The following is a 55963-nucleotide window of genomic DNA, read 5'->3' as shown; positions in this document are numbered from 1 at the left end:
AATAGGACATTTTGGCAAAACACATTTTGGAATCCACAATGAACACATGCTGTTTTAAAAAAGTGTATTATAGTACATATTTTCTACTGTATAATACTGTACATAGCAGTACATTGAATGAACAACAGCAGCCTTCCTATTCAAGTCTAGTTCCAGATGCTCTACTGTTAATGAACTCTGTTGGTGCTTCTGAGTCATTGTTAAATGGGTTTAACATGCCTTTAACACACTGGCAGCACGGCCAACACACACACACACACACACACACACACACACACACACACACACACACACACACACACACACACACACACACACACACACACACACACACACACACACACACACACACACACACACATACACACACACACACACACACACACACACACACACACACACACACACGCAAACACACACATACTAACACACAAACACACAGATTGATTCCTCAGTTCACATGAGACGAGTCCCAACTTCAATCTGTCCATCATGAGGTCAGCTTCTTCAAATCTCTCTCAAAGCAATCTTTCAGACAAACATTTGTTTATGTAAATATGTTTGCTCTCTCTCTCTCTCTCTCTCTCTCTCTCTCTCTCTCTCTCTCTCTCTCTCTCTCATTAACAAGCACACACATATACAGGAGTCTGATGGGCTGAATGTTAACCAGTGCAAATTAGGGAATTGGCTAGTGGCAACTGGGAAGGGGTGTGTCTGAGGGGGTTCATGGGCACAAGAGATCTGTCCCCTGGGAAGGAGTGGTGGATCAACCACACCTGCGACCCCACCCTCCTCCTCACAGGGGTTAGCATGTCAGAGCCTCAGCGCACACTAGATGGATAGCTGCCCTTAAGCTGCATCCCCCCACCCCTCCCTCTCTTTGACAAAAAGTGCAATTACTTCTGCTCCCCCCTCTGCTTCAGCACCAATAAACTAGATATTAATGAGCCTGTAACAGGGCTGGGAGAGAGGATGTAATATAGCTGGTTTACCAGCTGATGTCGTCAGGAAACAGGGAGGTGGGAATAGTGGGAGAATGGTTTGTACTGGGCTAGCATACAGTTGGTACACTCCATAATTGTCATAGGCTACAGACAGACCTGCAATATAAATCAAGAACTAAACTGTCAAGACTGTTTGCTTTATTCTGATGTGTAAACTGAGTTGAGAATTATGGACATATGATACACAACATATACAAAAGTATGTGGACACCACTTCAAATTAGTGGATTCGGCTATTTCAGCCACACCTGTTGCTGACAGGTGTATAAAATTGAGCACATAGCCATGCAATCTCCATAGACAATCATTAACAGTAGAATGGCCATACTAAAGAGCTCAATGACTTTCAAGGTGGCACCGTCATAGGATGCCAACTTTCCAACAAGTCAGTTCGTAAAATTTCTGCCCTGCTAGAGCTGCCCCGGTCAACTGTAAGTGGAAATGTCTAAGAGCAACAACGGCTCAGCCGAGAAGTGGTAGGCCACACAAGCTCACAGAACGGGACCGTCGAGTGCTGAAGTGCGTAGCGCTGTCCTCGGTTGCAACACTCACTACCGAGTTCCAAACTGCCTCTAGAAGCAACGTCAGTACAATAACTGTTCGTCGGGAGCTTCATGAAATGGGTTTCCATGGCCGAGCAGCTGCACACAAGCCTAAGATCACCATGCACAATGCTTGCCGCCATTGGATCCTGGAGCAGTGGAAACTTGCTCTCTGGAGAGATGAATCACGATGAATCACGATGAAGGGACATCTTAACTCTACAGCATACAATGACATTCTAGACGATTCCATGCTTCCAACTTTGTGGCAACAGTTTGGGGAAGGCCCTTTCCTGTTTCAGCATGATAATGTTGTGCACAAAGTGAGGTCCATACAGAAATTGTTTGTCAGAAATTGCAGTCGGTGTGAAAGAACTTGACTGGCCTGCACAGAGCCCTGACCTCAACCCCCTCGAACACCTTTGGGATCAATTGGAACGCCGACTGCGAGCCAGGCCTAATCGCCCAACATCAGTGCCCGACCTCACGAATGCTCTTGTGGCTGAATGAAAGCAAGTCCCTGCAGCAATGTTCCAACATCTAGTGGAAAGCCTTCCCAGAAGAGAAGAGGCTGTTATAGCAGCAAAACGGGGACCAACTCCATATTAATGCCCATAACTTTGGCATGAGATGTTCGACAAGCAGATGTCCACATACTTATGGTCAGGTAGTGTATGATCTCATCCCACTTGATGGTTAACAATGATAAACAGTGCCCTCTACTACTAAAACCGATGAAAATTAGTGTTATATTATTTGAGGGTTTGGGCCTACCTACCTGACCCTTATGGTTTAGAAATGTCAAACTAATGTTAAAAGCCCCCCTTTTGAAGAAAAAAATGGCTACCTTTTAAACTTTTCATGGTAGTTGGTGTCGGGAACGCTGCCTTCGTCTTCTTCTTTAAATTTGTATTGGCGGATCGTAACTAACTTGAAAGGTGCATACACCGTCACATACTGTACTGGATTTTGAGACTGGTCTGGAGAGCAAAGCAAGTCACAGGTCTTGTCCCGAGACGCGTGGTGCGGAGAGCCCGCTCCATCTGGACAGAAGACATAAAAAATCATCACAAGTCCACTTCGAGATACTTTCAGCGATTCAACAGTCCCCACCCTCTTCTCTACCCATCCTGAAGGCAAGGATCCATTCTCTCCAAAAATATCACTCCCACTGGGCCATAATCATCTTTGTCATCATCGGGACAAGGTCCGAACTCAGCGGTCTTCATGGCACCTGCCAGGAAATTCACCCTCACTCTCATCAGGTTACATTTCTGAGCTACCTGAGTGCATTTCTCCCTGCTCTGTTGAAGAGTTTTTGGCTCCTCTCATACAGGAGTAATATATTTTGTTTAATTATTTGTAAATATTTGTTAATATTATATTTGTTTATATTATTTTATTTGTATTTTTATCAGGGCTGCTGCAGCACCCTCAGCACCCTTACTACCCGCTGCTATGTCCCTGAATCCTATGAGGCCATTTACAAATATTTTAAAAGCACCATTCATCTGTAAAACACATAGGTAGAACTGGATAGGGACTAAATGCATTGGTTTCTTTTTTTACAAAATATATATATTTTTTAATCAATTTCCACTGTCCAAAGGTTGTGGAATTACCTCTTCACTTAGGTAGCTGAGCTGCCACCCATATTGACATAGACCTTAGAGAAAATAAGTTGTTCATTTGTCCAGGTCCAATTTCCAAACTTTTCACAACTGTTTTGTTTGATGACTCCACATTATTGCCAGCCTACATGGAATGGATGACGCGCCAAAAATCAAAAGACACGAGGTGACAGGTCTGAATTACAAGATACTGCCTGCACATAGTAGTCATAAAGACCACCCACACACGTAACCCCTGCACGTTTTAATAGCAGATGGAGATTATTAAAGTCTCCGCGGGAAACTTGCTGGTGGAGGACTGACAAAACAGTGGTGCTGAGTGCTCAAAGCAAGAATGTCCAGTACTCACCATGAGACAAGGTAACATTAGCGATGACTAATGTAAGAGTTCTACATTATTTATAGTGGAATCCAGATACAAAATAATAGGAACTTGCGCTGTGACTAATACAAGTCTGCCTTTTCTCTTGTCACAACGTCGTTGACAGCGGTAACACCTACAACTTGTAAGATGGCACCAGCAGCTTTCACAGGGCGCACAGGGGTGTTTCACTGAGAAGTGGAGGTAGCCTACGTTCTTATTGGACATTTTCCATTTAGCGGACCTGAGAAGATAACCTGTAAGTGATGTTTGGTCCTGCACACACAGTCTGTTTGTTGATTTTTACTGGAGGAATTTATTGAACAGTTTTACTTACTCATTGACACTGTAAGTATTTCCTTTATAAAGTATTATTCCTATGCAGAAAGTTGATTAAGATATTATGAATATTTAATAATGAAGGTCATTGATGAGGATGGTGATGGCTGTACATGATTAATAAATAGCCTGTGTTTTTTTGTTTACTTTGACCACTATCTCCAGTAATTGTATTTTCTTCTACTCCCCGCTAGGCCTACTAGAAAAAACAGTTGTTGACTTTGTGACTTGTGATCTAAAAAGTGAAGCTATAGATCAAATGTATGTATTTTACAAAATGCACTAGTTTTGAAATATCAGTGAAATAATGACGATTTCAAGCTGTAGCATTCATTTTATGTGATACATCCTAAGTATAGATCGTAAACGACAGCTGCATTGCCAAACCTTAATATTAATTTTGAACCTGAATATATATAAAAATATATAATACATTTTTATATATAAAAAAATATAATACATTATTTGAACTTAATAAGTATGGATGTGCTTAAAATTGTACTCACTGAACAGCTTGTGCTGTGGTCACTGTTTATTTTATAAATGTCTCCTTGCTAAAATTCAAATTTTTTCTGTTTGATTTTAGTGGCATAGTAAAAAAAGAATGTCCAGTGGAATTCTAGAGTAAAGCCCCATTGTTCAAGGTGTATAAACAGCAATGGGCAATTGACCTTACAATCCTATATGCTGGTCTGGAGTTTATTTAGTCTGGAACCAGTTGAGACAGAGCCATGTACCGGGCCTGGAGCCCAGTAAGATGTAGCCTACCTACCCTCCAACCAACCCTTTGAATATCTGTGTTCAGAAGGATCGCATTACCCCAGTTCAGCTGTTTCGATCTGAGACTCGATACTTAGTGACACCAGATCTCTGTTCAAATGCTGTTTCAGAATGGTGTAGCTTCCAGCAATGCTGTTGGACATCAAATTGAAATTGCCCATCTTTTTCTTCTCTGAATTGTTCATTCATTCATATTTAGATCAGGGGAAGTCTCTGAAAGCATCTATAGATACGTGTTCATAGTTGCCACAGAAAGCCTGGTGGTCAATTAGCCTGGTGGTCAATTAGTTCCACTTGACAGTAGTAAAGGGGCTCTAAGTACGTACCACAACACAGCGACACACACTGCTGTTGGCAATTGACTTTGTGTCAGGACAAGCCGTTGTCAGTTTGAGGTCTTTTCTACTCAAACTCTTGAAACTTGAAAGGAGGTACTATAATTTCAAGATGAAAACATTCTCTCAGCCTGTTGAAAGGACACTTGTTTACCGGTGCCAGATGTGAGACAGCATCAGAGCCGTCAGACCCATCCCCATGACAGAGCCCAGGTTAGGGTCAGCTAGGGCAAAGAGAACCAGACCATCAATCAGTCTTGTCAATTTCAATTTGAATGGCCCGCTTTTGCATTACAGGAACATACTACACATATTCTTAAGTTTGATATTACCAGAAGAATTCTAATGTTTCCCCCCTGATGGGTAGTTTGCTGCCCTGTGAGGTTGTTCCCTGCCATTAAGACACAGTCAATGAATAAGCATCACAGTAACAGGCTCCAAAATGTCACTGAAGGAAATCTTGCTAATAGGATTTTAGGTAGGGCTAGATAAATGAGGTAGTGGAGACCTACACAATATCAATGCAGGTATGGGCTTGTGTGCGTCTGTGTATACTTGTGTACTGTATGGTTGCATGTTTTGGTGTCTGTGTACGTGTGCAGGTGTGTGTGGGTGTACATGTAGTTTCGGCCATGAGAATAAAGACCCCTTGTGTCTAAAAGGTAGGTCAGGGACCTTTGCCCTCTTTCCGCAGCCCTGGATTGTGCTGTAGTGGAGGTGTGAATGTGGCACCTGTGTGTTCTGTTAGAGCGTGAGGCTCCCAGGCCCGAGCCGGTCAGCCTGAAAAACAGCCACGTACATGGCAGACAGGCCTCCGTCTACTCACCTACGCCTGCATGGTGCATTTACAAAGCCACCCTACTACAGTCACTACGACGAACATAGATGGACCGTGAGTCTACAAGGTCATCAATCTGATCTGTCCATGGTTGAGGGCTTTGTTGGTACATTGACCTACTACTGTTGCTGTAGGTTGTGTGCTTGCTGAGCCATCTACCTGCTTTCACTAGCAAATGGACTACATAGGTAGTAGCAGCCATTCCTCCCCCTTCCTACCTGTTTGGATTCCACACAGCTCCCAGGTCTCCTAGGTGTCTCCCTTAACCTGGGGCTTGTGTTGCGCAAACTATGTAGGCCTTCCTGCCCACCTGAAAAAATACTACAGCATACTGTGGTATAAATACTGTAGTATTTACTGTAGTGTTTTGGCATACTTTACTGTAGTATTTGTCGTAGTGTATGCTGTGGTATTTACAGTTAACTATAGTACAGTACATTGAAAGTATTCAGACCCCTTGACTTTTTCCACATTTTGTTACGTTACATCCTAAAATGTATTAAATAGTTTCCCCCCCTCATTAATCTACACACAATACTGAATAATGACAAACCAAAAATAGTTTTTTAGAAATATTTGCAAATAATATCACATTTGCGTAAGTATTCAGACCCTTTACTCAGTACTTTGTTGAAGCACCTTTGGCAGCGATTACAGCCTGTATTTAGGGAGTTTCTCCCATTCTTCTCTGTAGATCCTCTCAAGCTCTATCAGGTTGGATGGGGAGCCAAGCTGCACACATTTCATCAAGGATCACTCTGTACTTTGCTCCAATTATCTTTCCCTCGATCCTGACTAGTCTTCCAGTCCCTGCCACTGAAAAACATCCCCACAGCATTATGCCGCCACCACCATGCTTCACCTTAGGGATGGTGCCAGGTTTTCTCCAGATGTGAAGCTTGGCATTCAGGCCAAAGAGTCTTGGTTTCATCAGACCAGAGAATCTTGTTTCCCATGGACTGAAAGTCCTTTAGGTGCCTTTTGGCAAACTCCAAGCGGGCTGTCATGTGCCTTTTACTGAGGAGTGGCTTCCGTCTGGCCACTCTACCAATAAAGGCCTGATTGTTGGAGTGCTGCAGAGATGGTTGTCGTTCTGGAATGTTCTCCCTTCTCCACAGAGGAACTCTGGAGCTCTTTCAGAGTGACCATCGAGTTCTTAGTCACCTCCCTGACCAAGGCCCTTCTCCCCCGATTGCTCAGTTTGGCTGGGCGGCCAGCTCTAGAAAGAGTCTTGGTGGTTCCAAACTACTTCCATTTAAGAAGGATGGAGGCCACAGTGTTCCTTCGGACCTTCAATGCTGCAGACATTTTTTGGCACCCTTCCCCAGATCTGTGCGTCAACACAATCGTGTCTCGAAAGCTCTACGGACAATTCCTTCGAACTCATGGCTTGGTTTTTGCTCTGACATGCACTGTCAACTTTGACACCTTATGTAGACAGTTGTATGCCTTTACAAATCATGTCCAATAAATTTAGTTTACCACAGGTGGTCTCCAATCAAGTTGTAGAAACATCTGAAGGATGATCAATTGAAACAGGATGCACCTGAGCTCAATTTCGAGTCTCATAGCAAAGGGTCTGAATAATTAGTAAATACGTTTTTTTTAATTTATGTATAGAAAACTGTTTTTGCTTTGTCATTATGGAGTATTGTGTGTAGATTGATGTGGGGAAAAATTATTTAATACATTTTATAATAAGGCTGTAACTTAACAAACTGTGGAAAAAGTCAAGGGGTCTGAATAATTTCCGAATGCACTGCATAAATACTGCAGTAAAAGAGAACTGTAATATAGACTATAGTAATTACTGTAGTGTTTTTGCGGATTGAAGTATACTGTAGTATTTACTGTAGTGTTTTTGGGGACTGTAGTACGGTATACTGTAGTATTTACTGTAGTGTTTTTGCGGACTGTAGGATACTGTAGTATTTACTGTAGTGTTTTTGCAGACATTACCGTAGTATTTACTATAGTGTGTTTGTTTTATTATCTTTGACATCGAAGTGGAGGCTTTCTCCTTTTAGGGAACCTACTGGAGAAATACTGAACGGATAGTTCAGCGCTTCTGCTCTTTTCTAAAACTTGTAGGAAATACAGTATATGGTCTATACTTTTCATGTATGTTTCTCAATTATGGGTGGCACAAATTGTGATATAGGGAAGGGAATGGGCAGAGTATATGCAAATTAAATACTGTAGTATTTACTATAGTATTCTATAGTATACTACAAAATTCTATAGTAAGTACTACACATGATTGAGGGATACTACAGTGTGTAATATAGTATACTACAGTTAATTATAGAATTCTATAGTAAACCTAGTATTTTTTCATGTGTGTGCCTATGTGACAACAATCAATATTTGAAGACAATAGGACATTACCTTGAAATGATACTGTTTGACATGTGTATCCTATCAACAAATGCTATTTTCAATACAGTTAGAGTGGTGGATTCTGTGGGGGTTACATCCCTGTCAGCAGTCAGTTTGTTTAACCTTCCAATAGTCTGTGACTTTAAACAGAATTCACATTTTCTTGGCAATTGAAATGAACGGCACATCTGATGTTAAGATGTACATACCACAGAATCTTGGCATCTTATGGTAACACTCTACTCTAGTGTTTGTTGAAGTTGACCAGTATATTTTCTTCGGTCTTTCACTGCAACCCCGGTGCATGTGTTGTTTTCTTACCCCTGCAGATTAACTGTGGGGATTACGGGAAGCCAAAGCATGTCTCTGCATGGGGTTGGCCTTTATGATGAATACTTGTCTGGAAAGAGGCATAGAATAGTGCCAGGGGATTCGCTCATTGCTTTAGATGTTTGTCTATTAAATCCTTCCCTGACATCAGTTACACTAACAGTTATGACAAAAGGTTGGTGCATGTGTGTTCATGTTTGTGTGAAGATTTGTGTGTATGTGGGCTCTGTGTGTGATCTATTGTGTCAGTACATGTATTTTGTATGTTTGTGAATACATGGTCCATAGTGTTTGTGTATGTGTTTATTGTGTGGGTTAGTATGTTGTCTGTATGTGTATCATCCATGCTTTTGGTTTCCACACTGAAGACGCACAAGTTTTACCTGTGCCAAAACCTTCTCCTGTACGGACCTCCACCAACTCCAAACCTTTCCGCTTATGTGGGAGTCTGGTGGACAGTCCTCCTACTGTGCTCTGTTGATGACTCTCATAGGCCCCCCCGTCCTGGCCCACTCTTGGCTCCTGTCTCAGCTGTCTGCCCCTGTCCTGGCCCCTGCTCTGGGAGGATGGTGTGGAGTGCTCCTAGGCCTGGTTAGGGTCAATGAGAGTTCCACACCATTCGATTTACTGTCAAATGAACTAGGGCTAGAGCTTGTTTGAGTTGGGTTGAACTCTTGCTGTAGTAGGCTATTAAAACTTTAAACAGAATGGCTATCCTGACGTATACAACTAGAAATGTACAGAAAATATTGAAACACCAGAGGCTGACAGACAGGTCGACGCCCCTCTGACAAAGAGCTGATTTACAGATAGAAATGTCGCATCACAAATAAGCTCTCCAACTCCCTCCTTTGATGTGACATATTCAAATGTTGCAAATCTAGAAAAGTGACAATACAAAATATTTTAAATATGAATGAAATACAACATTAACAGCTTCTTTTCCTCCTGTCCTGCAGGCAAAAGAGGAGGGAACCATGAACAGTCCGGTGGAAACAGAGGACGACAAATACAGTCCAATACATCTCACTGGGCTCGGAATATGTTGCCCCCTCAGTCCCAAACAGCACCACGATGGGCCTGGTCTGGAGAGCCCACAGCAGTACACCAAATGGCTCCCCAGCCGCCACGAGGCCAGCCTGCTGCCCATGAGAGAGGACCTGGCTCTCTGGCTCAACATGTTTCTGGGTAGGGTGAACTTCACCTGGTTTTTATGTTGTTACAAAGCACCTGCAACAAACCTGTAACCATCTTGGGGTTTGGGGCTTTTAAAACACTTTTAACAAGGAATGTGTCTAAACTATGACTAAGATAATGTGATGCATTGGTTTCGCTAGATTCTTGTGCAACATAGGTCTATTTTTGTAGTTTCTGAACATCAATACAAATGTCACCCAATGACAAACAGGTTTTGCGAGGACATGAAATTGGATCATACTTTTTATATTGGATAATGGGGACCTTGCTATTGGTTGGTGTTCTGAACTGGAAAGGCACACATGAACCTAAATCCTTGAAATACCCCTGCATGTCTGGTCACTGAAATACCCCTGCATGTCTGGTCACTGAAATACCCCTGCATGTCTGGTCACTGAAATACCCCTGCATGTCTGGTCACTGAAAGGAACCCTGTTAAGATTCTAGGGGAACAATATTGTTGGAAGGAAGTCAGGAAGGGCCTGAACATGTCACAGCCTGTGTGTGTCTGGGTCGGGAAGATGACTAGATAATATCCATCACTCACACATAGGGATCAACTTGCAACAATGCAAGCCACGCATAAGTATTTTCTAGGTCTACAACCAGGAAGCTTGCATGAGAATGATGTCGTTAATAATAAGGTCCCATTAACAAGGCAAATGCTTCAGTTTAATATGGCATAATAAAAATACATTACTCCAGATCAACACCCTTATCATTATTCACAAATAATGCCGGAGCAGTATAGTACATCTGTGTCATCGCAGTGAGTCGTAACCTCAGGACAAAAACACCTGTGTAATGACATATAACGCCCTACATGATCAGTATGTAGCCACTATATATTCACTTATCATGTACAGCTGATTTTTTTGAAACAGGGTTTAAGTAAATAAAACATTATCATTAGATGTAAAGCACACAGTGAATATAAGACAACTATTTGATATGAAATGGGCTCCCCTTTCTGTGGCCTGTTTAGCATGGTGTTGGTGACTGACATTTTTCACCACAGACTCTGGGGTTACGGCTGACAGCCTGATGGACAGGCTGGATAATGGGGTTCTGCTGTGCCAGCTGGCCGAGGAGCTACAGGAGAGGATGATCCAAGGCAGCAATGGCAAGGTAACATAGAAACATTCATGACCATAGACAGCATACATTACATGATCACAATTAAGAATATCGATCTTTCATCAACTTACTTATGCCATACAGATGTCTATATTTCAGTGGCTCAGTCTTTTTAATTTTTTTATTTCACCTTTATTTAACCAGGTAGGCTAGTTGAGAACAAGTTCTCATTTTCAACTGCGACCTGGCCAAGATAAAGCAAAGCAGTTCGACACATACAACAACACAGAGTTACACATGGAATAAACAAACATACAATCAATAATACAGTAGGAAAATCTATATACAGCATGTGCAAATGAGGTAGGATAAGAGAGGTAAGGCAATAAATAGGCCATGGTGGCGAAGTAATTACAATATAGCAAATAAACACTGGAATGGTAGTCTAAAGATACGATCTGCAATTGAGCCGTCTCTGGTGTACGTTTGGTGTATTTTTTTTAATGTTGAAACCTAGCCTTCACTTGAAAGTAGACAATAAAGGACAGAATGTTTCACTGAGAGTCTGGTTTTGAAGTCACCATCTGTGGTTCTCCTCACCCCTTCTCAGAGTGCTGCTGCTGCTGATACTGACTAAGAACTGCATAATGCCACGCTTCATTGTCATTCTTGAATTGTGTTTACTAGTAACTGTTTCCTAAATTTATACAAAAATAACTCAATATTATTTATAATCTTACACAGAATCTGCCCAAGTGCTGGTTGTTGGAGTTACTTTCTATGGTTCACATCTTGACTAGACATTTGGAGGGAATTTAATTAAAGGCCCAGTGCTGTCAAAATTATGTTTAACTGTTTTTTGTTTTTAAAATATTTTTCAACAGCTGATAAAACTATCACTGTAAAAAAGTGAAAACATTTGATTAGTGTTATTTCCTGATAGTTGCTGGTTGAAAATACAATCTACACAGGACCTTGTAATCAGCAGGTTTTGTATGGTTGACATCACCAGGCGGTTAATTAGTTAAAGGCCCAATGCAGTTAAAAACGTGATTTTCTTGTGTTTATATATATATATATTTCCACACTATGAGATTGGAATAATACTGTGAAATTGTGAAAATTATGATAATGCCATTTTAGTGTAAGAGCACTACTAAGAGCTGTAGTGTAAAAGACCGCCTGAAATTCCAGCCTGTTTTGGTGGGATGGAGTTTTGGCCTGCCTGGTATCATCACCAGGCGGAATATTTGTTAATAGAGCAATAACAAACAGAGTTCCAAACCTCTCTGGCATTAACAGTTAATTTTCAGTTTGCCCCTCCCCATTCAGACCACTCCCAGACAGTCCAAGCAAAATTCTTGCTTGAGAAATGTTTTGTTTTGCTAAAAAGCTATTTCTGCTTCTTTTGGAAACTGTTTATGGAAACTATTACAGTAAGGAACTTAATTGTTATCCAGAAATGATTTAATATTGATCTAAAAATGGCTGCATTGGGCCTTTAAGAAAATAATTGATGCTAAGAGGATAATGTAGTGGGAGTGACCCCAAATTAGCTGTTATTAATAATTATAATGCACTAATTATACCATGTTATACACTGAGTATAAAAAAAACATTAAGAACAGCTGCTCTTTCCATGACATAGACAGACCAGGTGAATCCAGGTGAAAGCTATGATCCCTTATTAATGTCACTTATTAAATCCACTTCAATCAGTGTAGATGAAGGGGAGGAGACAGGATAAAGAAGGATTTTTAAACCTTGAAACAACTCAGATATGGATTGTGTATATGTGCCATTCAGAGAGTGAATGGGAAAGACAAAACATGTAAGTGCCTTTGAACAGGGTATGGTAGTAGGTGCCAGGCGCACCGGTTTGTGTCAAGAACTGCAACGCTGCTGGGTTTTTCATGCTCAACAGTTTCATGTGTCTATCAAGAATGGTCCACCAGCCTAAGGATATCCAGACAACTTTACACAACTGTGGGAAACATTGGAGTCAACATGGGCCAGCATCCCTGTGGAACGCTTATGACACATTGTAGAGTTCATGTCCTGACAAATCCAGGCTGTTCTGAGTGCAAAGGGGGGGTGCAACTCAAAAGTAGGAGGGTGTTCTTAATGTTTGTATGGTATACTCCGTGTATTGAGCTGAATTAGAGTATTGACACTGACTTGGTGATTGTCCCTGTGTATTTTCCCCAGCCCTTCGTCCGCAGGGTGATTCATTGGCGAGCTGATGCTACTTTTGGCTCTTTCTTTGCTCGGGACAACGCTGCCAACTTCCTCTACTGGTGTCGGAAGATTGGTGTGGATGAGACTTACCTGTTTGAGTCTGAAGGTTTGGGTGAGTACCTACTTGTTTGTCTATTTCCGTCTGGCACTGACAGGACACATATCTGTCCTTAAACAGCCAATGTCCATCAAGTTGTCTGTCTAAGAGAGAATCTGTAAATCTCTGTCAGAGTCAACCAGATTAACTCATGAACACTGAAATGGTGTGGCTAATTGGCAACAGACCCTACAGTTAGATCATTAACACACTTCTGCCGATTCTAATCTGTTGTAAATCTGTGCTCAGGATGTGCAACGTCCAGAGACTTAGCAGAGATCTTATTGAGAAACAGTCCTCATACACGTCACAAGATGTCTGCTTTTAAAATGTTCCCGACCCCCATCCCATCTCTAATCTCATCCATATACTGTATATACAGTTGAAGTTTACGTACACCTTAGCCAAATACATTTAAACTGAGTTTTCACAATTCCTGACATTTAATCCTCGTAAAAATTCCCAGTCTTAGGTCAGTTAGGATCACCACTTTATTTTAAGAATGTGAAATGTCAGAATAATAGTAGAGAGAATTATTTATTATTTATTTCAGCTTTTACAGTGAGGGAAAAAAGTATTTGATCCCCTGCTGATTTTGTACGTTTGCCCACTGACAAAGAAATGATCAGTCTATAATTTTAATGGTAGGTTTATTTGAACAGTGAGAGACAGAATATCAACAAAAAAATCCAGAAAAACGCATGTCAAAAATGTTATGAATTGATTTGCATTTTAATGAGGGAAATAAGTATTTGACCCCTCTGCAAAACATGACTTAGTACTTGGTGGCAAAACCCTTGTTGGCAATCACAGAGGTCAGACGTTTCTTGTAGTTGGCCACCAGGTTTGCACACATCTCAGGAGGGATTTTGTCCCACTCCTCTTTGCAGATCTTCTTCAAGTCATTAAGGTTTCGAGGCTGACGTTTGGCAACTCGAACCTTCAGCTCCCTCCACAGATTTTCTATGGGATTAAGGTCTGGATACTGGCTAGGCCACTCCAGGACCTTAATGTGCTTCTTCTTGAGCCACTCCTTTGTTGCCTTGGCCGTGTGTTTTGGGTCATTGTCATGCTGGAATACCCATCCACGACCCATTTTCAATACCCTGGCTGAGGGAAGGAGGTTTTCACCCAAGATTTGACGGTACATGGCCCCGTCCATCGTCCCTTTGATGCGGTGAAGTTGTCCTGTCCCTTCAGCAGAAAAACACCCCCAAAGCATAATGTTTCCACCTCCATGTTTGACGGTGGGGATGGTTTCTTGGGGTCATAGGCAGCATTCCTCCTCCTCCAAACACGGCAAGTTGGGTTGATGCCAAAGAACTCCATTTTGGTCTCATCTGACCACAACACGTTCACCCAGTTGTCCTCTGAATCATTCAGATGTTCATTGGCAAACTTCAGACGGGCATGTATATGTGCTTTCTTGAGCAGGGGGACCTTGCGGGCGCTGCAGGATTTCAGTCCTTCACGGCATAGTGTGTTACCAATTGTTTTCTTGATGACTATGGTCCCAGCTGCCTTGAGATCATTGACAAGATCCTCCTGTGTAGTTCTGGGCTGATTCCTCACCGTTCTCATGATCATTGCAACTCCACGAGGTGAGATCTTGCATGGAGCCCCAGGCTGAGGGAGATTGACAGGTCTTTTGTGTTTCTTCCATTTGCGAATAATCACAGAAACTGTTGTCACCTTCTCACCAAGCTGCTTGGCGATGGTCTTGTAGCCCATTCCAGCCTTGTGTAGGTCTACAATCTTGTCCCTGACATCCTTGGAGAGCTCTTTGGTCTTGGCCATGGTGGAGAGTTTGGAATCTGATTGATTGATTGCTTCTGTGGACAGGTATCTTTTATACAGGTAAGAAACTGAGATTAGGAGCACTCCCTTTAAGAGTGTGCTCCTAATCTCCGTTCGTTACCTGTATGAAAGACACCTGGGAGCCAGAAATCTTTTTGATTGAGAAGGGGTCAAATACTTATTTCCCTCATTAAAATGCAAATCAATTTATAACATTTTTGACATGCATTTTTCTGGATATTTTTGTTGTTATTCTGTCTCTCACTGTTCAAATAAACCTACCATTAAAATTATAGACTGATAATTTCTTTGTCAGTGGGCAAACGTACAAAATCAGCAGGGGATCAAATACTTTTTTCCCTCACTGTATTTCCCTCATTACATTCCCAGTGGGTCAGAAGTTTACATACATTGAATTAGCATTTGGTAGCATTGCCTTTAAAATGTTTAACTTGGGTCAAACATTTCGGGTAGCCTTCCACAAGCTTCCCACAATAAGTTGGGTGAATTTTGGCCCATTCCTCCTGACAGAGCTGGTGTAACTGAGTCAGGTTTGTAGGCCACCTTGCTCACACACGCTTTTTCAGTTCTGCCCACAAATTTTGTATAGGATGAGGTCAGGGCTTGTAATGGCCACTCCAATACCTTGACTTTGTTGTCCTTAAGCCATTTTGCCACAACTTTGGAAGTATGCTTGGGGTCATTTGCGACCAAGCTTTAACTTCCTGACTGATGTCTTGAGATGTTGCTTCAGTATATCCACATAACTTTCCTGCCTCATGATGCCATCTATTTTGTGAAGGGCACCAGTCCCTCCTGCAGCAAAGCACCCCCACAACATGATGCTGCCATCCCCGTGCTTCACGGTTGGGATGGTGTTCTTCGGGCTTGCAAGCCTCCCCCTTTTTCCTCCAAACATAATGATGGTCATTATGGCCAAACAGTTCTATTTTTGTTTCGTCAGACCAGAGGACATTGCTCCAAAAAGTGCGATCTTTGACCCCATGTGCAGTTGCAAACCGTTGTCTGGATTTTTTATGGCGGTTTTGGAGCAGTGGCTTCTTCCTTGCTGAGCGGCCTTTCAGGTTATGTAGATATAGGACTCGTTTTACTGTGGATATAGATACTTTTGTACCTATTTCCTCCAGCATCTTCACAAGGTCCTTTGCGGTTGTTCTGGGATTGATTTGACTTTTCGCACCAAAGTACGTTCATCTCTAGGAGACAGAACGCTTCTCCTTCCTGAGCAGTATGATGGCTGTGTGGTCCCATGGTGTTTTTGCTTGCGTACTATTGTTTGTACATATGAACGTGGTACCTTCAGGCGTTTGGAAATTGCTTCCAAGGATCAACCAGACTTGTGGAGGTCTACAATTATTTTTCTGAGGTCTTGGCTGATTTCTTTTGATTTTCCCATGATGTCAAGCAAAGAGGCACTGAGTTTGAAGGTAGGCCTTGAAATGCATCCACAGGTACACCTCCAATTGACTCAGGCTAATTGACATCATTTATCAGAAGCTTCTAAAGCCATGACATCTTTTTCTGGACGTTTCCAAGCTGTTAAAAGGCACAGTCAACTTAGTGTATGGTAACTTCTGACCCACTGGAATTGTGAGAGTGAAATAATCTGTCTGGAAACAATTGTTGGAAACATTACTTGTGTCAAGCACAAAGTAGATGTCCTAACCGACTTGTCAAAACTATAGTTGGTTAACAAGAAATTTGTGGAGTGGTTGAAAAACGTGTTTTAATGACTCCAACCTCAGTGTATGTAAACTTCTGACTTCAACTGTATATATACTCTATCATACCCTCTCATCAGACCATGGGAGGCCTCTGGCAGTAGTCTCTGGTTTCTTTCTTGTGCCTGTCCTGGATTAGTAGCCTGTCCCCTGTAGAATGACTGTGCTGTTTCCCGTTCAGTCCTCTTCTCTGTTCTGTAGAAGCATGGCCCCACTGGGAAAACACTCCAGTGTCACCTGTCTTTGTCCTCCACTGACTCCCTAGCTTTTATCTGTGACTGTCACTATGAGTACGCCAGCCATGCTTCCTCACTAGCTGTAGAGGATTTAGCGAGTGGATGAGATGGTTTAAAGGGAATGAAAGAGACAGATGTTTAGGTGGAGCTGGAAAGCAGGTCAGCTCACAGTGCTACCTGACTCTGTACCTTGAAAATAGGGACGTCATATTTTCTTCTGTGACTTGGATTGTCTTGTCTTAGGATCATGTATCACCCATTCACCTCTGTTTCTGTTTGATGCCTTCAGTACTGAGGAACATGGGAGACTAGTTATAGCATGTTGACCACATTTAGTGATATTAACTGTGTGTGCAGTATACCTATTCCACCTGGGCATGTTCCTGCATGGGCATGCATGACACTGAGAGTGTTAATGTGTAGGTTTAACTACCATACGCGTCAGTTTGCCCCCTCTTCTGACTAAACTGGCATGTTGGTGAATTTTCTCTCAGAATGATAGGACATGTACATGATGACTACTGTATTTTTCAATATTTATGTTTGACACAAGAATTTTAAAGTCATTCATACTGTATATTTTCATACGTACATAATTGCTTAAATTGTTGTACTTCAATGTACAACTACATGTAAGTGTATACTGTGTATTTGTGGAATTATGTCTGCTCTACTCTATTCCTGCTTTCTCTCCTCCCGCTTCCCTGCTGCATCCTTGGTGTAGGGATGGATTTACAGAATAGAGCAATGACAAGGAACTTCATTGCCAATTTCAAAGATCAAAGGTTACCTATGGACACATTCGGGAGGTGTGTCCAATGTGTCTCACATTTGAACTATAATACCATAACTTTTCCCAATTGTTTGTGTTTTGGTGGCGTTTTATTTTCATGTTATGCTACTGAGAGAAGTTAATTTCACTACACAGTATATCCATGATTCCTTTCTCCCCAAAACAAAACCACACCTTCTGTCCCTGTGAAATGAAATGACATGTTTAGAACAAGATATGTTTTGATAAGTATTTTAATCACTTTGGAGAGCCTAACTTTGAAGACTACGGATGATTACAGGCATTGAGCGTGCTGTGTTTAGCATGCATGCCCACGTTTTCTTTACACACGTGTCTGGTGCCTACAGGGATTTGAGTTCAGCTTAAAAGATAGCTGGGCGCTGGAGAAAGGCATAACCCCTCCTGAGTCCTCACTGACATTCACCCGTATTCAAAATGCTGCTTTTGTTTTCATTTTCCTCACAGATAATGTCCTGTTTTATCTTTGCAAGCATCTCTTTTGGCAGCTGAATGATACTCATTGTTAATGGGTAGCATGTGTGTGTGGTTCTTGAAATATTAACACATTGGTTTGATCTTTATTCAATTTTGTCTGTGTGAATCCTCATATTCAAATAGCTTGGTGCAGGATGAAGGTTGTCTTTGTGTGTCCTGACATTCTGACAGTCTGTGTGGTTTGTCATGGACGTTCATGTAAATACACATTTAGCTGCTGTTCATGTCGTCAGGCTTTATACATAAAGATAATACATGAATATGACAGTATTTGTTTAGCCATGACATGTGTTGTGTGTGCTTTATGGTCAGTGCTCCACAAACAGCCTCGGGAGGTGTGTCTCTGTCTTATGGAGCTGGGAAGGATTGCAGCCAGGTGAGTTGTCATGACTCTGTGTACATCATTCACTCAGAGACTTGCACAACTGCGCTTTTCCCAGTTCATGGAATCTTTCTTTACCAACCGTCTAACAGTCGTGGTGTCTCACTGACTCACTCTCAGCTATGGTGTGGAGCCCCCAGGGTTGGTGAAGCTGGAGAGAGAGATAGAGAGGGAGGAGGCAGGGGCTCTCACCCCATCGTCACCTCTGGCCTTCCCCTCACCCACAACTCTTCCCTTAATCTTACCGCTGCTCCGTGCTCCTACACCCCCTGCTTCTGTAACCGCACCTCCCAGTCCAAGCCCACCCCCTTCCCAAGCCCCAGTAGACCCTACACCTCCAACTTCCATCTCATCCTCGTCAACCACCACTAGTACAACTTCCACTCAAACCTCACCTGTTACCACTGTCACAACCTCCACCCAGACCCCTCCGACAACTCCAACCACAGATACTATCTCAGCCCTGAGCCTTACAGAGACCCCTGTCTCCCCATCTCCACATCCTCCGCCACTGCCGTCACCTCCATCCCAACCCTCACCCTCTCCCTCACCTAAGCCCAAGGCGCGTCGTCCAAGCAAAGCATCTGCTAAGAAGACGCCAAGCACATGCGACATGTTGGATGACATTGTAAGTACCTCCTCTCAAATAGGCCTAAAGTAACCATGAATTACCCATCAATATAATGAGAAATACAGTAGCTAATCAGTGTCATCTTGCCCCACTGACTGTATCGTAGGAAAGATCTTAAGTATTGACCTAGTCTAGCAAACCAGACTTCCTCTCCAATTGTTTAGCAAACATTCTTAGAGGTGATAATGCTGGTAGGTATAGCCTACGGGTAGGACGAGGTTATGTCTTTGAGTGCTTTATCTGAGAGATGTTTTGTGTTTCAGGTGAGAAACATTATCGAGGACCCGCCATGCAGCTGCCCCACTAAGTTCCCTGTGGAGAAGCATCCTAAAGGACGCTACCGTGTCGGGGAGAAGGTCCTCTACGTACGAGTATGTCAAAACCCCTTCCTTCACCCTAATTATAAGGAGTTAATAAAACTCAGGCAGTTGCGTGAAACCATGGAAGTAGATTATATTTATATTGTTCTATACAGCAGTGAGTGACATCATTTATAGGACACATACTGTATGGACATAAAACATTAATTTAAATCAACAACCACATGAGGAAATATAAGGAATTTAATTTGTTGGTATTGACTTAATACCAACATATTACATTCTTTGCATTTCCTTATGTGGTTGTTTTTTAATCAAGTGATATTTAAGAATGTTGATTGACATATATTGAACAATGAGAGCATGTTTGCTGCACTAAGCTGCAATAAGTGGGAATCTGTAGAGAAGGACTTGTTCCAGGCAAAGCCCCATGGGATACAGGGTTGCTTGGCAACAGTAGACTGAGTTCTAATGGGAAAAAAGTATTATTAAAACATGCCCAGGTTTGTATTTTTTTTTTTTCACCTTTATTTAACCAGGTAGGCTAGTTGAGAACAAGTTCTCATTTGCAACTGCGACCTGGCCAAGATAAAGCATAGCAGTGTGAACAGACAACAACACAGAGTTACACATGGAGTAAACAATAAACAAGTCAATAACATGGTAGAAAAAAAGAGAATCTATATACAATGTGTGCAAAAGGCATGAGGAGGTAGGCAATAAATCGAATAATTACAATTTAGCAGATTAACACTGGAGTGATAAATCATCAGATGATCATGTGCAAGTAGAGATACTGGTGTGCAAAAGAAAAGAAAAGTAAATAAATAAAAACAGTATGGGGGTGAGGTAGGTAAATTGGGTGGGCTATATACCGATGGACTATGTACAGCTGCAGCGATCGGTTAGCTGCTCAGATAGCAGATGTTTAAAGTTGTTGAGGGAGATAAAAGTCTCCAACTTCAGAGATTTTTGCAATTCGTTCCAGTCGCAGGCAGCAGAGAACTGGAAGGAAAGGCGGCTAAATGAGGTTTTGGCTTTAGGGATGATCAGTGAGATACACCTGCTGGAGCGCGTGCTACGGGTGGGTGTAGCCATCGTGACCAGTGAACTGAGATAAGGCGGCACTTTACCTAGCATAGCCTTGTAGATGACCTGGAGCCAGTGGGTCTGACGACGAACATGTAGCGAGGGCCAGCCGACTAGGGCATACAGGTCGCAGTGGTGGGTCGTATAAGGTGCTTTAGTAACAAAACGGATGGCACTGTGATAAACTGCATCCAGTTTGCTGAGTAGAGTATTGGAAGCTATTTTGTAGATGACATCGCCGAAGTCGAGGATCGGTAGGATAGTCAGTTTTACTAGGGTAAGTTTGGCGGCGTGAGTGAAGGAGGCTTTGTTGCGAAATAGAAAGCCGACTCTAGATTTGATTTTGGATTGGAGATGTTTGATATGAGTCTGGAAGGAGAGTTTGCAGTCTAGCCAGACACCTAGGTACTTATAGATGTCCACATATTCTAGGTCGGAACCGTCCAGGGTGGGGATGCTAGTCGGGCGTGCGGGTGCAGGCAGCGAACGGTTGAAAAGCATGCATTTGGTTTTACTAGCGTTTAAGAGCAGTTGGAGGCCACGGAAGGAGTGTTGTATGGCATTGAAGCTCGTTTGGAGGTTAGATAGCACAGTGTCCAAGGAAGGGCCAGAAGTATACAGAATGGTGTCGTCTGCGTAGAGGTGGATCAGGGAATCGCCCGCAGCAAGAGCAACATCATTGATATATACAGAGAAAAGAGTCGGCCCGAGAATTGAACCCTGTGGTACCCCCATAGAGACTGCCAGAGGACCGGACAACATGCCCTCCGATTTGACACACTGAACTCTGTCTGCAAAGTAGTTGGTGAACCAGGCAAGGCAGTCATTAGAAAAACCGAGGCTACTGAGTCTGCCGATAAGAATATGGTGATTGACAGAGTCGAAAGCCTTGGCCAGGTCGATGAAGACGGCTGCACAGTACTGTCTTTTATCGATGGCGGTTATGATATTGTTTAGTACCTTGAGCGTGGCTGAGGTGCACCCGTGACCGGCTCGGAAACCGGATTGCACAGCGGAGAAGGTACGGTGGGATTCGAGATGGTCAGTGATCTGTTTGTTGACTTGGCTTTCAAAGACCTTAGATAGGCAGGCCAGGATGGATATAGGTCTGTAACAGTTTGGGTCCAGGGTGCCTCCCCCTTTGAAGAGGGGGATGACCGCGGCAGCTTTCCAATCCTTGGGGATCTCGGATGATACGAAGGAGAGGTTGAACAGGCTGGTAATAGGGGGTGCGACAATGGCGGCAGACAGTTTCAGAAATAGGGGGTCCAGATTGTCAAGCCCAGCTGATTTGTATGGGTCCAGGTTTTGCAGCTCTTTCAGAACATCTGCTATCTGGATTTGGGTAAAGGAGAAGCTGGGGAGGCTTGGGCGAGTAGCAGCGGGGGGGGCGGAGCTGTTGGCCAAGGTTGGAGTCGCCAGGAGGAAGGCATGGCCAGCCGTTGAGAAATGCTTGTTGAAGTTTTCGATTATCACGGATTTATCGGTGGTGACCGTGTTACCTAGCCTCAGTGCAGTGGGCAGCTGGGAGGAGGTGCTCTTGTTCTCCATGGACTTTACAGTATCCCAGAACTTTTTGGAGTTAGAGCTACAGGATGCAAATTTCTGCTTGAAAAAGCTGGCCTTTGCTTTCCTGACTGACTGCGTGTATTGGTTCCTGACTTCCCTGAACAGTTGCATATCGCGGGGACTCTTCGATGCTATTGCAGTTCGCCACAGGATGTTTTTGTGCATGTCGAGGGCAGTCAGGTCTGGAGTGAACCAAGGGCTATATCTGTTCTTAGTTCTGCATTTTTTGAACGGAGCATGCTTGTCTAAGATGGTGAGGAAGTAACTTTTAAAGAATGACCAGGCATCCTCAACTGACGGGATGAGGTCAATATCCTTCCAGGGTACCCGGGCCAGGTCGATTAGAAAGGCCTGCTTGCAGAAGTGTTTTAGGGAGCGTTTGACAGTGATGAGGGGTGGTCGTTTGACCGCGGACCCGTTTACGGATTTAGGGTTGTACCTGGTGGGTTCCTTGATGATTTGTGTGAGATTGAGGGCATCTAGCTTAGATTGTAGGACTGCCGGGGTGTTAAGCATATCCCAGTTTAGGTCACCTAACAGAACAAACTCTGAAGCTAGATGGGGGGCGATCAATTCACAGATGGTGTCCAGGGCACAGCTGGGAGCTGAGGGGGGTCGGTAGCAGGCGGCAACAGTGAGAGACTTATAAATTTCTGGAATTTCTTATTTCTGGTATTACTTGACTTGTCCTAATATGTATTGAATGTCTTACGAATAAGTTATTGTATATTATTTTGTTAAACAAAAAGTGAAATCTTAGCTATAATGTAACATTTATACTTGATTGAGTAAAATGTGTATTTTGCCTTTAGTTGCTCCATGTCTAATATATTCTGAAATCGACTATTCAATTCCATAGTTAATTTATCAACAATTGGATGGGGTCACACTCTATGGGTTCAACAAACCAGAAATGCATCAATTGCTTCCTCAGTGGAAGCTTTCCTTATATGGCCTTGACTGACACTGTAGCATCATCTGTCTGCTGTCCACACTGAGCTGACAGACCAAATCGTATGTTGTTTCTCATCTTTTGGGGACAATTGGTCACCAACAGAAGACCGTTTTAATGCTCAGTTAATGTTATTGAAATCCATTGGCTTAGAATGTGTTACTCAATAACAGTATGTGATTTAGCTGTCTTTGTCAGTAAACTGACACGCTGAGTTACAACTGCACTCCTATTTTTCTTCCCTGAGCAACAGATGCCTTATTTTTTACTGCCCATTTAGATATAATGGCTGCCTTAGACTCACTGAACACCTGTTTCTCAGTAATAGTCAAATGTCTAACATGGGAAAACATGCCCTTACGCCACATCAAAGAAAATGGAGGTCATAAAAATGGATAGCCAAGGGATGTTGTTGGTTTATGGGCAAGTTCAGTGAGGCTGTATGTTTAGGACGAACATTTACAAAATGGAGAAATATGCGTACCCTGACGGTTTCATGGTCACGGTATTGTATTTTTCCTTTCTTTCATCCTTCAGTGTTTCTCGGCAACCAAGGTCATATGACTGGGGTTTGGTTGCATGTGAACCGCTTGTCTGTTGAAGCTCTGTAATTTTCCTGATATTCCAGATGCCCTCCCCTAAACACACTTTGGCATATTTTAGTCTTCTGTGGTTTCCTGAGAATAACTGCTAATTACAGATTTAATTACAGCAGCATGGACTTGTGCCAGGCTACGTTACCTTTTTCACTTTAGATTGTCTGTGTGCCCAACATCTCCATCTTAACTGTTATTACTGTACAGCAGAGGTATTCAGCCGTGGGTCTGCAGCACATGTACCGCAAGGGGTCTGCAAAAAGATATATATTTAAAGTGGTTTAATTTAATTGTATAATTTCAACATTTTTAAGAATATTGCTAGCAACAACAGAATGAGTACAATGTGAATAACAGAAAATATTATTATTGTCATCCACACCAGAAAATAGGATGTATTTTCTTTCTAATGTCGCCTAAGGTATGACGGGGGTCTTTGGGTTGTCGGTTGCCTAGGAGGAGGTTCCTGGGCAAGAAAAGGTTGAAGACCCCTGCTGTACAGCACTACCTGCAGGATACACAGTCCTTTCTCTCAATCACTAAAAAACACACTTCTCTTCTCTGTATGAATAGAGCACTACAGTCCACTCCCCTGTAAAGATGTTACCTGTGAATGTGTGAAGTGATGCCCATTAACCAGGCCCTGATAACCCCTGTATGTCTGTCTGTCTGTATGAGTCCTGTGATGTTTGCTTGGCTTTTTAAAGAGCAGAATCTATTGATTACTAAGACCAAGTCATTAGTGGTGTGATTTAATCAGACAGCTCATTGAAGCCTGGCCTGGTATGACACCCCCTCTCTCCACTGGAGATTTTTCAATCATGCTAGCCCTGGAGGGCTCCATGCAGCATTCTCAGCTGTTGAAGAAAGGAAGGCTTTTCTTCTCCAAGCCCAATTAAGCACCAGGCTTTATAGCAGGGATGGTAACTGTGTCTGGCACTGAAGAGAAGGGAGACATTAAAACCTCTCACAATATCATCTCACTTCCATTACTTCCTATTTCCATCAGAACACATAGGAGCTTTGTTTGGTTTGCTTTATATTTTAGCAGTGGTCTGACTGCTATAAAAAGAAGACATATCTCCATTTAAGCTATCATTAAAGTTCTATGGGGTTACCTAAAAGGAAAAAGCAGTTTCATTTAAGAATAAGTAGGAGACGGTGGTTAGGTTATATTAAAGTCCCTGCCCTTTTTACATGTGACAAGATCCTCCCATAGAGTGAGATACATGTGAATTTCTCCAATACAATTACTCCATCTCTCATGTAATGACCAATGCAATCACAATAATCTTTCCTCAGAAGGGAATGGTTAAAGCATGGCCCCTAGTGGATGATGGGTGAAGGCCTCTTCCTCCATTAGCGTTCTCATGAATCTTTCAACAACAAACGGGAGGAGAGAGAATCAATAGAGCTGCCAGGGAAGGAGGACACAGGGGAATCCAGCAGTCAGCTTATGGGCTGGAGTAAAGGCACACGTGTGGGGGGGCAGGGGCTGTTAGAATGAATCTGATTATATAGAAGATGTCTGCCGCAGGGGGTTGTGTGCACAATTCCTGAGAAAGTCTACTTGCATAATTCTACTATGTGAATATTGAGTTTTGAGAGCCATAACAGTCATAACGTATTTTGACTAGTATTCTGAGTTGACTAGTGTTCTGTTACATACGCAATTAAATAAATACAGTAACCCAAATATATTTTCCTCGTAGAGCTCTTGAAATGTAGTGCTGTAGGCTATAAAACAAATCCTTATAGCCTACAGTATTTTAGCCCACATTTGTATGGATAGCTCTAACCTAAGGTTGATGAATGGAAAAAACATATAGGTGTTTCCCTCCACTGCTCCTGCTCCCCCTTCCTCCTTCTTACCCTTGTGTTCGTGTGTTATGTCAAACTTGACCCCGCTGTCAGCGATAACATTTTAATCTGCCTGTGGACAGCTGAGGCAGATCACGTCTCAGGGGCTTCTTTGGTTGGTAAATGGGACTACCAGGCATTGTCCGTGTGCATGTGGGTGCTTGTGTATGTGCGTGTGTGTATTCACTTACACCCCTCCACCGTCCATCTCGCCATTAGTATGCATAGTGGAGGACAGGAGGTGTATAGCAGGGGTGTAAATCTGCTTGTATTATCACATTCTTAATGGTTCCATAATGAAGGGGTTATGGGCGATAAGGAAGGAGGGTGTGCGCCGGTGTTGACAGAAGGACGGCTGGCCAGGCAAGGCCTCTTGGGAATCTAGATGTCTGTGTGGAGCTACAGCTTTGTAAAGAGACAGTGATCTCTATTTCGCTGCTTTCATTTTCTTACAATTCGACTGTATTATTTGAGAGCTGTTGCCATGGTAGCGTCAGGTTTGTACCAGACCAGAGGGTGATGTGTAGAGGAAGGTGTCTATGCAGTAGTTGTCAGAGGGCTTGATTTAAAGAGTGCTGATATCTCAGTGTTTGCCTGCTATCACAGGTGTTCTAAGTGTAACTATGTACATGGTGACTTCACAACAACGTACTATTTATGAATGCTGTGTCCTCTGTGTGCGTGCCCGTGCGTGCTTGTCTGTGGATTAGTCCACTGCATGTGCTCAGCTGGCGTCATGAGGCAGTGTTTCATTTGGCTTAATGAGATTTTGACAAAGCTGTCTTTCTATGGATCAGAGATCATTTGACTTTCATGAGGGCTGTTACACAGGCAGAAGGAACTGGTCAATATTTGATTAGAAGGGTATCTTCTCTTGGCTCGGGGGTCATACAAAGAGCAGTTTCAGTCTATGGAGTGAATCATAACATTTTCCAAGGTTACTATGCCTTGGCCTACTTGAAATCAGACATAGGTGAAGGGGGATTCAAAACCAAGCTAGGTATTGAGCAACAAACAAGTACATTTGTTGTGATTTGGTTAAGTTACTCAAATGGAATAGCAGTCATGGGTTTTATTGTACCTGCTGTTTCTGACTATCCCCTCCATCTTGTTCTTCCTGCAGATGCTAAATGAGCGTCATGTGATGGTGCGCATCGGGGGAGGCTGGGAGACCTTGGGATGTTACCTGCTGAAGCATGACCCCTGCCGGATTCCACCAGTCACCCCGGTCAGGACCTGTTGGGCCAAAGGCAAGTCCTCCAACATGAAGGACTTCTCACCACTGTCACCAGACAGCTACATGGTGGTGGGGGCACACTACCGTGCCAAGAAATAAAACATGAATCTGTTCAACCATAACAGATAACTGACACCACAACCTAGCAATGAAGCTTCCTGGTTATGCTGAGCATATCAAGGTTTTTTCTGGAGATTTATTTGAATGAAAGCTATTGCCTAGTGACCAGAGGTGTGTGTGTGTGTGTGTGTGTAGATATATCTTTGGTAAGTTGGGTTTAGTGGCTCACATGTATGTAGAAAGGTATATTTGATCATCTAAAGGAATTCAACAAAATACCTGGTATGGTGTTATTTTGGGGCGGCAGGTAGCCTAGTGGTTAGAGCGTTCGGACAGTAACCGAAATGTTGCTAGATCGAATCCCTGACCTGACAAGCGAATCCCTGAGCTGACAAAAATCTGTCATTCTGCCTGAACAAGGCAGTTAACCCACTGTTCCTAGGCTGTCATTGTAAATAAGAATTTGTTCTTAACTGACTTGCCTAGTTAAATAAAACAATTTAAGATTAGTTTGAAAAAGTGATCTTACCTGTAAAAATCTATCCTGTAGTCTTTAAAAGAGTTGATTCAGGATGGCTAGTATAGCTGAGAGGTAATGGCGTTTAGAATTGTATTTTACTACATTGGATGAGGTCTCATCTGAAGACTGTCCAGTCATTTCTCTATAAGAATTGTTTTATTGTACTATAAAGTTTTTTTGTTAGAACCCTGATAGAAGACGATATAGGGATCAGTTATGAAATGTTTATTTTTCATTATTTTATGTATATTTTGGAATGTACTCTGATTGAATATCATGTAATGACATCACATGGGCATGAAAAAAGGCAAAGATGTGAACTATCAATTTATTTGTAGTCAGATGTTCGATGGTTAGCTACTACCCTGCAGCCTTGACTCTTTCTCAGTTGCTGGAATTAACACGACTGAGGACACAGACAGAAAATACCCAACTCTCCTCTAGGTGGCACTGTGTCCTAAGCAATAGATGGTACAAGCAACACTTACCCCATTGTTTCTTAGCCTCTATGGCTGAATTTAGACATGCAGCACAATTATGATTTTTTTTTTACCAATCAGATCAGCCTTAAGATGATCTAATGTGAAAAGATCTGTGATTGGTCAAAAGACCTATTGGTGGAAAAAAAGTTCATAATTGGGCTGCCTGTCTAAACACAGCCTAATATTATTACAGGGAATTCATCCACTGAGGTCCACTTAAAGTAAGTCTAGCATTTGGACTAAATCAGTGTCAGCTCACTAACTGACAGATGTCGGCAACATCCATGTGAATGTTTTTAAAACCTCATCAATTCTGTATTAGTTTGGAGAATGAATATGTGCTACATACTGATGAAAGACAAACTGAGATGAATGATGGTTGTTTTTTTTATTGTGAAATCATGGCATTCGTGTAATTCCTCTGAAAAATGTGCCACATGTCCAACCAAAACTTTACTGCAGTGGTTGCAAGAACCATAATAGCCTATTTGATTATACTCTCCGTGAGTGTGAAATAGTGTACATGTAAGCCCAGATGGGCAGTTCACAGGAAGAGCTTTACCTAAGCTCAGTGTTTTTCTGTTGTGACATAGGATGACATAGACATCTAAAATACATGAAATATACAGACACAGTTGACTTCAGAATAGTACATTAATTACATTTTATTTCAGTAAAATAAATTAGTTTCAAAAATGGACACAAGTTTGAATACATTAAAAGAAATGAACCATAATGATCTCATGCGAGACTATAATGTCTTTTAATCGTCTTTCTCCATCCTCGTGGATTGAACCAGTATAAATGACTTGTAGAAAATCATAGCAGTGCTACTTAAAGAGGTGCCACTTGAAATTGTGGCATTTGTACACAGTGTCCCACATTGCTCACGCTGAACACTTTCCAGTTCCTCATGAAACACTAGAAGTCCCAATAAGAGAAGTACTTTGCTGTCACTTTTGCATACAAGTTGTATATTGTGCTTACCCCTTCTCTCATTCTTTTTTACGTGGCCATTTTACTACTTTTTCCGAAATCTTGCTATGCTACCCAGATTTTTCTCTATCAACCGGATTAGCAACAAAGCCTTTATCATTACTCAAACAACGCAATTGCAATACATGTATTGTTTATTGTAGCAATTATCCATGCATTCAATATCATTGGCCAATTTAGAGATCTAAGGGACAAAACCTGTACATGTGTGTTGATATAAGCTGGAGGAGAAGACTGTGGATGAGCTCAGAATGGCAGCAGAACACCACCAATATCCACAACTTTTACAAGTCTGAGGTGGTGCTACATGTAGTAACAATGTTTGGATGTTTCACTTTGTAGTCACTTTGAGGCAATGTTTTTGTCTACAGTCAAACACTAATTCACTGGAAAGATTATAGCTCATCACCTCACCTCATAACACTGCTGAAAAAGTGTCACAATTAGTGCTTTTTTTAATATAGGTAACAAAACAGTGTTCCTTGAGTACTCTGTACTCACAAAATATATAAATTCCATCTTACCTGTAATTCCATCTTAATTCATGTGTAGTGCTAGCCTCCGAAGCCTGTCTGAACCCAGACCTGCCACAAACAAACTCCCAACATGGCCTGAGTTTCATCCCAGACCCTTTATGTAATACACAAGTGTGCTTGTATCATTATTACACCTCTCAAGTCCTGCAAGAACTGTGCACTTACAGAGTACATTAATCAAATGTTACCCAAATGAGGGCCTTTTGACCTCTCCTGATCTCTATGAATTGCGAAGGGGACTCAGAAAACTGCAAAGGGCCAGTAAGACTGCCTGTTGCCTGGGGCAAAAGTGGCACTGAAAATAGAAATGGTGAGCTCCCTCAATTCATTCAGCCCACTTGCAGGAAAGTGGTTGACTCAATAGGGATCCTTCATACTGAAGTGATGCAGATGATGCTTTAACAGGACATCATGTTGTCTGCTTACAAGCTGCCACATGATTGGTCTTGTCTCCAAGAGACCTAAGCTGGTTCCTAGTCTCCCCCTACTGAGGAAGAATACGGAGAACAGCTATGGGCAAGAGCAGACACCCCTGCCTCAAACCTGAGGACAGAAGGATTGGTAGACAGGAAAAAACAACATACCAGTGGTGTTACTGATGTAAACATGACATTGAGTATGACTTTTCACAGCCCTACTGCGCTCTCAATGTAACTCTCAACATTACCCATTTTCACTTACAGAAGAATATTAACAGAAATGTTGTGTTGAGTAAGACATGGATTCAATGATAAACTTCAACAGAAGCTTTGGGAATCTATGCTGTGCAAATACCTGCATCTTGAAGCAATTCACACAAACCAAATCACTCAATGCATTGATACTTGCTACAATGTGTTGTGCTATGTGAAGGTTTTTGTGCCAGAATACATTAAATGCAAGTCCAACACTGGTGTCTGCCGTTCAATTCCTGCCAAATCCAAGACGGCAGGTATTGTCACTTATAACTGTAAATTACCATCTGTCATTGTTTCTAAGTTTGAATGTGTTACCAGAAGGTTACATTTATTTTCATTGAACCCCGTCCTTCAACATAAAATATTCACTGTTCCTTAAAGGTCCAATGCAGATGTTTTTATTTCAATATCAAATCATTTCTGGGTAATAATCAAGTACCTTACTGTAATTGTTTTCAATTAAAATAGCTTCTTAGCAAAGAGCAATTTCTCAAGCAAGACTTTTGCTAGGACGTTCTGGGAATGGTCTGAGTGGGGAAGGGAATACTGATCAAACAGCTCTTACACTATAATGGCATTATCAGCATTTCACAGTATTATTCCAACCTCATAGTGTGGAAATATACAGTATATAAAACACACACAAATCAAATTTTTGACTGCACTGGACCTTTAACTGCCTCTGCTACTCTCAAACAGTACTTAATGTGCCTTGCGATCACTCTTATTCTTCTAATCATGAAGCATACAATTTATTCCAGCAAACAACATCACTGAAGACCCAAATTTCCATTGTTACCTCGAAACAAACAGAAACATGTTTTCTTATTCAAGTTACTTTATACAAACAATGACCTGAATCTACGTAGAGATGCATTTGTACATACTGAATCATAGAAGCGTTGAAAGATTTGCTCTTCAAAATTGTATCTTGCTGTTCCACCCCTGCCATTTCCATGTTGTGCTCTTTGTCCTCTGCTGCAAGAAGCAGGTTTTAGGCTTAAACTGTAAAGTCCTTCCTAGGGATAATGCTTCCTAGGGATAATGCTTCCTAGGGATAATGCTTGACATCAGTCAGCTGATTCAAAACATTGGACAGTTTATGCCAGCATCATTTTTTGTTGCGAACAATAACAAACACAGTACAGACCACCCGACTAAAAGAGGAATGATGACAGGATGCTCTGCCACATGTTCTTGTTTGTTGCTTGTTGTTTCTTTCTAAGCTTTTGGACTGTGTTCTGTGTTGTGTGTGTTAAAAGAGAGCACCATTTTAAGACAATTCCTCTTGAAAAAAAAACAGACAAACAGTCGCCTTTAGGCTGCCATAGAGTTAGTAGTCAAACGTTTAACAACAAAAAGGTCTTGCCTTGTCCCAAAGTATTCTGGGGCCATTGCTCTGTGTCTTAGATGTACAGTAAATAGTACAGTTTGGTGTGGTTTGTCTTTGCTCTGTTCTCCCATGTACAATTTCTCTGGTACACTCATGATTCAGATGGATGACAGAGGTGGTATGGACAGGGAAGGGGGACGAGGTGAGATGGTGGTTGGACAAAAACGTTGGACAAAGTTGGATGGGTGTTGCTTATTTGTGCGCTCTGTGGGCCAGTCACACAGTCCCATCACACGGTTCCGTTCTCCTGCCTGGGCTTGTGGACGGTTGTACGGGAGGGGGTGCTTAGGGATGGGGCCAGGGTGCACAGGAAACCAGCCAGCAGAGTGAGGCCTAAGCCCCCCCAGGCACAGAACATGGACCAGCCGTAGCCATGGCTAATATCCTCTGGGAGGCCATACATGTAGCGTGGGTAACGCGACAGCTCAAAGTTGATGCCCGCCACACACGTACACAGGGAGATGATACAACATGTTCCTGAGGGAGGACAAGGAGACAAATGGAAATGTATGGGATTCACAGCAACTTCAATGAACTATATACAGTATTATGTCATTCCTATTTTGGTAGGCTTAGTGGGTCACCCAGACAATAAATGGTAAGATCTTCACACTCCATGTCATGAGTTTCTTGTACATCTTATTATATAAACCTATATGTGTTCACACATATAGCTCTCTCTCACACACAAGTGCATATACCCACAACTACTGTAGTCTACACAATGCATCAAACAAAGACACACACGCACAAGTACGCACACACACACACACACACACACACACACACACACACACACACACACACACACACACACACACACACACACACACACACACACACACACACACACACACACACACCAAACAGAGAGAGGAGCCAGCTCTTACCTCCCATGAGAAAGAGTAGTCCAGCTACATACTGCATGAGGTCATGCTGCTGACAGCAGCCCAACACTCCGATAATCCAGCCAAACAGGATGATGGACACGGCCATGCCCACAAAGCCAGCCGTCATCCTGCGTAGATCTGCACCAACAGACACACACCTCCGTCATTTTAGTGGACAAAGAAGAGTGGAGATCAGAGCAGGAGGCCCAGTGGGATCTACAGCATGCACAGCACAGAAATGCAATGTCTGCACAGTCATATTCATGGCATATGATACACCGAAATATTCCTGACACAAATAGAGCCATACACCCTTACAAATCCCTGTCACTTCCTTCATGGAACCATGTAATCTTCCTTATCTTTTTTAAGGATATCAGAACTAGAGAGGGCGACAAGGAGGGGTGAACAGTGATAACAAGAAAATGAAATTGCTCTCATTGGGCGCCACTTTAAATGTATTTGATCCTGAGATAACAGTTAGAGAGAAAGAAAACTAGAGAGATAGACAGAGAGAGAAAATGATTGAACCCAGGGAGAGTCCAGACATACTGTACAGCCAGTAAGACAGCCATTAGACAGACAGACAGACAGGCTCAGACTTACGGAGTGCATGCCACTCATCCTGACGGATGGTCTTGGTGATGTTGATGGGTAAATTGCGCGGAAGGATGGAGGAAGAGTAGTGATACTTGACTGGGATGCACCGCTGAATCAATCCTGAAGAAAAGAGTTTATGATTATGATAGAAACACAGTCTTGATAAGATCTTGATAAAACAGGCTGCTTTGCAGACAATAAACTCAACCACACTGAATATAGTGACTCAGTTAAGCATGTAGACACTACAGTAGTTCTAAAAGAGGAAAATTGTTGTGAGTCCTTTGTGTCACTGTGAATGATGTCATCATGCAATATCCTCAGTGTGCCTCTCAAAGTGAGAGACATCTAGCTGTGATTCAGAGCAGAAACAGCATCCGGCATCATTCATGTAGATCAGCCTCTAATTAGGCTCTCTCAGTGCGAGGTGGGTATCCAGACCAATTATAACAACAGGAAGAGACAAGTCTTGCATTACTGTTTCATCATATCACTGCGATGAGATAGACCACCTATGTATGCTCAAATGACATATGATTATTGCAAATATATTCACATATTCCTGGATGTTGTGTACTTTCATCATTGTGGTTGATTTACCAACAGTTACTTGTTAGATCAGGGAGAAAGGAGATTTATGCTGGAATATGTTTATGACGTGGTTTTGTAAGTGTGGAAGAAGACCCCTGTCATGAAGCCTAGTCAGTCACCATGAATGGAAAAGGCTATATGGTTCTGGCATAAACAGGAGGAATAATCAAAAAAGAAAAGATTAACTAGTGTGAATGTTCAAAAAGGGTTTTACAAGGATTTAGCATTGAGTTCACTCAGTTCAGAGTACAGAAATACATAATTCATTGTTCTCATGTTCGGTGGGGAAGCACAATACATCCAGATGAGCGGTGAGACATTTATGTCCCATGACTACTTCTGCAAAATCTAATATTGTGTGAGTCTCAAGATCAAGAGCTATGGATGGAGACCAATTTACTAAGCACTTGGTCAGTAGCAGATCTGACTACCTACTCGCTAATATTATTTGATACATTTTAGGTCAAAGGCAGCAAAAACAAGTAATCAAATGTGAGAACCCAATGTTGAGGCAGGGATATCACCAACACATTGGTATTGACCTACCAAATGTGACAGAGTTGTCAAAAGTCACAGTGTGAAGCTCCACTCTTAGAACACCTGGACTTCAGCTGCAAACATTCAGCTATGTGAAGCTAAGGAAGTCAAAAGTACTGTACGCAGGCTAAAATATGGAGCCAACAGTTCACAGCCTCATATGGAACTACAGCAGTCTGAGTGAGGAAATAGACATTTCTGGATTGGGTTCCATGTCCCAGTTACTGAGGAGAATCTATAGTATTGGCCAAATTAATCACTTTCAATGTGCTCTGGTCTCATAGTGTGGTGGTAGCCAGATCTGTTTGTGCTTAAGCCAACTCATCTGTCGTTTGTTTTCATGCCATAGATGTAGCATTGAATCACAAACATATCTGGCTAGTGGCTACCCCCTGGTCCCACCAGGTTACTTATATCAGTATTACTGATAGGGAGCAGCTAGAGAGAATATCATGTTGTCCAGTGGGCCTATGTGTCTCAATGCAATTCAACCTGAGGGTGTAGTGGATTTTGTTGTCGATTTATGATATGCTACAGATTACCTTATTCTATCAAAGAAAGCAGCTCACTTTCCCACAATTCTGACAACAGTAACTGTTTACCTCAGCATGAGGGTCGTTCCACCAATTCGGTGCCTTTTGAGAAGTGTAACTTTATGATTATTTTTTTTGCTTTCACCTAATTTTAACATTCTGTTATAAAGACAACATGTTCAACTTAATTTTTTTTAAATCTCAAGTTAAATAAAAAAATGACTATAGTAAGTGCCAAATAAAGAAACAGGGTTGACCTTAACAGGGTTGAAGTCAGCCATACATCCACTTATGACATGGGGAATGGAAGATTGTTGTGTGAAACAGAATGACAATTAAATGCAAGCTTCACCCCAAAAAATGACATTGTCAAAACATTTCTCGCCCCGCTCAGTTTTCCACCACAAAACAGGCAACAAAAAAGAGAACCAGCTCACCTGCTTTTACACTATGATTTTACTATAGATGTGTTGGTTGATTAACAAAACCGATGCATGCGCAACAATGGGGCATAAACAGACAGGGTTGGCTTAGATTGTTGACAACATGTAAACTGTATTTCCTCTCACATGTTTATTGAAAACAAATACATTTGCACAATGAGCACTTACTTGTTGTCTCTCAAATACATCGTTACAGTTGTTGGTTAGCTAGCTAGCAAATTTGAGCCATATTAGCATAGACATGACATCAGTCAAAACAAGACATGGTATCAAGAACAAGATACAACTAGCTGAAACGAGCCACATACGATTCCCCACCAGTGGCGGTTCTAGACCATTCCAACTGGAGGGGGCCAAGCTGGGGCCAGTTGTACTGTTAGAGGGGCCAGTTAAACGTTATTGTTGTCATATAGTGTTCTTCACTGCATTGCAGGCATTAGCAGGCAAAAGACCATGTTCATAATCATTCAACTATTTATTTGCTGGATGTAAAAAAAGAACGATAGATGGACATGTCAAAAGGCTGAATATTGGCACCACGGTCTTTATTCTTGTTACAAATGTAAATATTTATTGAATTCTCCATTTCATTTAATATAACAGGCTTTTAAAATTCAACATTGGTGCACAATTTCTACTTAAAATATCAAAGGGATGCAAAAGGAACTTTATTTTCGTGGAACAACCCATGACCATGTATGTTTTCACTGTCCTCTAGGCCTACTCTGGACAGTTTGAATCTGATTGAATTCATAAGGAAAAAATCATGGTAAACAAACATGCTATAATTTGTGGGAAATTCTCCAAAATATTGAGTGTCCTGAATTTCCTTGAATGAAGGTACTGTGTTTATGCTAACATTGATGCTGTTGTTCTCTCATTATTCATCAGAAACTCAAGAGTAGTCATGCATGAACGCCTCATGGCATTGCACAGAAAGCCCTGCTGTTATGTATCGGACGAGGCCGTTCTGCGAGAGTTCCATGCACTGTGATTGTCTCTCCTGCAGCTCAAAATTCCCACGAACCAGGATGTTTATCAATAATTCAGTCGTTGGTCTTCTCTCAATCTCCCCCGTGGCAGTCGACGCATCACCCATAACACATTATCTACTATTTTAATGTAACAGATGCCAAATGCACTCATCAAAATCGAGCAGTCCAAATAGCACCTGAGACAAAAACCGTTTCGCTTTTACAAGGGAAGACCCCCCTACCTCCGCCATAGCGTTCTGCTGCTAGGCGAACGGGCTGGGCGCAAAGCCTGAAAATAAATTCAGCACCATGGACAGCGTTGTACACACAAGGCGTAAAAATACGCAGGTTTCACGTCTTCGGCGTCACGTATACAACTGGCATTCCCATCTAGATTATTTACTGATTATTTATTTGCTACTGAAGTTTACAGTGATGAACAAAAGCCCCTCTTGTAAAATATTATTATGGCAACGGCCCTACAGTGACAGTTACGAGCATCAGTTAATCCCATGCCCAGTGTATCAATAAAATCATGTTAAGCTTGGATCTGAGCATCATGCTTACACTCAGTGAGCAGCATCAGTACCACATCACACCAGGGCCTGATGTAGGCTATTAGCTGTAGCATCCTTACCTTTATATATGAGATCCTCTGTCTCCAGGTCAAATCCATCTCGATGACACTTTCTCCAGAGCCCAGAGATGGTTGAATTGAACTGGCGACTGCAGTGGGACTCCATAGCTGATGCTGCAGCCAGAAAGTGCCGTTTTTCCCTAATAAGAGGCTGAGCTCCGGCACTTGGACTGTTACCTTTCCTTTCAATGCCCTTTGGGGGCATCTGGAGGGGGAGATTGCTATTTGAGATATAGATGTACCCCGGGTCGTTTCTCTTGTTGGCGTAGTTTTTACACCTTTCTCGGTGTCTCCGCGCATCTGTCTCATACCAAAAGTCGGTGCAGATTGCCATGGCTAGCAACCCCAACGCACAGAACGCTAAGAACAGCCCACTGCTGGTTAAAATTTTCATGGCGGCCATCTTCCCCACTCGATGGAGAGCCCAGACAGTCGCGAGAAGAATCCTCGGCTGCCGTGATGGTACCCCGTGTCAAAAATCACGACGGCGCTCACAGCCTCATGGAGCTCTTGACAGCAAACATGATGGACGCCCCGGTTCTCTTGGGCTAGATGCTGTCTATTGTTGTCCTGCGTCCCGGCAGATGTGATGATTTTTCCACCATCTGTTTTGGTACTGGAAAGAGGAGAGGTGGGTGGATGGCGACCAATGTTGCGAGGAGTGGGTAGTGATGCAATGCACTCTCTCTCCTCTCGGGTTTCAGTAGGATGGGAAGAAACTAAGCACTGGCAATATATCTCCAGCAGGTTGTTCACTAATAATAATAATAATAATACTACTAGGGGTAAACATGTATGATTGATTAAATAGGAATACATTGTGTTAATATACGAATTATATCATATGTATTATTAGTAGTATTATTGTTATTATTTGGGACATTGTGATCTGCTACAACTGTAAGGACCTGACACAGTTGTTTTACTATCATATTAAGTATATTTTGGGCCATGTTTTATGTATCATGAAGAAACACACACATGCACATGGACCACATGCTGGATCAAAACCTATTTGTAACCCAACATATTTCATTACAAGCCTTTTCTGTGCACAGTTGACAAACGCACTGAGACAGGTGCGAGCTGAAATTCAATTGGACCCACCACAGCAATGATTGGTGACTTTGTTTACAAGCTACCGCCATCCAGGTTTGATTGAATTGAGCCCACAGCCTTTCAAAACATGGAGACACACTGACCAAGGGATTCCCAAGGCCTACATTAGTGCTCTCCAACCCTGTTCCTGGAGAGCTGTAGGTTTCCATTCCAACCCTAATCTAGCACACCTGATTCTAAGAATTAGCTGCTTGATAAACTGAACCAGGTTAGTTACAACTGGGATTGGAGTAAAAACCAACAGCAGGGTAGCTCTCCAGGAACAAGGTTGGAGACCCCTGGGCTACATGATAACAACGTTATCAATGTTTAAGATGAATCAAACTGTACTCCTCCTTCACTCAGGCTCGGCTGATGCAAAAACACTGCTAATGTACATCAAAGAAAGGTTTTACACAACTTTGGAGAGACATTCAATCAGTACTTCAGCACTGTTATGCTATATCCACTTAGGGATAGGTTTTATCATTTACAATACAAAGCAATAAGGTGTACATATTAATTAAATGTCATTACTTGAATAATTACTTTGTTATTACACAAGTATAAGAGCAATTTAGTGTAAAGTGTCACCAATTAAGTTTTGGGGACATATTCCTATTCAAAATTGTACATATGGGTCTCAATTGTTCATCTGAGGTAAAGGGAGGTAAAGACAGCAATGGAAATCAGCACTTTGTTCAATAGTGCCAATAGTGCAACAATAGATGTCCTTGAAAGACTTTGCATGCATTGCTCATGCATTCGTTTTCTCTGTGTATACTATGTGCAATACGTGATCCATTTAAATACAACAAGATATCAAACATTTACATTGAACAAATGATACATAATCCTTGTTCGAAGTGTGCCAGACTTGAGTTTGGAGGTCCGCTGATCTTGAACTGGACTTGTCTTTCCTAAGACCTAGTGGGATCAAGATCTATCTCCTGTTAGAAATGTTGTGCAATGTTTCGATAGATGATCAGAGAGTCGATTTACGTTCGAGTTCAACGGTGTTAAGTTTATGGATTTTCTCGCTTTGCGGTATAGGTTGTCATTCAAGTCTCGTTTATACCTGGCACTAACATGCGTCCTTTGTCCTGGTCTTGTCTGCATTCTACACATGGAATTTAAATGTCTCTCATATCTGTCCACTGTGTCCGCATTGTGACTAGATGTCTTGGTCCCTCCCTAAATGTAAATTTTTTGACAGACTTTCTTTCAAAATAGTGTTAGTTTATTTTAAGACACAAATACAGTGGGGCAAAAAAGTATTTAGTCAGCCACCAATTGTGCAAGTTCTCCCGCTTAAAAAGATGAGAGAGGCCTGTAATTTTCATCATAGGTACACTTCAACTATGACAGACAAAATGAGAAAAAAAATCCAGAAAATCACATTGTAGGATTTTTAATGAATTTATTTGCAAATTATGGTGGAAAATAAGTATTTGGTCAATAACAAAAGTTTATCTCAATACTTTGTTATATACCCTTTGTTGGCAATGACAGAGGTCAAAAGTTTTCTGTAAGTCTTCACAAGGTTTTCACACACTGTTGCTGGTATTTTGGCCCATTCCTCCATGCAGATCACCTCTAGAGCAGTGATGTTTTGGGGCTGTTGCTGGGCAACACGGACCTTCAACTCCCTCCAAAGATTTTCTATGGGGTTGAGATCTGGAGACTGGCTAGGCCACTCCAGGACCTTGAAATGCTTCTTACGAAGCCACTCCATTGCCCGGGCGGTGTGTTTGGGATCATTGTCATGCTGAAAGACCCAGCCACGTTTCATCTTCAATGCCCTTGCTGATGGAAGGAGGTTTTCACTCAAAATCTCACGATACATGGTCCCATTCATTCTTTCCTTTACACGGATCAGTCGTCCTGGTCCCTTTGCAGAAAAACAGCCCCAAAGCATGATGTTTCCACCCCCATGCTTCATAGTAGGTATGGTGTTCTTTGGATGCAACTCAGCATTCTTTGTCCTCCAAACACGACGAGTTGAGTTTTTACCAAAAAGTTCTATTTTGGTTTAATCTGACCATATGACATTCTCCCAATCTTCTTCTGGATCATCCAAATGCTCTCTAGCAAACTTCAGACGGGCCTGGACATGTACTGGCTTAAGCAGGGGGACACGTCTGGCACTGCAGGATTTGAGTCCCTGGCGGCGTAGTGTGTTACTGATGGTAGGCTTTGTTACTTTGGTCCCAGCTCTCTGCAGGTCATTCACTAGGTCCCCCCGTGTGGTTCTGGGATTTTTGCTCACCGTTCTTGTGATCATTTTGACCCCACGGGGTGAGATCTTGCGTGGAGCCCCAGATCGAGGGAGATTATCAGTGGTCTTGTATGTCTTCCATTTCCTAATAATTGCTCCCACAGTTGATTTCTTCAAACCAAGCTGCTTACCTATTGCAGATTCAGTCTTCCCAGCCTGGTGCAGGTCAACCATTTTGTTTCTGGTGTCCTTTGACAGCTCTTTGGTCTTGGCCATAGTGGAGTTTGGAATGTGACTGTTTGAGGTTGTGGACAGGTGTCTTTTATACTGATAACAAGTTCAAACAGGTGCCATTAATACAGGTAACGAGTGGAGGACAGAGGAGCCTCTTAAAGAAGAAGTTACAGGTCTGTGAGAGCCAGAAATCTTGATTGTTTGTAGGTGACCAAATACTTATTTTCCACCATAATTTGCAAATTAATTAATAAAAAATCCTACAATGTGATTTTCTGGATTTTTTTTTCTCATTTTGTCTGTCATAGTTAAAGTGTACCTATGATGAAAATTACAGGCCTCTCATCTTTTTAAGTGGGAGAACTTGCACAATTGGTGGCTGACTAAATACTTTTTTGCCCCACTGTACATGCCATAAATCAATGGTGCCACATGTCAATGATTTTAGAAGGTCTGATACTAATGATTTAAAAATGGTTTCACTGTCCAGATCCATCTACACTTGTAAGATATCCAGACACTATGGAGAATCTCAATTGCATCCTCTCTACTCGCCTCCTCAAAACCCATTGGAGGATGTCAGAGGAGAGGGACCTATGGCTTTCTCATCCAATGGGTTTTAAGAAGGCAAGGCGAAAGCATGTGAGGAGTATTCAATTGAGATTCTCCCAATGTTTGCCTGACTACCTCCAGAGGTGGTCAGGAAGATCTGATCACAACCAGATCACAGTGCATCTTGTAATCGTCTACACCTGTCTGAAGATGTGGGCACAATCAGAATGTGGACAAAATCAGGACAAATGGTGCATGTTAGAACCAGGTATGAACGGAGCTTCAGTGTCTTAACTCACAGGAAGGCTCCCACAGACAGTAGGCTTCTCACAGGACTAAAGGTAATCTGCAGGGCAGTCGTTATGGCAACGGGCTCTTATCATATGTGAACAAACAATCAATACCCCCCTCCTCTGGCTCCCATTACATTTTAAGCCCGGACACTTTGCTGCAGAACATGTGCTTACAGAAAATGTTTATGTTTAGTGTGGAATTTTGTTTTGATTACATAACATATTGATGCATAATCTCCATATCACCAAAGCTTTCACTTACAGTAACTTGTGAGCATGCAAATACCAAGGGTGAATACAGTGCCATTAGAAAGTATTCACACCCTTTGACTTTTTCCACATTTTGTTGTGTTACAGACTGAATTAAACACTTATTAAATTGAGTTTTGTGTCACTGATGTACACACAACACCCCATAATGTGAAAGTGGAATAAAAAATAAAAAAACATCTTTACAAATGAAAAGATGAAATGTCTTGGGTCAATAAGTATTCAACCCTTTTATGGCAAGCCTAAATAAGTTCAGGAGTAAACATGTGCTTAACAAGTCAAATAAACTGCATGGACTCTGTGCAATAACAGGATGGGGGGGGGGGGGGTGCAGACATTACATATCCCTTTGAGCATGATGCAGCTATTAACACTTATAATGGTGTATCATTACATCCATTCACTACAAATATACAGGCACCGTTCTCAACTCAGTTGCCGGAGAGGAAGGAAACCATTCAGGGATTTCACCATGGGGCTAATGGTGATTTTAAAAAAGTTTAATGACTGACAGGAGATAATGGAGGATGGATCAACAACATTGTACTTTAGTTACTCCACAATACGGACATAAATGACAGTGAAAAGGAAGCCTATACAGAATAAAAATATTCCAAAACATGCATCCTGTGTGCGACAAGGCACTAAAGTAATACTGAAAAATAACGTGGCAAGGAAATTAACTTTTTGTCCTGATTACAAAGCATTATGCTTGGGGCAAATCCAACACAACACAGTGTACCACTTCATATTCTCAAGCATGTTGGTGATTGCATCATGTTGTATGCTTGTCAACATCAAGGAATAGGGAGTTTTTAGTGTAAGAAGAAACGGAATAGAGCTAAGCACAGGCAAAATCCTAGAGGAAAACTTGGTTCCGTCAGCTTTCCTACAAACACTGGGAGACAAATTCACCTTTCAGCAGGACAACTACCTTAAACATGGCCAAATATAAACTCAGCAAAAAAAGAAACGTCCCTTTTTCAGGACCCTGTCTTTCAAAGATAATTCGTAAAAACCCAAATAACTTCACTGTAAAGGGGTTAAACACTGTTTTCCATGCATGTTCAATGAACCATAAACAACTAATGAACATGCACCTGTGGAACGGTCGCTAAGACACTAACAGCTTACAGACGGCAGGCAAATAAGGTCACAGTTATGAAAACTTAGGACACTAAGAAGGCCTTTCTACTGACTCTGAAAAACACCAAAAGAAAGATGCCCAGGGTCCCTGCTCATCTGCGTGAATGTGCCTTAGGCATGCTGCAAGGAGGAATGAGGACGGCAGATGTGGCCAGGGCAATAAATTGCAATGTCCGTACTGTGAGACGCCTAAGACAGCACTACATGGAGACAAGATGGACAGCTGATCATCCTCGCAGTGGCAGAAGACATGTAACACCTGCACAGGACCGGTACATCTGAACATCACACCTGCGGGACAGGTACAGGATGGCAACAACAGCTGCCCGAGTTACACCAGGAATACACAACCCCTCCATCAGTGCCCAGACTGTCCGCAATAGGCCGAGAGAGGCTGGACTGAGGGCTTGTCGGGCCTGTTGTCAGACAGGACTGGCAAAAAGTGTTCTTCACTGGCGTGTCGCGGTTTTGTCTCACCAGGGGTGATGATCGGATTTGCGTTTATCATCAAAGGAATGAGCATTACACCGAGGCCTGTACTCTGGAGCGGGATCGATTTGGAGGTGGAGGTCTGTCATGGTCTGGGGCGGTGTGCCACAGCATCATCGGACTGAGAATGATGTTATTGAAGGCAATCAACGCTGTGCGTTACAGGGAAGACATCCTCATCCCTCATGTGGTACCCTTCCTGCAGGCTCATCCTGACATGACCCTTCAGCATGACAATGCCCCCAGCCATACTGCTCGTTCTGTGCATGATTTCCTGCAAGACAGGAATGTCAGTGTTCTGCCATGGCCAGCGAATAGCCCGGATCTCAATACCATTTAGCATGTCTGGGACCTGTTGGATCGGAGGGTGAGGGCTAGGGCCATTCCCCCCAGAAATGTCCGTGAACTTGCAGGTGCCTTAGTGGAAGAGTGGGGTAACATCTCACAGCAAGAACTGGCAAATCTGGTGCAGTCCATGAGGAGATGCACTGCAGTACTTAATGCAGCTGGTGGCCACACCAGATACTGACTTACTTTTGATTCCCCCCTTTTTCAGGTGCACATTATTCGATTTCTGTTCATCATGTCTGTGTAACTTGTTCTGTTTATGTCTCAGCTGTTGAATCTTATGGTCATACAAATACTTACATGTTGTTTGCTGAAAATAAACGCAGTTGACAGTGAGAGGATGTTTCTTTTTTTGCTGAGTTTACACAAGTTGCTTACCAAGACGTCATTGAATGTCCCGAGTGGCCTAGTTACAGTTGACTTAAATCTAATTGAAAATCTATGGCAGTACTTAAATGGCTGTCAAGCGATGATCAACATGACCGAGATTGGAAAAAATAAATGGGCAAATATAGTACAATCCAGGTGTGCAAAGCTCTTAGACTTATCCAGAGACAGCTGTAAATCCCTGCCAAAGGTGTGTAACAGACTCAAGGTATTGAATACTTATATAATCAAGACAGTGATTTAATTTTCTTATAATACTTTTTTACTTTGACATGAGTATTGTAGATCGCTGATTATTATTTTCTCCAATAATTTCAATCCCACTTTGTAACAAGTGTGAAAAAAAATCAAGGGGTGTGAATAACTTCTGAAAGGACTGTATATAGTAAAATCAAGACCACACAAAAATATCTTGCACAATATTTTATTACATTTCTAAATCATATTTTCCTTAACAATTAAGCTCTCATTATAATTAAGAAGTTCCAAATATATCTGTCTGAGTGTCTCTCTTATCATCAAAATTAGCATTGTATACAATTGAAAAATACACCATCTTTTTGCTTGAATATACATCAATGCAACAGATTAACCCTACACAAAAAGCAAATGGTGTGTGTGATGGAAATCGTAACAGAATTTGACAAAAACATTGCACCATGTTACTTTCTGAAATACTTCAATAAATACTAGGCAGTACAAGCAGATACAGAAACCAATAAGATACAATAAATATAAAATAGCCTGAAAGAGGAAAACAAATAAAAAGCAACACATGAGCATACAATTTGAGGATTTCAGGAAATGTGTATGCATTTTAGTATGTGAGATTAAGTTTATACAGTATGCATGAGCTGCTCATATGTGTGTGATAAGACCTGTTCGAGTATGTGTATGTGTCTCCCCATTATGGTCTGATTCTCTCAGATAGTCCAGTTACTTCCATGAAAGCTTCAATAAGCTTTCTTTAGCTCTCTTGCCATTTCAAAATGTCTGTCTCTGGGTTTGGCACATTAGTGTCCACACAGACAGTAGTCAGAGATCAGCAGACAAGGTGGACACAGTTGGTCTAGAGTCCTGATAGAAAAAGCAGGTATGATTCAAGGTGCCGTTCTGATTGCCGGATCGCTTCCATGTTGATGGCCATGCTGATGATAGGATGTTTTGGCACTAGGTGGAGTATTAAAAACAGTTCCATATAAAAAAAGGGCGATTGAGTGCAATCTGAGTACTTAACTTTATAGAAAGGGGCATTGCTTCCCAGTCCAGTGAATGTTGCGGTGATGTTCTCAATTATATTTTGGTAAAGCAAGCTTGTCTTTTGAGCTCAATCCACTACGGCAGACAAGACGGCCATGACGGCAATGCCACAGCACAGGAGCAGGATCTGCAACAGGGAGTGTCTGGAAAAACAGATGTTTTTTTTTTTGCTTCAGTGTCTGCCCATTCATTTTCATATTAGTGTAACACTTTTTTCCCCTCTGCATATTTAGTCTCTTAGTGGGTATTTGCATGGTGGTCAGTGGCTGTCCAGACTGACCAGTGTACATACCTGAGGCTAGTCTCCTCCAGAAGGTCAGGCACCACATTGACCAGGGCTATGTACAGGAAGCCTCCCGAGGAGAATGGTAAGATCCACGCTGTTGCATTTTCTACACAGGATAAAGTGGAATGAATGAGACATTTGGTTTGACTTAATTTAAAAAAGCTTTTCATGCTGCTTGGAGGCCAAAGCACTGAAGTCTATATGGTTCCTTGATAGCCTATACCAATGGTGTGGACAGTTCTCGACATGGGCAGGAGCTCACCGGAGCGGAGTACCAGCACTTAATGGTCTACTGCTTTAGCTCCTGCACCTCCTATAGAATATTAAATCAAAAGTATTGTGGATCTCTTGCACCTAGTTATAAACAGTACCGGCATCCAAAATAAGTACTGTTCCTTATTTCAGTCCAAGTCAAGCACCTGGTGTGGAGCTGTAGTTTGAGTGCTCTGCTGCTGTTTTGTACATGGAGAATGCTAGGCGGCTCACCTGTCCCTCTGGGAGACTGGGCACACAGGGCGAAACAAGCCCCCAGCACCCCTCCCAGGGCTGTGGATAGCTGCATGCGGGCGGCACTCCAGCGGTCAAACCCTGCACGCAGCAGGATGGCAAAGTCACCCACCTAGAGATGAGCAAACATGTCAGCAATGTGTCACAGATTCACATATAAGCAATGCGTCACAGAGCACATTTATGTAAGCAAAAAAAGATGGGGATATCAACTAGAACTGAATCAATTCATGACTCAAAACTGTCATAATTAGCTTTCAATGGTATGAAGTATGTTACAAAAAAAATATTTAAAATAAATAGGTCACAAAAATAGCGAGTTTGAACTTACCTCATGGGGGATTTCATGGAGCAGGATGGCAAAGGTGGTGAGACACCCAACCTGTCAGGAAATACACATAACATGTCTCTGATCAGGCTCTGCAAAATGTATACTGTACAAGACGTGTTTCCGATTCTATACTACTCAAACTCTGATAACTCCTCTCCTGTACTACATTACAGTGTGTATACATGACAATGTTTTTTCATGCATCCAACTGGGCTTATACTTCGATAAACACCATCATGCCTGCATATAGAAATATGAGTGCAGATGGAAGCCAAAATAAGTGGGATGCCCATGTGTGTGAGCGATGTAGAGACATCTAGCTAGTTTACTTCCTCCCTGGCAAACTCTCCCTTTGGCTCATGCTGTTAGCCTTATGCCTCTCCAGCTGGACCTTCTCCCCCACAACCGTGGGTAATGTAATCATTATTCTATATCAGAAAATAGCAAGGTAGAATTCAATGTACAGTCCTGACTCAATGTTCTGTTCTGTAATAATGACAATACCGTACTTAGTATTAAAAGCATAGAATTGTGTTGTTGAAACTAGTCTCTTAAGCAGGGGTGCAGTATCATGCCCATAGTGGACTGAGCTGAGAAAAGTGAATGGTATGGCTAAGTGAGAGCTGATACAGCTATCTACAAGTCTGCCAAGGGGTTTAGGTCCTATGCCAATCATGGGCACAAGCCTCTCAAATGCCAAAACAACCACCTTCCATAACATACTGTATTTAGTCTGTAGTAAGTCGGCTCTATGTTGAAGTATTGTATGCATTGTTTATGACCAAGTTGCATTTTGTTGAAATGTTTGCATTGAAATTAGTAACTGCTATTAGGTTTCATTCACATGTATTAAAAACCCACACATGGTGACTATTTAATATAGAGCATCTGGACAGACTGTTCTGCAGACTAACTCACCTTCCTGCTGACCAGGAAGCTCCCTGCCACAGCCAGGCCATGGGTGAAGTTGTCAATGCAGTTGGCCAGCAGGTTCAGGTACCCACTCGTCTGCCAGATAGAGACACAGAACCAAGTCTGTACAGGTTAACATTCAAAGGATCCCACAGCTGACTCACACTGAAGTCATATACATAAAGCTAAAGAGGTTACTTAGTACAGATGATTTCATTTTGGTGGCTCTTAAGCAATGGAGACTTCTAGATTCTTCTTCCTTTTGTCATTTACATATGGCTGGTTAAAATGAACAATATTCCATCAGACAAACTTCACCCATTTGATCCAACATACCTTTATTTTCTTTGGCACTTGCTGCAAGCTGCTTTTTGTCTTGGAGGACGAGCTCCACGTATCAGAATGGTGCCCATTGATGTGGGACAACGCCTCACTACTGGAGTCTGAGCTATGGGAGGTCTGAGGAGAAGGGGTGACAAAAAAACAAAACAGGTATTAGCCCAATCAGCAGGAAATTCCATAGCATACAAAGGTTTACATAGTACACTACACATATACATTCCATTGAATCAACCTACAGTACTGTGTTTCTTTTATGTCACCCATAGCTTCTCTCCTCCAACCACTGACTGCACATTACATCCTAAAATTCCTGTCACAGTCGTCACATCTTCCACTGAATTTGCGTGCTTTGAACAAAAAACTAACTCATTCTACCTCAGGCCATTCTTCTTTCCAGAGCAGGGCTGACTTCCCTGTTCCTTCCTCGTTTAGAGCCATTTACAGTACGGAGGCATTTAATAGGCAAATTAAATGAGGGAAATAGCCTGCTGTATTCTAAATGTGGCTGGGAAATGTTCTCTATTTTTGTAACCACACCACAAGCAAGAAGTCAAACTGTACATATCGTCTCAAATATCAATCTGTCCCCTAATGTGTGAGTGGGCTGGTTAATTAATCGGAGAGGGAGAGTGACACCAGGTGAGATCGTGATTCATGACCCATGTCTCTGAATTGAATAGTAGCGGCATCTTGATAAAAACATCAAAACATGCTTAATAAGACTCCATTTGTGGAATGAGCACTGATCTACCCTGAGTCTCACTATCCACCCCTGAACACTCCTCTGGACTCTCTGAAGTAGATGTAGCAGCTGCTTCCTCCCCATCTCTATAAATAGCTACAATGAATGAGCCCAGACATGGATGCCAATCCTCCTCCTCCTGAGCAAAAGAGAAGGAAAAGGAAAGCGGTACACACACACCTTTTGCGAGATGTATGGGGCACAAGCATAAGAAACAGAAATACCTGAAATTAAATTAAGAATTATCTCTTGTATAACAGAACATTTTAGCACATGGGATCACAAATGCAGTATGATTAAAAGTGCTGGTTTTCATCAGCAACTTAGAGTTGACTATATCAGTGAAATAAAATTGATAAAAAAGGAAGCCTACAGACATTAAGGCCTTCAAAAGACTGCAGTTGTGTACCTCTGTTTTACATACTCCACAAGAAGCTCTCCCATATCTACAGAGCAGAGAACATCTCAACTCATCTAAATCCACACTGTCAGACAGGGAAAATGCACCACCCAAAACCACTCCATACCCCTATATGCCAAAACATCAAAAGAATCCTGAAGCTAATACTCTGCACTAATACCCACACCAAATCCCATATGAAAAAGGGTCTCACTGGTATTAGAGAAATGGAGGGGAGAGAGAGAATACAGCTTTGATCCCAAGCGTGTCTAGCAGATAGACACTCAGGGCTATGGCACAATGGGTCCCTGCATCAGTAACCATGTTTCCATCCAGATTAAAGTTATACCGTATACAAAAAAAAGAAATCACGACAGCTGGGATGGAAACAGGAAGTGTCGGTACAATTTCATTATTGCTTGTACGACAAGGTGGGATCTTTTTGTCGGTAAAATGAATTATGCAACAAATTGCGTTGAAAACAATTTCTTGCACAATTGTTGATAGAATTACCATCATGTCGAGGTAAATTTGAAGTCATGCAATGATATGTTGTATGGTTCCCCTACTACAACTAGAAAAAGCTTGCCCAGTTTATTAGGCTTCAGATGAAAGAAGTTATGATGAACTTCACAGGGTGGTGCAGTCATGAGCTTAATGCTCCTTTCCAATAAATATTGAGGAACTTATTTTGTATGCTAGTGAGATTATCTGTGTTTAGCTGCCAATTGATTGGGAGTCCCATAGGGCGGCGCACAATTGGCACTGCGTCGTACGGGTTTGGCCGTCACTGTAAATAAGAATTTGTTCTTAACTGACATTCCATTCCTAGTTAAAAGGGTGTTTTTTCTTTGTCGGTACATGACAAACTTTAGCACCAAAGTGGTTTCTATGTACACTGCATCACAGCCTTTTATCCACAACACACCCGTTTGATAGAAGCAAACCTCTGGTGGGAAAATGTGAAAAAGAAACTATTTTAAATGCATATTTTATGATATTCACATGAACATCTCACAAATTGGATGGAAACCTAGCTTATGACATTTGTTTGACTCAAGACTTATTTTCCATTTGGACTCAAACTCCACTTATAAAAAGTTATAAACAAGAGCATTCTGGGAGATTCCCATTCAGCCAGAATGTGTCATTACAGCACTGTTTATTCATTACCTTAAGATGGCTTAAATTCAGAATGTTGAAGTTAAAATGCTAATGATTCATCACTGAAGAGTAGAATAAAAACTGATTGTGGTTTCTTCAGCAACAACATTATCAAACAAGATGATCTAATGTGCCTTGTTTAATTTTAGATCAGAGTTATCCACTGAAGACCAGCTCAGACCAAACAGAAAGCCCTAGACAGAGCCAACTGATCCACTAGCCACCCCACTGCGTGGAAGAGTAGTGCCACTATGGTACCAGTGGTCGATGGGGTCAAGTCTGACCCCTTACAGTTACTTAAAGGGGTCCCTCAGGGTTCAATAATTGGCCCACTATTGTTCTCACTTTATATAAACAACATTGGTGATGATGTCAGATATTGTAAATTCCATTTATATGCAGATGACACAGTGATGTACTCTATTGCTCCAACAGCGGACCAAGCTTTAATGCAGTTGGAGTCTGATTTTAGGATACTACAGGGGTCTCTTTTACAGCTTAAACTTGTTTTAAACGCTAAGAAAACAAATGTCATGTTTTTTTCTAGGTCTAAACTCTCAGTTAGAAACACATTTGTAATCACTAGCTTGGATGGTACTCAAATCAATAAGGTCTCTGCATATAAATACTTAGGGGTATGGTTAGATGATAGGCTTTCTTTTAAAAAACATGTTACTGAATTGGGAAAAAAGCTCAAATTGAAGATAGGATTCCTTTACAGAAACAGGGCTTGTCTGTCCTCTGTAAATAGGAAAAAAATTGTGCAGGCTACTTTTATGTCCGTTTTAGATTATGGTGATATTATCTATATGCATGCATCGGCAAACACATTAAAACCACTGGATGCTATTTACCATTGTGCACTCAGGTTTATCACGGGTGATAGTTACAGAACTCATCACTGTATCCTATATCAACATGTGGGTTGGGTCTCTCTATCTGTGAGGCGAGAGCAACATGCTCTCTTGTTTATTTATAAAGCACTTCTTTTAAAACTACCTCCATATATATCATCATTAATTTCCACAAGATGTACTAATTTTAAAACCAGATCACAGATGTGGATTACATTAGAGACTCCTGCGGTCTCCACAGAGTTGGGTAGGACTGCCTTCAGTTCCTTTGCACCTTATTCATGGAACAAACTGCAGATCCAACTTAAGTTAGACACTCTGGTGTCCCTTGCCCATTTTAAAATGCTTATGGAGGATCAATATGATGTTGTCTGTGATTGTTTTTGTTGAATTGTGTATGTTTTGAAATGTTCTTGTCTGTATGTCTAAAACTGTACATGTCAACATGTTTACACAGGGCACAGCCGTAAAAGAGATCCAGGTCTCAGTCTGTTTTCCCTGTTAAAATAAAGATTTAAAAAAAAAAAAAAAAAAAAAAGAGCATTGCACTGGACACACCTAAACAAATATATGAGGGTTCCAGCATATGGGATGAGGTGTGTAATTACATGCGTGACATTCACCTTCTTTGGAAAGACATGGCCACTTTCTTTAAATACATTTTGGTCTATTAAAGAGTTGACTTGACTCTGTTGCGCCTCATTTCATGTAGACAACATGGATAATACAACAGCATTGAACTACTCACAGGGACATGCTGGCTGTTACCAATGGAGTCCTCCTGGCTGTTCTCATCTGGGAACATATTCTCCAGGAGAAGGAAGGACAGCATGCCCATGATAACCCACAGGCCCTGGGTCCTGTAGTGGAGCTGGCTCTCGTCTGAACACAGGGAGGATGGAAGAGACATACAGTGTGAGAGAGGCTCCATTTTAACAGGGATGACAAACTAATTGGAAAACTTTCTCTAGGATTGCATGGTGACCCCCTTCCACATGGATCAGTGGAAAGCAGGCATGGCTTAGGGTTGCTCATCATCACCACTGAGGACATCACAAGTCAGCAAAGCATTTTAAAGTGTATTTCTACATGACAACCAGAGGACCTCAGGTTAGGGAAACTTAATCCTGGGCCACATCCAGTTGCCAATAGTTGTAGATAGAAATGCCATGAATAGTACTTTTCCAGGGTTACAAAAAAATATATATTGTTGGGGTACTGGAGTTTGGAAACACTGCTCTACATGACAGAGAGGCATGTCTGTTTACATGGATTTAACTGGATTTCTGACTCATTCCCGTAACTTTTTTTTAAGGTAGCTGTGACCAATAACTGCATATCTGTATTCCTAGTCATGTGAAATCTATAGATTATTATGATTTTTTTTTAATGAACTGTAACTCAGTAAAACCTTTGAAAGTGTTGCATTTATATTTTAGTTTAGTTTATATGTTTGCACTAAAACGGCTTTGAAGAGTTAATGTAAAATTCTATATTTGACTCTTTTTTAAACTGACGAGAATATCTGCACTTCCAAAGTTCACTTATTCAAAAGATAAATGTGGTACCTTGGGAATGTTATCTGTCATTCCCTGTCTGGCTCTGTCAGCTTGAAAAGTGTCGAAATCAACTGTTTTCACAAACAGCCTATCTTCACAACATTGCTGACATGTCAGAAAAGTGATAAGCAAGCCTATGGACACACAGGAATTCCACTGGTCTGTGTGAAGGGTCAAAAGAGGTATACTGGTGGGGAGAAATAAGCACAGGCGTTTTAAAATGGGGATGTCTCCAGGAGGGATAGGGATGGGGGATAGAAAGAACAGGAGGGTGCCTAAGAGAGAACGTTGACCCACCTGGGCTGCAGGAATGGGAATGTGCCCACGCCTCCGGGAGCAGGTGGAGGAACACGTCACCCAAGAGACCACCAATGGCAAAGCTCAGAAGCTGCTTTAGCTTCCGACAGCCAGCTGGAAACACACAGAGAGTAACAAGAGAGAAAGAGATGGTAATTATGAAAAGTTTAGTTGAGGTAGGCTGTATCATCCATGACATACAAAATTGCTGGTTCTTCGCTGTTTGAGCTAAAACATTTACAGGCTTCATTTAAAATAAACCTACGGAATAAATGATTTTCTACTTCTAGCTTTCAAATTAAGAGCCATTACATGTTTTTCTATTTAAACATTTTCATCTTTGCATGAAGTATGACTTAATGATGACTATGACTGAATTAAAGAAATGAAATTACCCAGTAGGGCTATTTCTCGATAGGAAAAAAAATGGATCCAATAAATTCTAACTTCTGAACTTACAGCTTCAGAGAATGCAATTGCCATTGCTATGATATTACAAGATGACATTAGTGATTTGACTTATCTCTCCTTACCAATACTAATAAGCACAAAGGACCAGGACAGGCAAAAGCCAGTGCCCTTCAGTGTTAATTGTGTTTTCTGAGATGTGTTGAAATGCAATACAGAGGCCTGGTTTCTCTTCTTTGAGAGTTTAGAATACAGCATGGCAATGAGGACACATCCAATTCAGCACCATTTCCATTGACACATTTATCCATCTAGGCTTATGTCAGTGATACCTTCAGAATTACTTTCTCTAGTAACAAAAAAAATTAAAATACTGATTTAAAACAAACTTGTCCTAAAACAAACACAGCAGGATTTGGGTGAGCCAAAAGTGCAAATGAATCAGTGACATTTGACCCCAATTTAACAGTTTGTAACACTATATGCACATAAATTGTACCGGTATCTCACATGGTTAAATAGTGACTGTGGCCTCTATATACTCTACTTGAAGGCTGTGTTTAAAAGGGTGTGGTCAGGCAGAGTTCAAAACCACATGGTTCATCTCATTAGCAGCAGTTTCCTCACCAGAGAAAAATAGAGGGGCTATTGCTCTACATTTAAATGGCTCTTTAGAAAAAATGGTGCAGAACAAATTAAAAATATATTTTATGATACATTTATGCCCAGCTCACAAGAGCCCCTTGATAATGTGAGGCATTTGCCTCTTCTGCCTAATGGTAAGTCACCCTGAGGTAGCCTACAGTGACTGTCTAATTACAGGTGTGTGGTGATTGAGGCCTATCAATTGTGGCTCATTTTCAGAAGAAAGAGAAGGCCTACATTAGTCTGGCTAACAGCAAGGCTCACATATCAGTTTAGGTCACAACTTACCCGCTGTCTTGAGGGCCTCTCCTGCCTCAATAGGAATAACAAGAAGGGGGAAAATTCCAGTGAGTCCTACAGCAACAGACCCAACCAGAGAGCAGAGCCAGACATCAGCACGCTCACTTGCAAAGAAGTCAGCTAAGGCCCAGAAGCCTAGGAGCTCATCTGGAAGCCCTGGGCCTGATCCAGCGGCTGTGGCTGTGGCATGAGCCATGGCTGCCTGGGACATCTTACCACTGGACGCCCCTCTGGATGAGACGACCAGCAGGGCGACACCAGTGAACAGTGCAGCCAACGCCCAGCTGGGCCTACCACCTCCTGATTTCATCCGTCCCTCGTTCCAGAGAGTACCTGCAACCAACAAGGACAATGTTGCAAGATGGAGAGGTCATTATAGAATGTAGATAAGAATGCATGTTGTCTTAACTCAACATAGATGCGTTCTCAAACAAATGGTTTGCACATTCACTGCCGAACAGTTTGTATAGACATTTTAGGCTAAGGTTGTGATAGTGTGTGACCAGTAATGGGTGACGATAGATTAAAAATGGACAGGACAAAATAAATCCCTTGGTAGGGTAGTCATTCCACCAAAACAGATGGAAAAAGTGCTCCATGAGCAACTGCTTAGGTCTGCTAATATCTAAGAAAACGTGTCTACGGGGCCCTATTTCACAGCATCTTGACTTGAACTAAACCAAATATCTATGGTTGACGTTTAATTCAGAAAAATATTAGTATATTAACTTTATATGGTTGTGTGTGATAATGCCTACGATACCCTGTCTACACGCCAGCGTCGCATTTTGAATGTGTCCATCAGAGTGCTGTTCAACGTCGACGAAAATCACAAATTTAAGGGAGAAAGACAACACTAAAAAGTTGGAAGCTGTTGTGAAGACTTCGCAAACATGGCTTGCAGGAACAAGTTAAATGCATGTTTACTTCAACGATAGATATAGGATGCTGATATCTTGTTGTATGATGCTCGCGCAGTAAAAGTTACGACATAGCACAAGCGAATGTTGCACACGTTCCGGAAAGGCCCAAACATTGTAACATTTTGATGAATTGTAACAATTTGTAGGCCAGCTAACGTTAGTTACAATGTACTCACTGTAACAACAGCTGTATCTGCTACGTTAGATATGCATCGCATGTATTTAGTTAGGTGAATTTTGTTTTTACTTTGCCAAAAAACAGACTATCAGTTATATTTAATTCGCCCTGCTACTTGGAAAGTTCTGGTCGTGACGCACAAATGGCTGTCTATAAACAAACTCCGCTAACAAACTTAACTAACCAAGCCTAGCATTCAAGCCTTGAAAGTTGAAGTCAGCTAGTTTGGAATGCTAAAATCACGCAGTCATATTAGAAGAAAAACTACATAAGTAATGTGACATTAAAAATACGATAATATATTTTACCCTGTTGTGATTCCTGAAGTTCTTGCACCAGTGTGTCCCTGCCATCCAACTCCGTGAGGCTAGCGCTGCTGTTCCACTCTCCAGCTGATGCTGCAGATAACTACTTGTTAGCTACAGCCAACATTCCTGCCACGGTTTCCACTTTTCCAGAGGAGCCACGTCACCGGAAGTGTATTTTTATTCCTGACATCATGGTCCGGATTTGGATGCGAGGGAGGGATGAAATGTAGTTTAGGTTTCTGGGGTCTATTCATCACGGAAACCGTTTAAACGGGACGGACCTACCCAATAGAAACTCACGATTGCCGTTTAGAGTAAACGGTTGCTGTTGCCTAACGTTTTGCAACAGACGAAACGTAATTTTTTTTTTGTAATTGAGTCAGGGGAGGACGACAGATTTTTACCCTGTCAGCTCGGGGATTCGATCCAGCAACCTTTCAGTTACTGGCACAACGCACTAACCACTAGACTACCAGCCGCCTCACGCTGCAATGATTACACCCCAGATTTGGCATTTGCCTGCAATGCAATGCTTCCGTTTCATGTGAATGTTTTTGGAAAGAGTACTTAAATGAAAGTTCACTATAGTAGAAGTACAATTAATGACTTTGAAAAAAAACTCAAAAAAGTACAAGTACTCATTTACAGTAACGAGAGTATATTTGTAATTAGTTACTTTACACCTCTGCCTTAAGTAGTAGCCTATAAGGTAATCTCAAAATATTTTACTTATTTATTTAACTAGGCAAGTCAGTTAAGAACAAATTATTATTTATAATGACAGCCTACCCCGGGC

General features: G+C 41.9%; 3 protein-coding genes across 4 annotated transcripts; 1 reads left to right on the top strand and 2 right to left on the bottom strand.

Moving 5' to 3' along the window:
• The first annotated feature begins 3697 nt into the window (after window positions 1–3697).
• LOC139575032 (growth arrest-specific protein 2-like) lies at window positions 3698–28446 on the top strand. Its single transcript, XM_071399959.1, has 8 exons — window positions 3698–3886; window positions 9499–9727; window positions 10755–10864; window positions 13022–13163; window positions 18524–18587; window positions 18714–19221; window positions 19488–19595; window positions 26734–28446. The coding sequence occupies exons 2-8, from the start codon at window positions 9517–9519 to the stop codon at window positions 26944–26946; spliced, it is 1356 nt and encodes a 451-aa protein (XP_071256060.1). The 5' UTR covers window positions 3698–3886; window positions 9499–9516; the 3' UTR covers window positions 26947–28446.
• Window positions 28447–28549: 103 nt separating this feature from the next.
• Window positions 28550–37407, bottom strand: LOC139575033 (transmembrane protein 178B-like). The gene is made up of 4 exons (XM_071399960.1): window positions 36717–37407; window positions 33008–33121; window positions 32402–32539; window positions 28550–31988 (listed from the first exon to the last, which is right to left on the bottom strand). Exons 1-4 carry the CDS (start codon window positions 37117–37119, stop codon window positions 31741–31743), a joined length of 903 nt encoding a protein of 300 aa, XP_071256061.1. The 5' UTR covers window positions 37120–37407; the 3' UTR covers window positions 28550–31740.
• Window positions 37408–44159: 6752 nt separating this feature from the next.
• LOC139575913 (zinc transporter ZIP13-like) lies at window positions 44160–55471 on the bottom strand. Of its 2 annotated transcripts, none has more exons than XM_071401351.1 (10): window positions 55168–55471; window positions 53747–54091; window positions 52406–52519; window positions 51298–51431; window positions 47384–47506; window positions 47054–47143; window positions 46136–46186; window positions 45784–45916; window positions 45304–45403; window positions 44160–45154 (listed from the first exon to the last, which is right to left on the bottom strand). In XM_071401351.1, exons 2-10 carry the CDS (start codon window positions 54066–54068, stop codon window positions 45079–45081), a joined length of 1143 nt encoding a protein of 380 aa, XP_071257452.1. In that variant the 5' UTR covers window positions 54069–54091; window positions 55168–55471; the 3' UTR covers window positions 44160–45078. The 2 variants fall into 2 exon arrangements, with proteins under 2 accessions (XP_071257452.1, XP_071257453.1); XM_071401352.1 differs by lacking the exon at window positions 55168–55471 and adding an exon at window positions 54522–54649.
• Window positions 55472–55963: the final 492 nt, after the last annotated feature.

Source organism: Salvelinus alpinus, chromosome 5 (genome assembly GCF_045679555.1).
Source record: "Salvelinus alpinus chromosome 5, SLU_Salpinus.1, whole genome shotgun sequence".
NCBI classification, from domain to species: domain Eukaryota; kingdom Metazoa; phylum Chordata; class Actinopteri; order Salmoniformes; family Salmonidae; genus Salvelinus; species Salvelinus alpinus.
Note: the sequence above shows the minus strand (reverse complement) of the source record. Positions and strands in the feature narration are given on the sequence as shown.

Excerpts from the sequence above, each read along its gene's own strand:
- LOC139575032 (XM_071399959.1), top strand. The coding sequence starts at position 9,517 with ATGAACAGTCCGGTGGAAACAGAGGACGACAAATACAGTCCAATACAT. Across the intron at positions 18,588-18,713 it reads CTGGGAAGGATTGCAGCCAG|CTATGGTGTGGAGCCCCCAG; the intron begins GTGAGTTGTCAT and ends ACTCACTCTCAG. Across the intron at positions 19,596-26,733 it reads AGAAGGTCCTCTACGTACGA|ATGCTAAATGAGCGTCATGT; the intron begins GTATGTCAAAAC and ends TTCTTCCTGCAG.
- LOC139575033 (XM_071399960.1), bottom strand. The coding sequence starts at position 37,119 with ATGGCCGCCATGAAAATTTTAACCAGCAGTGGGCTGTTCTTAGCGTTC. Across the intron at positions 32,540-33,007 it reads GGATGAGTGGCATGCACTCC|ATCTACGCAGGATGACGGCT; the intron begins GTAAGTCTGAGC and ends CTGTTGGTGCAG. Across the intron at positions 31,989-32,401 it reads ACTACTCTTTCTCATGGGAG|GAACATGTTGTATCATCTCC; the intron begins GTAAGAGCTGGC and ends GTCCTCCCTCAG.
- LOC139575913 (XM_071401351.1), bottom strand. The coding sequence starts at position 54,068 with ATGAAATCAGGAGGTGGTAGGCCCAGCTGGGCGTTGGCTGCACTGTTC. Across the intron at positions 51,432-52,405 it reads TTCCCATTCCTGCAGCCCAG|ACGAGAGCCAGCTCCACTAC; the intron begins GTGGGTCAACGT and ends CCCTGTGTTCAG. Across the intron at positions 45,155-45,303 it reads CTGGAGGAGACTAGCCTCAG|ACACTCCCTGTTGCAGATCC; the intron begins GTATGTACACTG and ends CTGTTTTTCCAG.